The 72,089-nt window shown below is 48.7% G+C and overlaps 1 protein-coding gene across 1 annotated transcript; it reads right to left on the minus strand.

Moving 5' to 3' along the window:
* Window positions 1-19,163: 19,163 nt before the first annotated feature.
* On the minus strand, window positions 19,164-43,059 carry LOC128275125 (peroxidase-like). The gene is made up of 5 exons (XM_053013525.1): window positions 42,651-43,059; window positions 19,940-21,402; window positions 19,672-19,866; window positions 19,415-19,604; window positions 19,164-19,330 (listed from the first exon to the last, which is right to left on the minus strand). Exons 1-5 carry the CDS (start codon window positions 43,057-43,059, stop codon window positions 19,164-19,166), a joined length of 2,424 nt encoding a protein of 807 aa, XP_052869485.1.
* Window positions 43,060-72,089: the final 29,030 nt, after the last annotated feature.

Raw genomic sequence — 72,089 nt, forward strand, 5'->3', positions numbered from 1 at the left:
AAGCAGCGCGGAAACACGATCCGAATACAAATCGACGACAAAGCTGTACACTTTACAGCCCACGCCGGTTCAACCGTTCCGATCGGTCCATTTTTCTTTCGCCTACGTCGGACGGGCCAGGCCAGGCCAGGCGGAAAAATTAACACCCACCGACCGGCCGACCGACCGACCGACCGGATGAGATGAGCCAATAAGCAACACAGGGTGCACACGAAAGCACACGAAAATATATTAACAAAACCCAGCGTCCCACACCGAAAAACAATAGGTTACGCGGCAACCGAAGTAAATTATTTGCTGCAGCCTGTCATCCGCGCGGAGCATAAATCTACACGTTCGCCCCCACCCCGGAACACAAAGCATCGGTGGGGAACATAAAAATAAAACACACACCGATGCGGACACCACAGCGAAGGATCTCTTTCGCACGGCACGGCACGAATCGATTTGTTACATTCGAAAGTTTCATTTCGACACCGGTAAGCGGCAGCCGGCGACCGATCACCGATTCGGGGCACGTGTTGAAGACATAAGAAATCTACTGTGTGGTTGGAATTTAAATTTCCACCACGGGGCGTCAGTAGGATAAAAACCACGGTGGACCACGTGCGGCAGAAAAGCGGACGAAAAGGCTGAAAAATAGGCAATTTATCTTGCGGGAAGAAGAGCGTAGATAAATCCACCCACCCCGGGCCGCGCGGTTGATGCAGCCTTGCCCTCCTCCCAGATCGCGAGTGGATTGTCGACTAAACAATAACTCCACAGAGCAGGGCCGGTGGAGTCAATTACGGAATTGATCTCCGTCAATTTATTTATGAGCAGTTACCTATATTCGCGCCACACCGAAATCCGGACGCGTGATGAGTGCGCCCTTCTGGTCCTTAATAACACGTTCGTGTGCTAAAGCTGCCCAAACTCAAAGCCAACATGCGGCACGGCAAGATAATTCGGACCGGGCCGGCTCTGGGTGACCGTAAAGTAATTAATCACGGGACGCCCGTCAGGCGGTTCCTAATTTCTCGTATTAACATACCATTGCACAAAAGAAAATCCATTTTTCCCATTTCTTCTTCGTGGCGGCTCTCACCGGTTTGTTCCACGCGGGCAACCCAGGTAAGTATAACATTAATTTATCACCCACCACAACCACCCTGTGCTGTGCCGGTCGTGCGTTTACGATTAACGATCGAGGTTTTCGGGGGCTTTTGGAAAGGATTTGCTCCTCCACCGTTTTCGGCACGGTTCGGTTCGCTTCATAAGGGTGTGACTTTGCGCCGCACAATGGCGCTTCTTTCGCTCTACTTTCATTGTTTGCACAGACACACTTGTACAGCTCGCCTCAGGTGACCCACGGCCTTGTTCGGGGTGCCTGGGACCGCTAATGATCTGAGGACACCGGTGTTACCTGGGACAGGTGTCGACGTGATTGTGAATGGCGACGCAGCAATGTGGTTTATATCTCTGTACCGGCACTGAAAAGGTCACCATAGGACCATAGGTTTGTTGGGCCACGCGGGGTGACACATATTTATCTTACTTAATCTTCTGCGTAAATATGGAATGATTAGCTCGACGGATGTTCATTAATAAATCAGTACGAAAGTACGCGGGCGCGCGGACCTTGCTGTCCTTCTAGAGAAGCGCACCAAACTGCTGTCACTGCTGAGAAGATGCTCCATTAATCAAGTCCTAACCTAACATTGGAATGCAGCTGCCACTGTTAGATTGAAAGCCGATAAATGTACCAACAAACAGTAACAAAAATGTTCTCTCTTGTGTTAAGCTTAATAAATTTGAACCTGCATCGCATTTCAGAGCGAGGTAGTTATGGCGTACTAAATGCCCTCTTATTCTGTCACATTATTTTCGAATAAAACGCTGGTGAACGAAGAAGGTGCTTTTTGGTCAACATCCAGACCACCGATCGTCTATAGCATTAATCATTTCATTTTCTTCCACCAATCAACTGGATATTATCGATTTCAAGTCAACTTGCGAATACCGCAGGCACATAAAGCTCACGTAATCGCTGGCGACAAACTTTAGCCGACGACAGAAACTCAAACGTAAAATAGATTGAAGTGGCAAAAAATGACAGAAAGAAGTGGCAACAGTTTGATCACAAATGGTGCCTGAACCGAATGATGATTGACAGCAATGGAAAGAGTTATAAAAAGTCCGCTAGACCTCAAACCGACATCAATTCGAACGAGCTGCGGGACCGATTTGTCTTTTGAACCCTCGCTAAAAGCCGGATCATAAAAGTTTACGACTCGTTTGACATCGGTCATCGGTTTCTTCGGGTGTCTGTGATGATTCGGTTCTGAAGTTTAATAAACATAGCTCATTTCTTTGCGTCGCGCTTTGTACGCTCACCCAAAAGTCGCGATAACCAAACCAAACGGAAGGCAGTCGTGTCAACGGTCGCTAACAATCTGAAGTACAATGTTTGTATTTTTTTTCTCTGCTGGCACATCGTCAGGACGCTCGAGCATCCTCAGACTCCAGGTTCCAGTGCCGTCCAAATTGCTTTCCGATGTCTGTCATCCTAACTCCCGATGTTCCCCCGTTCCGATTGCGAAAGGTGCTGTCTTCGTCGTCAGCAGAAGATCCGCACGAAACGTTCCGCCTAAGCGCAGCAGATTATTTCGGGCGACCCGTACCGACCGGCGATACGAACTGCAAAAACTCCGGATGACAATTATCCGCGCAGAACTCGGGTGCAATTTATGCACCAGACCGTGGCCAAATCACTCACGATTACGGGTCGCGCTACGGACCGGTTGACAGACAGATATCACAGACCAACCGACTGTCCCAGACAGGCAGCCTCGTCCAGAGTGTCACCTTTCGGAGACCGGCGCCTACTACAACGTGCTGCAGTAAGGGAAACTGAAGTTGCCGCTTACGTAGCAATTCTTTGGAAGGTGGTTTCGTTATCAACAGATAAAACCTGAACACGCTTGTTCTGTGGTGCTGTGGTCTTGAGCAGTTTCTAGAATTTTCAATAAACAAAACTATCCGGAAAATGGCCACATATTTTCTGATTAATTCCAAACCACTTACGCTATTCATACGATGCCTCCGGTCGGTTTGCTTCCTGGCAAACCTTCCGCACGCAACAAACATGCCGATGCCGACTCCACAAGTGGCTCGAAGAATGTTTATTGCTCGTAGAAAAGATACGCAAACGTCCGCATCAAACTTTCCATTTTTCTCCATTTCAATTTTAATTCACCCCCGATACCGGGATTGCCTCTCGAGACTCTCGAGGCTCCCCGAGTTTGCTGGCTTCCGGCTCCCTGGCTTGGCTTGTCTGCGTGATTCAAGAATATGTTTTCCTCCAGCACCAGCTTCCGGTTCCGGGGCTTGCTTCAGGTTCAGGCCCGGGAACCACTCGAACTATTCATTAGCAACACACTCGCCCCCCGCCGGTCGGTCGGTCGGTCTCTGTGTCGCTATTTTAATATGAAACTCTAGTGCCACGAATCCGAAGCAGCCGGTGCTGGTCCCGGCCGTTTCCGGCCAGGCTCACGCACGTCGTCAGGGCATCAGTTGCTTGTTGACAAAGTCTCGGCATTGTTGCGTTGTGCAAAGCGGCTCCCAGCTCTCGAATGTGCTTTAATTTCACATCCAGAGGCCTTAGCGGGGAACGGGGAAAACCGGAAACGGCCCTAATGGACCCCGCAAGAGGACCCCGCAAGTCAACCGACCAGAAGTCGGTAGAAAATCACACTCTGTCCTCGAAGCATCCGAACCTGCTGGAGATGCTCTCCGATGGATGGCCATCATATGCAACCACAGTGCAGCTTGTCGTCTGTCGGACGGCCGATCGTTTCTTGAGCGTGGTCGGCACTATAACCCGGTTTGTGTTGAGGTGCCCCCCTCCGGTCCCGGCCGTCGGAAGGAAGCTTGCGCTGTCGTTTGAAATTCTATTCCGATTTGCGTCGGAGGTGTTTTGTGGAAAGCTGACGGAAAGCTTCGCCTTTGGGCCAGGCATTAGGAAAGTGTCTGTGTGTGTTTGTGTGTGTATTTACAAAAAACCCTTCCCGGCCGGGTCTTCGTCTCGGACGAAATGGAAGCAAAAATATTGATATTTTCCACCGACCAGTCAGGCCAGAAGTCGGTAATATTTTGGATTTGCTGATTTACGCAAACATTGCACCGGGCTTAGGCAGGCAACCATAGGCAGTTCTTTAGTACCGGCAGCCTGAAGCGGGTTTGTTTGCGGATTTCGATTGTACATTGTAATGGAGTCGATCATGCATATTTATTGTAAACGAGAAAAATAAAATCAACCACAATAAATTGCACGAGGTAAAAGCATTCAATTTGCATTTATTGTTGCGGACCTTGAGGCGAAATGTTTGCAGGACGATTTCGATGGTTGGAAAGACATAAGGTAAACATTCGTTATCCTGGAAGATAAGAGCTGTACTCTTAACTTTATTTCCTTATTTTCTCAACTTGATCAAATAATTGTTGGATCAAACATTAGTTGATGCTAAATGATTGATGTTAAATCACGAAGACACTACTGCCATTCTCGACTATTGTTGAAATTAAATTAAAATGCTATTTCAAGCCACCAGCAACATGATTGATCAGGAGTCTCTGGGGATCGGGTCCACCAGTTTGAGGCCAGTTTGATGAGCAAACATGTTGCGAGAGCTCTTTGTGCGTATAAGGAACTGTGATCATGATCAAAGCGAAAAAAACGAAGCTCACAGTCATTGATAAAATACACATCAATCACGGAACATTATGATAATTCCGCCAATTCCACTGCTGATTGGACGTTTTCCCAGGGACGTCGTATTTCCGTAGACCTAATTGAAACAAACACTGCTCCGGCGCTCCGACGATCGACTTGCCGTCGAAATGGAGAGCAAACTTTTTCAATCATCGTCACTTCGTCCTAAACACTTCATTTCCTCTAATCTTCCATTGGAATGCCGGCTTTCGTCGTCGGTCGGGCCGGCTCGAATGGCTTAATCCGAGGAGCGGTGGAATGGCACGGAACATCGACGTCGTCCCGAAACGGCCGCCCCGTCTCGTCAAACATCGATCATCACCGGGAGCCACTTAAACCGAGACCGAGTTTCAGGCGATGGCAAACCAGCACCCGCACCCCTCGAACGCCCGAACGCCGAAGCCACCGCCTTTTAGGGCGGTCTAAATCAGTCAGCATAAAAATCAGCACACTGTAAAGCGCTCGATTATGAGTTCGCACGCTTCGTGACCCCCAGCGGACACCTTCGCTTTACGCGCCCCACGAAGGAAACTTTCCGCTGGCGAAGAAAGAAAAGTCAAATAATCTTCCCACACACACACAGCGCCGGGCGCCTTCGAGAATGTTCACTCCCCCGGCGACGTCCCAGGAGCGTCATCCGTGGAGGACACTGGAAGCTAGCGAAAACAGCGAAATTGACGCAATGATTGGTTTCTCGTCCTTCCTTAGCTTCAATTACCATTCTCCGCTGCTGCTTCGAAACTTCGAAACTCGTTCCAACGGGCTCACTCGGGCTCGGTTTCGGCCTAGTTTTCACGTTCCGCGAGCCTGATGGCCTCGACCTTTCACCGGCCAATCGATCAACGGCTCCCACGCCAGCGGCCAAATAATCCGGAGTCCGGAGCAAGGGTCCGGGAAATCTTCGAGACCGACCAGAGCATTAAGGCGAATGAAATATTCAATTATGCTTCACAGTGACGGATTTGCTTTGCGTCCGCCCGACGAGACCCGTGACAATACCTTTCGGTGTGCGCTTTTTCTATTCCCGGCGCTCCGGTTCATTTCTTTCGTTTCAACTTTGAAGAAAAAAGCTACGAATTAGCGACACAAAAATGTGGTTGGTCATCGTGGCAAAAGTAGATCTACAATTTTCTTCATCAAACATTTATTCAGTTGAAGTTTAAAAGCGCAAAGCAATTGAATGTTTTAGCGTAGGGAAAATGAATTACAATTTCTCACCGATTACAAGGCATTAAGATACGATTACGAACTCCCCCACGGGCCGTCGACTCATAATTCTATTTACGCGCAGTGTAAACAGTTTCTTTATTCAACACCAGCCCCAACAAAGGAGTCTCGTGACAATGTAAGGCCCCCGTCCCGAGGTGTTTTCGAGGTGTCAGCATCAAACGATGGCATCAAATGAACAAATATTGTATCACTAAACTCTTTACGGCGCCCCAAGGCTGGCTGGGTTGCCGAGCAGCCAGCCAGCCAGTCGCAAAGTAACCGCAAAACCAACCTGGAACGCGACTCAGCGAAGCCGTAAGATACGCAAACGTCTAGCCACACCCCCGGACAGGGCGTTTGATTCGATTTCAGTCAGTCAATTCAGCCAGCCAGCCAGCCAGCCAGCCAGCCAGGATACAAGAGCGTGCGCCACCAGGCGCCTCCATCAGGGCTCCATCCGTTTTCAATCATCCGGCGGCTCCGGAGCCGCGTGCGTGTTTTACTGCCTCAACCACAGCACCGGGTTCTACGCACGCACGCACGCATGCACGCCACGTGGAAGGGTTGTTCACGGGTCCTCGAGTGTTGCTCTCGTCATTGGGGACTTCGTTGGGGGGGAAAATGTGGCGTAAAAGGACGATGGGAAAGGCTGTTGAATGTTTGTCTGGAACCCGACCGGGGCGTTTTCTTCGCTCTGTTTTGCACGAAACCCCGTTCGCGAGCCACCAGAACGTTTACCGATGCCGCCCGTTGATCACCGAACAGAGCTGACTGATGTGGCTTCGGGTGATGGTTTCGTTTTTGCTTGACGCGTTCGCTTCCGGGAACTCCAAGGATCACGTCGGTTGGGAAAGCATTCTTCCCTTTTTTCAAACGGCTCGATGTGGCCCGTGCTGAGTAGCGAAAACCTAGGCTTCCCTTCCCTGGGTGTTAGTGTTACATAAATTGCTTTTATTGCGCCGGAACGGTCGGTGCAATTGTGCAAACATTTGCCTAGGAGATCAAAGAAATGTACCCCACGATTTATGACCCCTGGCCTGGCACTCTAAATGGCCTATTCGCGCTTATTGCCTCCATTGATCATTGAGCCATTTTTCCAGAAATAATTCCATCGTGATGAATGGAATCGACAGATATTTTCGACGGTCAGAAGGTTCCCGAACAAAGCACCCGAAACGTAAATACACGCTCACGCACATCTTCTTGTGCTCCTATTTTAATCCTACTGCCTCGCACAGCCGGAGGCCGCAGGAAGGAAACGAAGGGTCGTGACCAATTCGCTAACCACAATTAGCACAACTTAATCTTCATAATCGCTCCACGGAGTAGTTATACGAGGCGCTCAACGTCGTCGCCGTCGTCGTCGTCGTCGTAACAGTCTGGGCTCACTCTGCTAGACGTGTTTAACATCCATAAACGGGCTCGTTACAACGGCTTGGCGTGGCGCCGTCCACGTCGCCGCTTCGCAGTGTCCACGGGGAGCTTTCCGAGGCGGCCACCCTCGGCCCCGACCGGGACACGATAACGATCAGCGTGGAAGGCACCGCTTTATGTAAATCATCAAGCATGGAAATGTTCAATCTTCCATCCTTTCGGGGAAGACGTCGGGCACACGTTGCACACCGACGTCGGACAGGGACATCCAGGGAGCTACGCACGGTGGCCGCAATCGTTGGCAGTTGGCAGCAGCGTCTTCCTGAAGCGGAATTTAGTCCGTTGATTTTGGCGAACTGAAGCCAACATAAGGCCACAAGTTTTGCTCGGCGGGGATAGTTGAATATGCATTGTGTAAGTGTTCTCGGGAAAAAGATGGATTTTTTGTTTTCCTACTGGATCGTTTAACGTAATCACATCGCGAAAAGTGACTTGTTCGGAAAGTGAAAGTATTCTTCAAAATAGGGTTCCTTTATAGGTGATTTTGGAAGAAACTTGTTTTAAGTTTGTCGTTTAGTTGTTGTTACTTGTTTTGTTTAAGATTGTGTCTAAATTTTTAACATTTAATGCTCACCAAAACTGAACTGTGATTGACGAAATTTAAACTAAAAACCCACAATAATGAATCATCACAATCTTCAAACATCATCAGTTTGCTGTCATCCCTAGTTTCATACATCCATAGCTGTTCATACATGCATTCTGCCTACCATAACACCAAGGAACTACTAAACAACTGTATCAAAAATTAGGTTTAGTGTCTTCTCATGTCTTCCTTGTTTCCGGCGTACTTTACTTTTTTTCGTTTAAACTATTCTTAAGCTTTATTCTTTAATGTTATTAACTTGAACTCTGATGCTTTCGGTTGGAACGTGGTGCTCTAATGTGCAACATAAGCTATCAACTATAAGCAGGCCATGACTGGGTATTTTAAGCTGTTGATCGAAAAGTTTCCATAATTACATTAAACTGATGATAAGCTTAAGTTTTCTAAAAACACTCATTTCTCGAAGGAACATCCACTGGCACAAGAGTTTCTTTCGGTGTAATTAAAAAACTTTCAACGCAGCACCGCATCAGTGCACCGATGCATTTTTTAACAACAATCCAAATGTGCGAACCTCTCTGTCGAATGTGTAACAATGGGAAACGAGGCAGCATTTTCGAAACTTTGCTTTCTCCTCCAAACCCGCTGCTCAGGGATATTCCAACGACATCGCTCGATGCATTACTATATACTACTTGCGGAATATATTAAAAAAGATCCCCACACTTGCAGCTAGAACTTATGCGCAGCGCCCTTTCGCCAGACCGTCGTAGAACATTAAGCTATATGAATGAACATGAGGTCCCATTTATGCGCCCGAAACGTCGCCGTTTTCTTCTTTCTTTTCCGGGTTGCCATTTTGTGCAAACTTTTTGTGCGAACAAAGTACGTGTGCTTCGTTTAGCACCGAAACACACCACAGTGTGTGTGTGTGAGGGACGCTGCACCGTGCGGTTCAAAAAATGATAAATTATTTATTATTTTCCGCAAAACATTTTTGCCGGCAACCGAAAGGCGGCAAAGAACTCGTCGTCGTTCGCATCGAGTTGACACAGCCCAACAAGAAAGATGCTCTTTTCCGGGTGGAGTTGGACTTAAGTCCCGCAGAAGCTCTCATCTTGAAGCGTGAGTGTTTCTTTCCTTTCTTCGATGGAACCGATTTCGATCGGTTGTTCGCTCGGTTAAGCGCCCTCCGTCTCTCCAAAGGAAATAATTCCAATTAGTGCCAAGCCATCGCGCAGAACATATTTTCAATTTGAGGCTCCCTCCACCCTATTGTCGGTTCACCGAGTAGCGCCATCGATCGCCGAAATTGGTTATTAAAATTTCTTTAATTCGCTTCCTTTTTTGTCGCGGGAGTCGCTCCGGGTGTTCCATTAGCCCACGGGAGAGCTACGAACGCCGCGAACGAAAGCTCACGACCCGAAGCCCGTACGACCCACGCACGTAACGGGCCCCAGAACGAGTGAGTCAATTTAAATGGTAATTATGCGCCGTTTCCAGTTTGCCGACATGATCAAAAAAACACATCCTCCAGTTGTGGCACCAGGACTACAGGAATATGATGATTAAAATTGAACATTGGGAGGTAATCGATGGCTGTTTCGAGAAAGGTGATGCCAACGGAAAGCCTACGGCGAATAGGAACGTGAGCTTCGCCGTGCAGATCCTGGCGTTCGTTAAGCTACGGTTTATTATAATAACTTTTTGTCTAACAAAAGATTAGGATAAATTTCTCACTCGAGTATCGAGCTCTTGTGTCGTTAATGCCGCTCTCTTTCCGCCTTAATTGCCCCTATCCAGGCTGAAGGATTGCGGTTTTTCATCATCAAATGAAATCCCAATTTATGATCGCCGCCCAGCGGGTCCATTAAAGGTTGCTTCAGCGTGCACGCCTTCAACTGGCCTCAGTGTTTCCGTCCACACGTCCAGACTCCTTATGCCTTACTCCCCAGAGAATAAAAACGGCGAGCAGTTTCGGAGTGGATGCATTTTACGATGTGCGAAATTTCACACAAACACCCTGCCGTCGGCCCATGCCGATGGTTCAACGTTTAATGGCCGCACACCAAACTTTCTGGCCTGCGCTGCTCTTCCAGAGGGCAACATTAGCATCCAACCAGGTGCACCAGAATGAAAAAGAAAAATCACCAGAGAGTGAGAAAGCAAGAGAGGGGGCTTCGGTCAGAAATGCAACCTCGTAAAATCCGTGCCAACAGATCGCCGGTGCTGGAGCGGATGTCGATGACCAGATAATGTCTCGAATCTGGCGGGCATGAGGGGTTTGATGCATCTGGCAACGAGACCCACAGGAAACGGCCTGACCGTCTTTTGCAGGTTGAAAAGCACTCGTTTATGTCGAAATTTTATGCCACACTTACCTGCACGATGGATCTTTAATGGCTGCTTTTGGAGGAGGCCATTGAGAATGAAATATTTCACAAAAACCTTTTCGTCGAATCCAAATTATATCAGAATAATGAGATGGCCCTTTAATCGAACCAAAAAGGCTTAGATGTTGAACTATGCGTATCTTTTCCCTTTTCATGCTTTTATATTTGTCGTTTTTTTTTTTAAACATCCCAAGTGTTGTTTATAATACTTTGCCGCTCAAATGTCAACCCATAGGCCAACTACCTGATCTAATCCTACCTAATTGAATCGCAAATTCTAAGAATCTGATTTAAATTTCTGATAACACAAACGACCACCGACGGTACGACTGGTTTTCTCGCATTTCTTGCGATCCGTGCAGAAGGCAGTCTTTCGGCTTTGTCACTGCTGCATCGTGCTGAAGCTGCAAACAGCTGCTACCCTTCCCAACCGGAAAACGGGGTATCTGTGGACGAACGGTACGCAGTACGCGCGGCGGCAGCTTCCAAAACTCGACCACAAAATGCCAAAAGCAACATGATCCCCGAACCCGTACCGTGTGTAGGCGAAGTTCCTCCTGGCAGTCGGCAAAACTCCACACAGAGAACCCGGCGTGTGGTGGCCCCGAAACGTACCCAACGATGTTGCTTTTCGAAACGGAAGTGGAGACGGACTGAGACCGAGCCGAGGAAACATAAAAAGTTCTAGCTGGCACCGGGAGCGCAGTACGTAAAATAAATTTTATTCCAGATGCATTTTATTGAGTGTTTTATGGATGCGAACTTTTCCCGGACCGGCGAGGGTGAGGGCGAACTTGTGGCGGCTTGGATTAGCGGCAGCTCGGGCGCTTTCTTCCCACTTCCGAAGGATAACAAAATACATAATGTCCCGTGCCGGGTCCCGTCGAAGCGTCGAACACAAGGATGCTCGAACGGACGGCTTGGCCGCACGGGATGCCCACGATAAACGGACGGACGGACGGACAGACGGAAACCTGCTCACGCCTCACGAGGCCATTTTGGGCTTGTTTGGTGCTCCACCGCACCACCTCGCCCGCTCTTGTGCAACCTTCTGCCGAACGGAAGGAAGGGAACTGCAGCCAGCCAGCACTTCCGGACCGGACAAGACGGAACAGTCTCGCGGGAAATCTAACGAAGCGGCGGTCGCAAATGGACGGACAAGAGCTGATGGAGCGCATAATTTTGATGTTCTCTCAGCTCCGGCTTGGTGGCCACTGTGCGCGAGGGTGAGAGAGAACGGGGTATGCTACTCCAGTTACGACGGGCTTCCGAATACTGGCTAATGAGATAGTAGAACATTGGGTGATTAGCATTCGTGAGTAACAAAAGTTACTCAGTGGGCTCCTCTTGGCCCGTGAGGCTTCTCGGAAGATGGGCAATCCTTCGTCTGAATGCAAATTGCAATATGCACTTGGCGAGGCGAGGCGTACAGAAAGGGATGATTTTACACTCCGCTCCGGTGTACCGTTCCGAGCATCGAGTTGTGTGACCTGGAAGAACGAACCGAACCGTCAGCATGGAACGGTCTGCCAGGCGCAATGTAAGGTTTCCTTCCGGAGCACATCAAAGGGTGGAAAAATCAGCCTCGCACAATCAGACGAGAAGAAGAAAGGCTTCTCTTAATTAATTAGTTTAGCTTTGGACCCACCCGAGGCTAGGTAATTAGTTACAACAAACTATCGCACCGAGGGTCCTCTGGGTCGCGATCAAATGGTGGTGCCAATGAGGTAACACATCGTTCAAAAAGTCCCGGGACTACCATAGAAATGGCGCTAATAATGCCATTCATATACCAGGGTTCGGAAGTACCAACCTTAAGATGAGGTGTGTCAAAATTTGATGTAATTCGAAGCATAACCAAGAAAGCTATAGTGGTTAAAGTGACGCTACTTTTGCCATCCTGGAAAAATGAACCTAAGCGAGTTTCGTGTGTTGATAAAACATTGTTTTCTAATGGGAAAAAAACACTGTTGAAGCTCAGAAATGGCTTGAAAAACGTAAACCGGACTCTACTCCGTCGAAACCAACCATTTTTCGGAGGTTTGCTGACTTCTATGCGGTCGTTCTGATATAAATGATGCGGAACGTTCGGATCGGCCAAATAAGGCAGTAACCCCTGAAAATACCAAACAAGTATTGAAAATCGTGATGGGTGACCGCAAAATGAAAGTGCACGAGATAGCTAAGATGATGAACAATCAACTGGTAGTGCATTTACTATTTTGCACCAAAAATTGGATATGAAAAAGGTTTTTTTCAAATGGGTGCCGCGTTTGCGCACATTGGAACAAAAGCCACCATGGCACAATTCAATCAAAACGATGATCAAATTCAACGAATTAGGCTTCCAACTGTTCCTCATCCTCCGTACTCGCCGGATCTGGACCCCAGCGACTACTGGCTCTTTACGGATCTCAAAAAGATCCTCCAGGGAAAAAGATATGGCTCGAATGAGGAGCTGATCGCTGCTACTGAGGGTCATTTTGAGTCAAAAGACAAACCGTTCTACAAACATGGAATTGAAAAGTTAGAGAAGTGTGGAATGATTGTATTACACTTTAGGGAGATTATGTTGATGAATAATAATGAATTTTGCCGATAAAATGTTGTTTTCATAGTTAGTCTCGGGACTTATTGAACGATGTGTTAAGTAAAAGGTAGTGTTTCTTTTTTGTAGAAAATTCCGTTCAGTATGCTTGATTGTAACGAGACGGGCTTGAGAAAAGCCATAAAAAAGAGGGAATTTAGAAAAAATGTTTTCAAAACGATCAGTTCCAGTCGCTCGACGGCCTACACAAACCTTGATCTTGGATAAGGCAAGATGCCAACGATCGTGCGCAGAATACAGCCAGGCAAGGCTTTGCCGTGCGCTGTCCGAGTTATCACAATGCACCAATACAGTTGGAGAGACCCAGGGAACGTGAGAATCCAAAATAATGGTAGACAGAAGGACAGAAACACTAAAATAATGGTTGGTCCCGCGTTTCCCTGAATCAGTATCGTGATGTTTTAGCTTTCATGTCCTCTTAGTAACTGTTTCTTCTATGTTCCATGTTTAGTTGTGTAGTGTTAGTTCTATGTTCTAAGTTAATAATAAATAAATAAATAAATTTGTAATCAGAAACCATAAAGCTTAATATGTACTTCTACAAACGAACTCGGACGCTCGGTAATTATTTTAGAATTCGCAGAACAAACTGTGAACACTCACTGAAACGTGCCATTTTGAAGCATGTTCCATCTATATTTAATTTCCCTAATGTGACTTACCTAGAAATGCCATTAAAATCATTCCCATCACAAGTGACTCCTCCGAATAGGGAGGGCAACAAACAAAAATTGGGTTGTCGGAAACTTTTTGCCACCCTTTTCCACCGCTCTCGCCATTTTGCCGCTCTGTTTTGCTCGAAGGACGAGTACCGTCTCGACCAACCGACCGTCGGCACACGTTGTTTGTTGAGTGACGCTATAAAAGAAAATGAGATACATGAGGAATCGCACCGAAGCATCAGCGGAACGTGGCCACCGATTTGTTGAACAGGGCCACATGTTTACGGAGCTCTCTCTTTTCTGTATACCCTTGGCGCATGATTGTTTCATATTATTCATCACAAAAACAATACCAAAACACCGGTTCCGTTGCCGGTTGAAAACAATCTCAAAGTTGCCGATTTTCTCACCATTTCGCTTCTCAATCATGCTCACTTTAAAGCTCGCGGAGTGTGCTGAACCCGCAAAAAAACATCACGATTCCCAGGGGGGGCAGATTGGCGAAGGATTTGAATCAACCGTTACAAAACGATCGGTCCCCAAAAACACGTTTTATGTGCGTACAATCTGAGATCCCGGGAGCCATAAAAACCCCGGTCGCATAATTAAACTCCCGAACAACCGACGTCTTCGCACGCGACCACTCCGGACGCTGGACCGACGCAAGGAGCCGAAAAAACTAATCTCACTGCACAAACACACGGGCCGACACGGGCACCCAGGGCGTCACTGCCACAGTTGACGACATAAAGCACTCGCCGTGCGCTGCTGCATTATGCTGCGACCGAGAACCTCCCAAAAAAGGCCGGAAACAAACCCGCGGCGTGGTGCGGGATGGTGCGGTGTGCATTTTGCACCACATCGTTACAAGCGCCAGGCGGGGCACCCGTGGTGGCCGGGCGGGGTACGCACCAAAAAACATGCGTCACCGGGCGGCTCCTTCACACGGAGCACCGGAGGACGAGGCAACCGGAAGAAATAAATCAAACACCAGCACGCCACCCGGGTCGTCGTGGTTTCTTGCCACTCCGGGATGCCCGGGCCGGGAAATTTATATTGCGATTTTCCATTTTCTACGTCCGCACGGCGTCGCCGTTTTCGTCGCGACGTATTCGAATTGTAAATAGGAATTTTACGATTTGCATCCGGGCGCCCGCGCGCGTGTACGCTGGGTTTGCAGGCAAGAGCTTTTCCCGGTTGCCTTAACCTTCGGAAGACGCTTTTCACCGCGGGCAGGCAGGGGGCCGGTGGTGGCAGGAAAAACGGAAACGACAGCGGAGAAGCAAAACAGTGAAATCAAATCCGACAAACAGCTGTGCACGTGTACGCTGCACGCGGTTTGGTGGGAACGCGATTTTCTTCTGCCCGGTCAAAAGACGAACCGATTTTGCGGAGAGTTTTTTTTGGTTTGTTTGGGGCTCGATCGAGCGTCGATTTCGATGCCGAAGCTATTGAAGATATATATATATATTTATAAAAATAAATCTCTCTCTCTTTCTCTGTCTTTAGTGCGGCACAAAAATGATGGAATAAAACGCTGGTCTCAGCGTTTAGCGGCCATAGATTTATGCTTACGGTTTCGATTCGTTTCGCCCTTTTTTATCGCTGCTGTTGGTTGGAAAATTGGCGCTATGTTCAACATCAGCGAGAAGTACAGTGTTCGTAGCCGGCACATGGGGGCTCCGACTTCCCAGTTTTCGACCATCGGCGACCAAAATGTGATGATTACAGATTTTTCCAAAAAGCCATTGCCTGAGAAGGAGAGCACCGAATTTCGCTTTGTGGTGCACCACCGTTTAGGATACGTACACACCACCGTTGACGGTTGATTGATTGGATACATTTGAAAACGTTGGCAAAAAAATGGAGCAAAACCCAAAGGAAACGAATTCTAGAACAACGCGCATCGGGTGCCCTCCATATGGGGCGCCATTACGTGTAATTATTGGCCATGACGACGACGAAAAAGCTCTTATTCTTTTGTTGCTAGTTGTTTATGGTGCAATTTTCAATTTATTTTAACGTATTCAATTGATATTGGACGCCTTTTATAAATTGCTACACAAAATCGTCGACTTAAATGAGTAAAACGATGATTTGATTGAAAATGTTTTAAAATGTCTGTTTGCAACGTTTTCGTCTGAAGACTTCCTTAAAAGCATAACGTTAAGTTCATTTGATATGTTAACAAACTAAACACATGATGACTGCAGGCTGTAACATCGCCAGCAGGGGCCTGAAACGATGAATCGCGTCGGTTAAGATTCCAGCTCCTGCCGAGGAATCCTATCGATCCTATCGAGAATCCCGTTGAGGTACCACAAACCAACCTGGTGCCCCACGCACTAAACTCCCGTTCGCAGCGAATGAGATAAATTATAATCGTACCGTTTAGCCAACGTCTCTTCTTAGGGCATACAGTTTTGCACTTTCCGATGGACTGGCCGAACACACGAACGAATGGCGCCGAGCGCCACCGCTCAAGAAGACAAATTGGCTTTCCAGTAAATCATGATTAAAATTATCGTTCAATTTGCTGCAATTACAGTCGCAACGGTCGAATACAATCGACAACCGACCGTTGTCAGCAAAATCTTGCCTGCCCGGCGCATTCCCGGGGCTCAGTGCAGCAGTGCTCGATTCTGGACGATTGGATTGCGAATGAAAAACGGGGGAAGCTACGAGAAACCGAACGAAAAAGCGAGCATAAACGTTCGCCGAAGCTGCTCGCTTCATGTGGAGCGTCTGTAGCGTTTCGCAGTCGATCGCACTGCTGACCATCAGAGTAGTAGAGTCCAAATCCACCAGCAAGGGGATAATCTCGGGCGGGCGTCTTCCCGATCGTTTGCCGGAACTGTCTCGCGTACCCGGAGTATTCAGCACCGTGCTTTGTGCTCCACTTTTCAGTGTCCAACTTTTCCCTAAACGCATCCCCGTTCCGGCGTCCTTTCGGTTCGATCACCGACCATTATCTTGCAGCTCAAACCCGACGGTTTCGCATGCCCTCCACCTCCACGGAATCGCAATCGATTGCAAACTGTTTGGGATGTTTTTAGTTCCGCGGCTGCCATTTTTTCTTTCTAGATTCGCGCGCAAAGGTTTCGGTACAGCAAACAGCAGTGCACGCTCGGTGCCGCTGTAACGGCAGTCGCCACACACAGCTGTAATGATGATAAATTTGATTCTGATCCCAAAGTCATTAATAACCGTAATCGTTCCATTTTTTTGCACTTCCAATTGGAACGATTTTCCAGTCCCGACCAGCCGGGGATGGATTGGCGTGCAAAAAGTGGAATTGAAAGCGTGGTTTCTTCTGCTGATGCGCAGCAACATATCGACACAAGTGCCAGCCGGCCATTGAATGTGGCGGCCATTGGTGTGTTTCTCATTCGAGCAAAGACATACACAATGGGAAATTCGAAGTGCACTGTGCTTAGTGAGAACTAATCAATAACGAATCGATAACGCGATTTCTAACATTCTGGAACGTTTCAGGACTTGTTTCTCCTTGAATTTTGCAGTCGAAGTTTCGTTGAAGTCACGCCGTAGCACCGATTGCCTACATTTAGGCGCATTTCATTCAAACGCAGCGTTGAATGTGACAGAAATTTGAAGCCAAACGATGCTTGTTTTTTAGTAGGCAAAACATTGACAAATATGTCCGTTAAGTTGACGTTACACTCCATTGCTAATTTACATTCCGTTATTGGTAAAGTTTACAAAACACTCAAACATGGTCTCAAACAGTGCTGTAATCTAACATTTAGAAAACAAAAACGGAAGGCACAGGCAACTGGCAGCATTTCGATCTCATTTGCGAGGCAGCATCCGGTGCAGTAAAAGTACACAGTTCGATTGCACCACTCGACACCTTTTATCGCTGAATGAAAGCATGTTCAAACAAGGTTCTCAATTATGCAGTATCAGTACAGCGCGCAGCCAGACAGTGTGCTCTACCGGGCGCCCTGCAACGCTTACAACTCCCACACGATGGCCCGAGAACCTCTCGAGTATGCATCCGATGGATTTGCGGGAGTGTTTACCGACATAAAAACTCGGAATGAGCTCAGTGAACCATTTGCTAGAGCACTTTTCGACACTTTTGCGGTAACGATGGGACTGCAGGCCATAGAGACCGGGGAAGCCTTAAAATACATGGATCCATCATTTTGAATTATTAGAATCCTTTCCGTGCTGGCACCGTATCCCGCCAACGAACCATCAGCTTTAGGATAAAAGTAAACAAATGTCTCCGGTAATCGAATAAATGTCTCCCGAGGGCGCACCCGCCAATCGAATAGTTTGATTTTGGGAACAAGGTTTCAAAAATTGGACGACGGCAAAACAACGGAACCGCACGTAAATCGTATAAATAAATAAACAAACGTTCGTCGGCCGCCCGTCGTTTGCCCCACAGTTCAACGTGTCAACCGAATTGATGACAATGTTCCTCCCCATACTCAGCCGGCTGACAAGCTCAGTGGAGCGCTCAACGTCCCCCAAAAAGGCGAACCTCCTACGACGTGCTAGAACAAAGGACCACCGGGTGGCCGGGAAGGATTTTTATCGGAGCGGCGACGCCGAAGGATACGAACCGACGGCTACAGTAACACGCAGCACACGGGAAAGCACTCGAACTCGAACAGAGGATTACGAAACAATCATAAGCGGATTTGCACGAACGGAGAGCCCTACACCGGGGGCTCGGGTGGGGCCAAGTGCTTGTGTCAAAGGGCAACAAGCCTCGTACGCCAGGCTCTGTGTCGTTTGACTTTCTCCCAGCACGTGGAACGTGCTTTTGGGCGAAGAAACGGTTTTCCATTTCCTGGTCCCAATAAGTGACTCACTTTGATGCCGATCGGTGAATCATTGCTCAACTTTTGGACCACCACCCCCTTTCGAAGGACATGGTAATAAATTTTACATCAACTTTTATTCCCCTTCCCGAAATCGAAAGCACTCATAACGCGCTGCAGAGATTGGACCACATTTTGCAACATTGCAGGACGAATGTAATCTACATTCACACACAAAACTGACTGACCCCGATTCTTGGGTCACATGGGCTTTATGCGTTTTCTTTTTCGGCCAGAACCTCCTTCCTCGAACTCGAACGAGGCGCGGGAAGCGATTTTTATAAATTGTCACACTCCCGGTCGATGCTATCCATTCGTGTCACGTGCCATTGCACGTTGGCAATTGGCGCCCGCGCTTCGGCAAATAACGAAGTGAAGCTCTAATTTAGACTTTCAACGAAGTATGAAATTAGCGGTCGCCGGCCGGCAGTGGTCGTTTGCGTTAAGTCGGGTCGCGTTTTTGGGTTAATAAAACCGAAATATATTCCCATCGGCGGTGGCCATTCGGCGTAGATGAACGGCGTCGCTGGACGTGCTTCGGTTACCGAAGAATCATTTCTTCTAGAGCAGGCCCGTTCCCGCGAAGGATTCGAGTGACCGAACCGAACTTCTTAAAGCGATATCGGTGCTCAAGCTTGAAAATATGTTTGTAATTATTTTATTTTTGTGGTTGTGTGGCGCAATCTGCGGTGAGCGAGCGCTTAAATTTGACAGAAAAGGTGCGAAATGCTGGCCAGGTACTTGCGCACATCGCGTGCATCCACCTTGGGCCCATCGACGACGAACGGTTCCAGGGGCACCTCGTCCATCTCGGTGAAGAGCGCGAGGAGCGCTGTAAAGTCTAGTACTTCGATCAAATGGCGGGCACCTGCAAACACCGGGCGTATTGTAGCGCACAGAATTAGCATATTTGGATGCCCCACGAAAGCGAAACCCATCATCAATCACTTACCGTCGCCGAGGTGCGCATTCCAGGTGTAGAAGAATCGATCGGTACACTTGAGTCGCTTAAACTCCAGGCAAATCGTTTGGGCGACAAACTTGGGCACGTTGCCACCGCGATAGAACCGCTCGTCCACGATGGACAGCAGAACGTCGATGTCCGCCGGTGACTGGTAGCGAGCCTTCAGGAACGGAATCAGCTAAAGGAATCCAAGATTCGTTACAATTTGAGATTTGAACGTAAAGGTTGTTACCCGCTCCACTCGCCTTCGGGTGAAATATGTCCTTCAAGTCCTCAAAGGTATTGTAGCATTTGCTGGAACCTTCCTCTCCGACGAGCCGCTCGATGTAGTGCTTATAGGTTAGCAAGGGGCACAGACCCGAGTCACGGTTGCGTGCCAGGTCGAGGCAAGGTAAGCACGTACCGCGCCCTCCGTCCTTGCTGAAGAATAGGCAGGAACTCTGCAACGTGGAAGCCAAGTGGATGGTATCGGACACGCCAGAGTCAAAAAGGAAAAACAATCCCCTTTCTTACCGCTTTCGCGATGCGATTGATCACGATGGGAGACTCGAGAACGCCCGCCAACAATCCGGTGCACTCGAACTGGGCGTGATCGTGGAAGAACACGTTGAACGGCTTCCAGATCGATTTGCCCTGCGGTTTGTACTGCATCTCGTCCGGTATCCAAATGTGCGGGAACCGCCCGGGACCATTCCGGTACAGCATCGAGATGGTGGACTCTACCCGCGGATTGTACTTACAGTCGAGGGCACACCGGTTGAGGAATTCCTCACCGAAAAGGTACGGCAGCAGCTGATCGTAGATTAGCTTCTGATACACGCCGATGGTGAGCGCACGGCAACGTTCCTCCACCGGGCCGCGCTGCGAGTGCCCGCACGAGCGCACCTGATCGACGCAGTAGTTATGCAGATGACCAAACAGACCACCGAGGGCCAGGAACTGTGCCGTGATTGGTTCCACGTGTTCCAACGGCCGAGTGATACCACAGTGGCGCAGCTCTAGTTTGCCGTCTCGATCGAAAGCCGGCTCTTTACCGTACATCCCGGACAGGTCCAGATAGCTGCTCTCCAGGTTACGTTCGCCCGCGTGCTTCAACTCGCACCGATCGTTGGCCTTCTCCTGCGGGCTGAAGTTCAGGCACCGCACACCGACTCGACCGTAGCAGTGATCGCCGGGTGGCACTCGCAGCGGGTTTACGAGGGGTGACACGAAGGCACTCCGGTCACTGCCATCGGCACGGCAGCCCCGAAAGCCCTCCGTAGCATGCTGGGTACGTCGCGTCGCCCGACCGATCATGTCCAGCGTGACGAACTCCGCGAAAAACACCAAAAACATACTGGTCGGGTTTTTGTCCTCTTCACCGATCCTGACCAGCTGATCGGCCAGATCGGCGACAAGCTTTCGATTCTGGGGTAACGGTTCACCGGAGCCGCTTCGAGCTGGCATCGAGACCGCATCCGCGTAGCAAGGCGCAATCGGGTGCTTCATAGCACTGCCTCTCTTGCCCCAGCTCGGGTGCTGCAGGTTGTTGCAGCTTCCATCGTAACTCCGGTACGGATAGTCTGGATTGCACTTGATTTTCATGTCACCGCTGCAACGTGACAGCGTGGCGTTGGCCGGGCACCGCCTTTCCAGCAGGTTCTTCACCTTGCAGGGGCCAAACTTTCGGACCAGGTCTTTCAGAAACTTGTCCATCATCAGACTTTGCTTGACCCCCGTGTGTTCGTCCGGTGCAATGGAGAGCGTGTGAAAGAACCCATAGTCGAACTCATCCCTGCCGATCAGATAGTAGGCCGATTTGGCTTTCTCCTCGTTGTCCAGCAACTCGGCGACCGCCTTGATGAAGGCTTCCTCCTCAATGCCATCGAACGCAGCCGGATCGGGGCATCTGTCATTATGCAGGCACTGCGGTTGGCGGCCACACTGCCGTTCGTAGCCAACGTACGATTCGGGATAGTCCGGTAAGTCGTATGCGTCTGAAAGGGGGAAAAAAGTGGAAGTGTTAACTAAGCAACCCATGATTCCCATGGATCGTTTTTACGAATTTCTCGCTCAGTCCAACTAACTAAACGTGCGCTTCGCATAATAAACCGAACTCTCAATGTTTATCATTTCTCAAGTTCATGTTCTGCGCCCGCCATTTCCGTTGCCAATCATTGTTTACGACGTGACCAACGCGACTAACAACGGATCGGCACTTCTTGCGACGCGCTGAACGATACCTTCGTCCCGAGTAAGTACAGAATGGCGCACACTAAACTTAACCCTAAACGTCGCACAAGGTAGCGCTCACCAAAATCGGCGCACACAAACGGAACAGCTAGCAGCAGCAACAGCAAACAACAGCTCGCGACTGTCACCATTGTTGCGCACCACTAGTGTGTGTTTTTGCACCACAATTTTCAAGAAACAACAGCAACACGGCCCCTTCTGGCTCGGTTCTTCACTACGTCGTACACCGTAGCGCCGTAGGCCACACACTGCGCTTGGGGCTACCTCTTCCCCGGCGTTTATAAGCTTTCTGGAGAACTGTTTCAAGCTTTCAGAAGAATTGTTTTGATAAACATGTGGTTTCTTTCCGGTGTTGGCCTTTCTTTGTTTTGACGAACTGGCCGTATGTTGGTGACGATTGGCGACGTAATGAGTCACTACAACACCGAGCAGATTTGGTTTCGTCGTAAGCATGTTTTAAGTTACCAATCAGATCAATCTTTGTGAGCTGCACCGTAAATAAAAAATATTTTATGATTTATCGCCATGGGAGGATCATTAAAATATTTAATTTGTAATCGTGTAGCCGCCACGAGATTACGCGTACGGATGACGAGGAACTCATTTACTACAAATCGTGTTTACTACAATGATGAACAATATACAAAGGAAAACTTTAAAGTAACATGTTCGTTCGCCGTGGCCTTGTTATTTGTTTTTCCAACAATGCTTTGTTACCATCAAGCGTTGTTGTGTCTGTGGGTCTGTGGGACGCTTCGGCCGGTGGCCTCCGGCACAAGCATAAACACAAGCTGTCCCGTCATATTCCTAACGTGTTTCCATCGCGCCGTACGCCACACAGTTGATGATAGAGCAATAAAGAGTAATCATTTCCTTCGCCATCGACCTCGTGAGCGACATCTGTTAAAAAAAAAAAAGGATATCAAGAGAACTTTCAGCATTCAGCAACCATTACCGACCGCCCGATTTGTGCCACTGTTTTACTGAGCAGAAAAATACGCGTCATTTTACGAAATACATTTAGTTAAATAAAAATTAACATCATGTTCTAAACTACACATAGGCAAACACCAGTCACTAAAATTACGGTAATGTGTCTTGTATACATTTTTGTGCTGGATCTTACAATAGTATGCAAGATGACTCTCCAGCATGGATTTATGTTTTTGTTCATCATTGTGTTCGAAGCACCATCCAAACGTTATGTCCCGTGTTCAGACTCCAACTATTCCCACTGGAGCATGTAAAAGCTGGGCTGATCCCTTCCCATGTCCACCCATGCTGGGTCTGGTTGGCTCGAACGATCGCTTCCATTATGTACTAACAAGCCACACAACTTATCGTAGGGATCCCTCGAGAATTGTTGCTAGTCGCACCCGAACGAAATCACCACCCCAAAGAGAAATAGAGAGCGACTTTAAGCCCTTTAAGTGTCAATGTTACCCGCCAACCATCGCAAATCGAGACGTGACAGTTCCTTCGCAACGATTCCCTGCTGCTATAGCTGAAGTAAATGCAAATGTGTGAGATGTCCTGCGAGATATGTTCACAATGGCGCTACACGAATTCCAAACCACACAGACACACACCTTCCCGGGCCGGGCCATAAATATGCGAGGATGCTGAAAGTTAGTGAAATGGAAAGAAACATAAATCGGACAGTCGCCACCCGGGGCGGAAACGGTTGTGTAAGCCGCAAATCATAAAACCATCATGAAGCCCTCGCCTTCTGGACAACATCTTCCCTGGTCCAACGTTATGTAGTAATTACGCAACTCTGGGTGTGATTATTCTCGTTGTCCGGTGCAACCTAACACCCTTCGAAACGGAACTACAATCCGTCTCCGGGAATGGTCTCTGTTTCGCCGCCGCATCCGCATCAGTGTCTTCCGGGACGCCGAAGCGAAAGCGGATCGTTTCCTGTTCGCCAGCTCCTCTGGGACATTTCAACACACGGCAAAGGCCCGTTGGTGTTACAATGCCACCGAGAGCCGCCGTGCGATGCGTCGATGAGTTTGGAGCCCGGAGTAGCGCGCCTTGGCTACGGACCATTATGATTATGCGAAATTGTGTCCTATTTCTGACCGGTGTGCCGTCCGCCGTAACATAAATCTAACTGTGTTGGCAAACATTCGAGGCCTCGTACTTTGTGTCGAGGCGCACTCCATAATTTCCAACATCAACATCATCATCGGCTCGTCACCGGTCGCGCCCAAGTGCGCGTGTGTGTTGGCTGCCATCCCCCGGGATAAGATCTCCGGCAACTCTCCGGCGCCGATGTGCGCCGGGCAGTGCGCCAGGACAGCACAGACAAAGGACAGTTTGATGAATATGTAGTACGGTTTTAACATTCATTAACATATTTGTGTAAAACTCGATCTCGGTGGACCGGATTCATCGCTGGTTCATCGCTGGCGGATGGGAATACTCCCCGACCCGGCACGGGCTCGAGCCGAAATGTTCGTAAATTTATTTCAAGTTCGAGCCTTTCGGTCGTTTCGAGGTTCGGTGGCAAACCGCAAATTTATACGATTTTCGGGGTCACTTCGCAAATACTGCCTCGGAATGCGGTTTGGGAAGCGCATCGAAAGCGCAGTTTTGGAAGTGCAGTTGCCGTCCGTGGTTTGCAGATTATCAACTTGACAAACAAACTGGCAAACAGCAAATGTGACCTTTGTAGAAAGCTTCAATTGAATTTGCCACTGTCTTATTATTTTTTGGATTTGAAAAATCAATGGTTCGTCTTGAAGTTTTGAATACTTTTGAGAACCATTATACGCACAACTCCTCCATAATCTTCTCTTCTTCTTCGAGAACAACCGCTGAGCGGCCTCATCCTACATCAGAGACAATGTTAATCTCTGATGCTTTCTGCAACGGTTTAACTCAATAAAATTGTGTCGCCATTTTAGTGTCGCCACATGGTTAAGGTCTTTTCTTTGCCCTACCGTAACTTACAAGCGCCAAAATTGACTTTACCTACCAAACAAGACCGTTAAAGCCAGAAAGGCTTATTTATGGGTTGTGCGTGCTTCTCAAAACTTATTAGCCACACTCTATATTTCATGAAATATTTCAATAACCTCACAAACTACACACAGATCACAGCAAATCATTTGGGAATGAGCATTTCCACCAGAATAGGTGTCGACGGGCTCCGAACCCAATCGCCTACTCCGATTCGGCCCCCTTCTTAACCTCCACACGGTACACTTGATTAAATGTAATACTTTCTCATTCCGCTTGCTTGACGCTCGGAACCAAGGGAATGGCATTCCTGCGTTGCCATTAAAGTGCCACCTTAAGCGGCCGTCGGCCAGCTCCTCCGGTCCGTCGTTTCTGGCCCCTCCAAATGGCCGGGCACTTTGACGTAAATTAATCCACATAATAACAAATCGCAGCTCCGTGGCTACTTCCGCTGCCCGGGGCAGCTTCCCGGGGACCCCGAGCCGGGGCGCGTGATAATCTGAGGGCAAAAGTCTCACAAAATTTTATGAAAATTATCAACAAACATTGGCCGAGCTTCGTCGTCGGTGTAGCTGCTGCTAATCTCGAATAAAATATTAATGAGATAGTTTTCGGGCGCGCGTCCAAATCGCCCGAATGGCTACCACTTACACCTCGCGGCCGACCCACTGGAACCTGGCGCTTCGTCTGGTTTCATTTGCCAATTCGGTAATCAGCATAAACATTGTCTCTCGTTCGGCCGCCGTCGCTATCATTTCGGTGAATGTTATCGGCCTACGGCCTCCATTATGCTCGGTTTTATGCTTGCCGCCGCTGTTTTATTCTTCTCCAATCTTCGGACTTGAGGGCTTCAGGGCGAGACAAGGCCACCAACCACCAGCAGCAGCAGCAGCCACCATGGGGAAGGATTTCGATCCGCTGGTTTGCTGGTGAGCAGAAAACGAAACGGTAAACTATAAAGTAAATTAGTTTCGCCCGTCGCTCAGCCGCTTTGTTGTTTGAAATAGCACCGCCATTCGGAGTAATTGCGTCTTCCATTTGCGATAAATTCTTGGTCAACATTATGCTAAATTCGGATCCCTCTCGAACCGCTTACTTTCAGTTACACACGTACAATGCCGCACCGCACCGGGCCGGCGGTGCTATAATAGCCGGAGGTCGGAAGCCATCGACAGCCGAACCGGAAAGGCCACCGAACACCGAGAAGTTGATAAAAATTAAAACTTTCGCAATCAACGCATCCTTTCAGCCGACTCCGTCACTCCGTCGTGGCTGCCACTGCCCAGCAAATCATTTCAAATCCACTTCCGGCGTGGTGGCACCAGAAAAAACCGGAAGACTCCGGACGACGCCACTACTTTTGCCGCCGTTTTTTCCGTAATCAAATGACAATTGTAAAATGGTAAATTGTGCGCTCTCTCTCTCTCTCTCCCTCTCTGAGGCCTGCCGGAAAAAGGATTAAGGCCTGCCTGCGCCACCGATGAGTGGCGAAATAAATCGTACCACCGACGGAAGGACAAAGTTTCGGAAATTGAATCGCCATGCCATGGGGAGCGCAAACTCTAATCTTAAACGACCATTTGCGAGCCCACAGGCCGCCCCATCAGGCTGAATGTGTTGTCCCAGCGGTCCCGCAATGATTATGAACTTTGAATCCAATTTGCCTGCCTGCCGGCGACTATCTGGCGAAGAATGTTTCAATAAACTTTTTCCCAGTAAAGGACCGCTGTTCGTGGCTCGTGGCAACCCGTTGGTCGGCGGACTGGACTCGACGTTAATCAAACGGCACTTAATGTAACACATCAGACCTCAAACACCGGACCACGATTCGTCGAAGGGTCGTTCCAATCTGTTTCACTCGTCCGAAGCTGTGCCAGCGAAGAAAAACGCAGCGAGGCCAACCGGCCCCAACTAATCTCTTTTCCCGGAAGGTCACGCTGAAGGATTTGCGGCACGGTACGATAAAGGACTTTGCTGCTTTCGCTTGCCGGTATGCCTGTCGGCGTCCACCGACCGGATTGCCGATTCCGGTTCCGTCAGTTCAACCGGTGCGAGGTACCATTTGGGCACTTGTCTACCGCTATCCACTAATCCCATCCCATCGTCATCAACGTTCGGTCGGTCCGGTCTAAGAGAGGTTCTTCGCCACCATCTTGCGCCACCCGAAACAATTGCGACAACAATTGGGCAGCAATATGCTCGCCCGACCGGAATCGACCCAAAGGATAAGCTCGATGAGAACATAAATGATTATGGGGCACACGGCAATCGATGAGTGCTAACAAGGTGACACAAGACAGCGGCCGAATTGTTTACCGATGATGCTATCCGAACTGATCCGGCATTCCCGGCCTACCGGAAAGGATCGCTGGGGTGGGCCGATTCAGGAATGTGATCGACAATTTAATTTTTCTTTCAATCAACACAACATCAAACATGTTTTGAATCCGGGTTTCAAGCGGACACGCTGGGAGGCAACGGTCACCACGGACTCTGCCCTTTACGGGACGGAAATGAGAATTTTGTGCACCGATCCGATCCGCGGCGAGGTTTTGTGTATTTTTGATATTTCACGTTTCACCATTATTGTTGTGCGTGAAGCGGAACGCAATTCCAGGACCGACCGGTAATAGTGACATACACTTCATCAGTGGCCGAAAGCGGATCGAGTGGGATCGATTTTCATGTTTTGATGTACCGTTCCTTGTTGGGATATGAGGTGCACGGAAGCGATTCAAACGTCCATCGCCTTAAAGACGCCCAGCAAAGGATCCGCGTCCGTGTCCGATGCTTGTGACTTATTCACCGACCTAGCCGCCGACTGCGACCGTATGCGACCCTTCTCTCTAATTATTTTCTATGTGCAGCACTTCAAACAAATTACACCGGGCATACGTCGACCTCAATCTTTCCGAGGCCCGCCTGTTCCGAGACGTCACTTCGCCATAGAGGTCTGCCAGCCAGGGATTGCTTCTCGGTGGATTCTGGGCACAGCGAGGCGTCATAAATCATGTCACGATATCGTTCCGTTCCACGGGCTTCGGCCCGTCGTTCGTTGACAGCAGAACGGGCCCAATCTTTCAACCCGTCGCCGACGTTAACGGCCGCCGTGGCGTAACGGTGGGCCCCGGAATGGGTGAAGTGGGAACCATACTTTACGTTTATGAGGTGATGATGACGAGAACGCAATGGTTCGATGGGACAGGACTGGCCACGGTGGGAGGTGCGGCTGGCGAGGGGTGAGCAGAAAAATACGCCACCACTTTACAAAACGTACATGTAACACTTTCACGGCCCGTCCTGTTGAATGAGCGCTGAATGGCCTCGGCACTCGGGGTTCGTCGGGAGTCAAACGAAAATCAAACAAACGGAAAAGTACTTTACGCACACACCACGTTTAATGTGCTGATAACCCTCGACACCTCTCGTTTGGCTCTTTCAATTTTGCGTTTTCGTTTAAGCATTAAAAAGGCGTGGGTCAAGCAACGAAAGCAACTCACTCGAAAGTAAGTTGTGGACGAACCAAAATTCCATTTTATAAACTTATAAAAAGGAATTGACGCAAAACTAAGCAACACAATTTGACCCAAAAACTTTCCAAATATCCCACAGAGCTGAACATTTGAAGGCAGAATTGAAGTCATTGAATAGATTCAAGTTTGGCATCACGACACTGATTACGGGACATATTAAAGTCAAGAAGTGACGAAAAATTCTTATACTGACAAATTGTATTTCAATAAGTGATGTGAAACTCTGGCAAATGCTGCCTTGAAGTCAGTACAAATCGTATCCACCTGTAGACCTTTGTCTTACCAGTTAAGATCAGAAGGCATGTCGCTGAGGATCTGAGCAGAACAAAGCCGTGCTCTTTCACATTCCCTACTGCATTTCTTATGGATGGGAAGCATCTAACATTCCTTCTACAAATATGGAAATGTCCCAGAGGACAAAGACCCACAGAACGTAATCCTCGGTGGTCCCACAGCTAACGCTGATCCACACTCCTTAAGAATGACAGTGCAATGTTATCCGGGTCCGGGATAAAGGACAGTTTTAAATCATTAATGGTATGAAGTACGACAGACAAATGGAAATAGTTTGCAATGGAACGCCAAGGATGATAAGGCTTCGAACAGCTGATCAACGGAAACATCAATGACATGTGCCGTTACGTAACGTTACGTTACGAACGATACGCGAGGCGAACTTTAAAGTGCGAATGTTCGTTGCCGACTCCGTGGGCTGAGGGTGTTATAAATATTACAAAAATGCCCAAAGTAAGGTGCTCAAAACTTATCTGACGATTCCATGACGCCCAAGAGCCACAAATTAATTACATAAACTAAGAAACCAAACCTACGGCGAAGAAAAACGGAAACACGCCTTTCGAAACCAATCCACTTAAACACTCGAACTTCGGGCGCGACTTCGGGTCGAACTTTTGAGCAAAGCTCACGCGCTGCACCGGCCTGGGCCTGGGATGGGTGACAGAAAGTTTAATTGAATGCACCATTCAATTATGCCGCCCGCTATTGCTACGTGATTTATGTCCGCTCCAGAACCGTTCCCGCCAATCGAGCACTCGCCGGAAGCCGGAAGATTTTTCTCTTTCAAACTCCACGACCACGGCCGACGCCGTCGTTGGGAAAGACCCGGTTATTGATTCACCTTTCGCCGGGTGGTGGTTAATTTTCATTTTGTTTCGTTTTATTTCCACACTGAAAAGTGGGGGTCCACGGCGCAAAAGTTGAGCGATGAGATTTATTGAGAGTTGCAAATTGTGCAAATTCACTGTGGCCGAACCCAAAGTTGCGCGAAAGTAATTACAACCCGTGTTTGCGTACGCGGTGTGGGTTTTGCTAATCTTTTTATTTTCCTTTTTCCGCGCTTGCGGTTATCAAACAAACGATTAACATACATTAAACGAAACGAGCGAAGCATAAAGCGAACCACCCTGACCTTATCGGGGGTGGCTTTCGGAATAAATCATCCGTAGCAGTCGATCGGTCAGGGTGGGCTTAGAAATTATGCTTGTGGCCCCAGCACGCTCCAGTAGTGGTCTAGCTTCCGTCTCTCTCTCTCTCTCTCTCGCTCGGCTGCGGCCATGATCGATAGTAGATTGATTGATTTTCCTCCTCCCACCGGTCGAAGGGTTTCCCACTTTACTCTCATGGCTTTTTTTCTTTCTATTTATTCCACTTCCGGGGCTCTACCCCGAAGGAGCCCACCAACGGGCGCAGTGGCCGGATCCCGGGGTCCCTGACGGACACGCACAAAGTGGATCGTCCATCGCCGGAGCGGGAAAGCAACAGTCACCGGGCGGTGGAATAAATTTTCAAATCGTTCCCCGTTTAATGGCCGGTCATCATTTTACGGTTTCGGTTGCGGAATCGAATAACCATAAACACGGCCGGCCGGTGCAGCAGAGCCGCCCGCGGCGGCGGAAGTCCGGAGTGGGCTTTTGATGGTTTTCCACCACCCCGGCCGGTCCCGGCCGGACTTGGGCTCCGGCACGGGGTCGGCGTTAAACGATTAGATTATCGTAGCTTTTAACCGAAAGCTGCGGACGGGGGACGGGTCTAAATTGAGGTAAATAGTCACCTCATCGATTGGTTTGCGCGAGACCTAAACATTAATAAAAGGACCTCGGTGTGCGGCAAATAAAAACCAGACCACCGGTGAAAGTGTTGACCATCGCTTTGGAGCCTCACGGGGCTCGCTGGTTGGTTCAACAGGTTTCGAGTAGCACGATTCCATATCAAGAAGCATTTAGGCATCATTGAGCTAATAAAATAACTGTTTCAAAAAAGCATACTGACTACTTAGAGGTCGACAGGTCGACAGTTTGCTAATAACCGCCACATTGGAGAGTTCCTTAATTCAATTACCAAACTTATGGGTGTAGAGTAATAATGCTGCTCTAGCTCGTTACAAACGTAACCTAAATAACATAAAAAAAAACAAAAACATAAAATGGAGTTACTTCGTTTTACAAAATCAGGAATTGAAAATACGGTTCGATCCTCCAGCGTCCGGACTTATCGACCCATGTAGTACGATTATTTAACATAGCAGAATGGGTTACAGTAAAAAAGTTTACGAAAAATCAAGGCCGAATTCAACAGCCGCCCCACCCACAATCAACAAGCTCAACGAGTCCGCCTTCAGGACACACAATCGGGGGCAAACCTTCGGCAGAAGACACACAAAACAAACGACCTTTTCACGGGCGACATATTTATGGTCCTCGCAAGTAAAGCGATTGAAATTATGAGTTTACTTCAATTTCTTTCGGTGGCGGTGGCAGTGAGGCCTTTCGCGTCCCCGTCCTGCTTTCCGTCTTCCGTCACGGGACACTCCGTTCAGTCCGTGTTCCGCGACGACGAAATGTATTCGCCATTATCATGCAATTCATTACGCGAAGACGAAACCGACCGACCGACCGTCCGTAGTCCTTACTCCAAATGATCGCCCGCGGACGGCAGTTGTTGTTTTCGAAGAGCAGCGCGCCATTTCTCAAAGTGGGTGACACTGTCTTGTGGCGTTCGAGCATTTGCTATGCATGAAACAATAACCGTAAACATGGCACGGCCCGAGCCCGGCTACATATTGTTTTTCGCTCGCAAAGTTCGGCAACCACTCAACGCAGCGCTTCGAGCGACATGGATCCGGCCACGCTTCGGGTTCGCCGTATGGGCCTTCATAAATTTGAACTTTCGATTAAATACGGCCGAAAAGTGCCGCCAGCATGTGGGAAAAACGACGGAACTCCTTGGGGGCCGTAGGCTATTTTGCCGCAGACTTTTAACATGCTCAATGAGGCGCAAGGATCGCAGGGAGCCAAACCCACGCGGCGTTTGGCGCATTAGGAAGGCAACAAAGGAAATGGTGACGCACTGTAGCACCTACAGTTGTAACTCCGATGAAAATGAAACCATTCGAAGGTGATTTGGAGAGTTTTTGGCCTCAAAACAGTTCTCTAAAACGTATTCAATGGCGGCATTGATCCAATCTTCAATACAATCCAATCCAATACAACTAATCTTGGTTAATGGCACTTAAAATCAGATGTCAGTAAGGACGAACATATTCGGGAGAATATAATCCGAGGCTCACTGACGAACATTTTTTGCAGGATACCCGCGTTTAATTATGAAACTTACAGTTATCTTACTTGAATTTTAAATAACAGTTCGGTTGACGTTCACGAAATTCGACATTTAAAACTCCAATAAAATTAACAATAATGTTGAAATGTGTTGTTGTTTGCTTATTATATCAATTCAATGGCTCGAATCAACCCTTACGCCGTAATAAATGTTAACTTTTGAGTTTAATTCCGACAGTTCGAAGTACAACATTTCAGACAAGCTGTTTGCAGGAAATGATTAGCTTCGAAACAAGAGGAATCCTCGGAATGCGGAAATATTTGGCCCCCCCCCCCCCCGTACACGGTCAGCTCATCACTAACCAACTGTAAACGGCCAGCAATTGCGCCCGGTAGTATCAACCAATTTGCCAACAATTTTCTGTGGCCAAAGGATCAAACCGTCGGACGAAAGAACCAGAGCGCCGGAAGAAGGGCGCACGGGCAGCGTCGACAGGGCCAGTGCCGTTCAAGTTCATCCCGCATTCGACAACCGGCGAGCAGCATCGAAACCGAATCGAAACGATTTCCAATGAAACTCTTAATTGCTTTTTGATGTACACTCTCCCAGCACGGCACCGACGACGCCAACTCCGGTCCGCAACCGATGCTCCGATGCCCGAACTCTGGAGTGGCTTCCGATCCCGGGGTCCATGTCCACGCGCAGGATCACCAACCCCGGTGGTTGCGTTTTTCCACATGCTCCCCGGGAACGCTTCCAAGGAGTGTGCCTTCGGAAGCCTCCTGACCAACAGACAAATTGCCGTAAAACGTAAACCGTCCGATAAGCGTGGCATCAACGCGGGCGAGAAAAGAGCAAACGAAGGACAAAATGTTTTCAAAAACCCCAACAACAAAAAAAAACGGCCACAACAGCATAAAATAAAACACAAGTAAGAGTTTCCAACTCCCGTCGGGGATAAAATTCGGAAAAATTGAATGCCAGATTTCGGGCGGAATCGGGCCCGAAAGTTGCGGGCGCCCCGGATGAGGCCCACCCCACGCGGTGGAGTGTGCCCTCCATCGTCGTCCTTTCAAGTGTGGCACAGGCCTGCACGCTTTCACATCCAAACGCCCTCGACGAAGCGAAGGCTGGCTCGACGACGTGTAGAAGGCACGCGGTACGGTACGGCCCGGGACCGGGCCGGAAACCGTCGAACCGGTAAATGAGTTCGCGGAATGCAAATCGAAAAGTTGCCCCCGCAAAAACCGAACCGCAAATGAAATCGGGATAAAAACAACGGAACTTTCTCGAATTGATTTTCGGCTCGTTCCGGAAGTGGATGTGTCAGAAAAAGACACGTCACCGAATGGTTTCCCCAACCCGCCGCCCACCACCCAGGCCTCTCACGGAGGTCGGAGTGGGGCGATTGCGACGTCGAGAGTGAAATTTTCATGTTCCTGCCTAAAAGCGTTTCATCTTTTGCGTGTTCCGTGTTCCGTGGTAAGTAAAAGTGACGAATAGACTTAAGGGCCACAGTCGTTACCGTCGCAGTGCAAGATGAATGTGAATGTATTATTTTAATGTATCAAACAAAAACGATCAAATATCGAGCGATGTAGAAAATAGACCTGCAACAGATCGGACTAATCGAACACCTGATCGATCGATCGTACAGCTTGTTGTGATGTAAAATCTTAACTTTGATTTACAAACTTGATGAAAATGTGTCCTCAATAAACTAAATAATGTTCTAACCCGGTTATGTGAACATATTCAATCCAATTCAAGTTTATTGTATGTTAAAACTTAGTTTTCTATGAAGAGAGAATGAATTTGAAGAACACAAATACTTTACCACATGAAACAATACACTAAATTCAATTTTGCGTCAGTTCATTGAAACTATGGACATAAAATGTGTAGACAATATGATTTAAATTTAAAATATTAAATGTAAAGCAATTAACTGACTGATTTTTGGATTGCATTTTAACCATTCGGAGCAATATGTTCATTTTCAGATATGCAACAATCGGAATCATCTATGTATTCAAAATTCACTTTCCTATCTTTCCCAAAACAAACCTTTTTTTCCTTTTTATTCCCATTTTTCAATTCCGACAAAAGATGGCAGACGTTCGATAGTCAAATCCCATTTCTGGTTCAGCATTCAAAATAGAAAGATAGCCAAGTTACTTCATTGTCGTCCCTAGCGCCTGTCGGATCGAACGTCGATAAGTTTGTGCAGGTTTTAATCAGGACCCTCCGTGTAACAAAAGGTCCGCTTTGTTGGGCCCCCCAAACGCAAAGTGCATCGGAGGCGAAAGGGCACCCGTTCAAGGATTAGCTCCGCCATCGGGTACAGCACAAACACAATGCGCTGTCCTTCGACCTCTTGCCCAAGGATTCGGAGGCACAGCTGCCCAAGCTAATCCTGCTGCGGATTACCTGAGCGAGCGAGTTCCGAAACACTCTGCCGCCCCTGCAGCAGCAACAACACAAAACCCGAACTTTCATTCGGTATCGGAATCGGGAAACAACTTCAAAAAACTATCCAAGGATTCCAATCGGATCCCTGAAAAGGGCCGAGAACCCCTCCTCGCCGCCGCGATTGCTTACAACATTGTCTTAAATAAAACGCTCAAATAATGTCTTACTTATTTGCAACTTTCCGCTTACTTACATCGGCGAGCGAGAACGAGAACGAGGAGACCGAAAACATCCCCCGATACATTGTTGGAGTCCCTTCGACCGGCAACAACAACCCGGGCACGATAATCCAGTGCAGAAAAGTATCCCAACAACGGACGGCGGCTCCAAAAGTGTTGATTAAGTTAGCGGACGACGGATGTGCGGCTGCTATCGGTGCCCGGAAAGTTGCAAAACATTTTTCCCACCTCGAGGGCGCTCCACTCTGGTTGTTGATGATGAACCCGGAGCCGTTGTTTCGGGCAGAGGAGATGCTTGCCATTTCTTTCTTCATTTTTGCTTGCCCATGCCTCATACCTTCCAGCAACAGAAATGCTCGCGGCGGAAAGCCGAGCACCATTCGCGCTGCATTAGTGCGAAGGTGACAGCTGCGAATGGAAAACTTCTCGCGTCCCCCCGGTGAAACTGATCCGCGGAAAATCCCGCCGGGGAAAACCGAGCCACCCGGAAAGGAGCGGCAAGGTGGCACCAGAGTGTGGCCACACGGATCGGAAGCCGCGGAGAGCGTCAAAGATATATTCCTGTTGCAACTGTTTTGAAAAAAAAAAAATTCACAAATCCACCTCCGTTCGCAGAAGCTTTGCGATAGTTTTATGAAACACAAAACCCAACCACTCCATTCCATTTGTCAGCTCTTATGATGGTTGCTCGTGCAAAGTTGTCTGCGCAAGTTCTCGGGTGCCCTCTCGAGAGCGTCGTAATTGAGTTTTTGCTGTACCACTCTCCATTCTTCATCATTATTGCTGATGCAGACCAAGATGCAAACCGAGCACAAGGTGTACTAAAGTTGGCCACCAGTCAAACCCAATCAGCAGGAGTTTTGTACAGCAAACGGTAAATAATTTGGAGCTGCCACAGGTTCTTTGGACGAATGGGGTAAATTGAATTAAATTTGGGCAGGGTTTGAATTAAAAAGCAACATCTAGCCAATTGTAATAATCATTTAAAGCTAAGAACTCTGTCTGAAACTTAAAATTCATTCTACAAACTCTTTTTGAAGTTCATCAATTGAAATGTCCATTATTGTGGGTCTTATTTTTCCACTCAGATTTCCGGAAGACAGGACCGTTGTCAAAAATATCGATAAAATGACAGAATTAATCAAAGGTGATCGGTATGTTAGCAGTTGTAGGATCGCCAAAACAGCTAAAAATCAACAATAAAACAGTTTGGAACCAATTACGCAAAGGATTAGGAAAGGAACGGGAGCCAAACGATGGTTCTACTGTGTATCAGGTGAGACTTGAAAGGAATCATTTATTATGAGTTGCTTCCGTATGGCCAAGCACCAAATTTGGATTTCTACTGTCAACAACTGGACCGTTTGAAACTAGATTAACTAATTTATCTTTAAAATGGCAACAAATTATGCAACAAAACGGTGCCCGGACTTGCCGAAATTTCTTAAATAAATGTTTTCTTTTTCCTCATTTCAATATTTACTACAAATCACTTCACAAATGTGGGCAATGAGAAGCAGATTGACGAAGTGAGCTAATCCTATTCTCACCTCACTCTCACAAGCTCAACGACAGACTAAAAATTAACACATTTTGGTATTTCTTGGCCAAAGTCGTTCATTGACAAGAACCGTTTCAAATGACCGCGAACTAAAGTTTTGATCAAGGCCTTCTCCGATAAACCGTATCCAGAGTATGGATCTGAAACATATTTTAAAGAACTATAAAAGAAACAGTTTGTAGCGATTATTTAAAGCTTTTTAAAAAACCAAAGTAGTAAAGGCCCAGGATAACAGAGAGATAATAAATGCAGTTCCATAAAAAGGAACAATAATCTGTAACTAAAAGCTCTACTTACCGTACGTACAACTGTAAGGCTTGCATTAACTAACTTCATGAAGTCGAGAGCACAAACAACGGGCGAGAATTCAAATAAAACAGCCCTCTCCCGACAAACGGTAAAGTCGTCGAGTTCGGTCGTTCCTAACACTACGGAAAATGATCTATTGCAGTGAAAACTACCATAAATCTTTTCCAATGCCCAACCGACGGCAAGCTTATCTAACATCTTTTCACCACCGCGCCCCAACTGGCCCGGCCATCGTGTTGCTGTTACTTTATTTAGCCAAATCACATCACCTCCGGGACCCACGCCCTGGACCCACAAACGCCGGTTGAACTAACGCACAGCCAGGGGAGGTCCTGAAAAAGGGCCATTTCACACCTGCCAACACGGAAACGACACGAAAAACGACAAATTAATACACCACTCGACCACTCGGCCGGTCATAATCGCCTGCGGAACGCTGGGGTTTTCGGTTTTTGGCGTACCTCGGGCGAGGGAATGGCGTTGATGAATGGTTAAAGTTCGAAATTTATGAACTATTCACACACAATCGGATAAATTATACAGTTTATGTCAACGAAGCTTCCTAACCAAACAAAAAAAACCAACAACAAAGGATTCAACAACCGAGCGGCTTACCACCGGAGTCTAAACCCATCGCACGACAAATCGAACCCTTTGCTTCATTAGAGACTTACGTGGCCACTTTCGCCATGTAATCTAATGGTTTATCGATAAGCTTCTTCAGTCGCAGGGGGCCGTGTTTGAAGTGCCGCCGGTCCGGATCACCGGATTAAATCAAGCCCATATGGTGCGCACGTGGAAGGAGGGCGCGGTGACCCAAAGCGACCGTAAACAAGCCGAACGAGGATCATCCCGGGCAAAACAATCCACCGGTCGCCGGTTGGATGGGTTTGAAAAAGAAAGGCTTACAGGATAACCGGTCCGCTGGTAAGCGCGTGACAAGGACTACTCGCAACAGGAGCGTGTAACATCTGTCAGCCATTATGCTTCCGGAGGCGCTGCGTTAGCCGTTGGCGTCGCCTGCGGAGTGGTTATTTGATTCCAGCCCGTGGCAAGGATCTTCGCCTCAGATCCGTGGATGCTCTACCGCCAGGTCGTTACAGTTCAACGCCTCGGCAGCCCCTTCCTGTCTTGTGCTGCCGCTGGGCGAGATTTTTACTGCACCAAGCGGCCATGTTTACACCCAGGTAGACCCCACCGGGACCGGAACCGTCACCGACAAATGGGCCGGCCAACGAGCCACCGGCGACACCCGGAAACGATGGTTAAGTTCGCCCGCCCGTAGTGCCTGACGTGCCCGTGTCACGTTCGCAATGTTATTGCTTTATGATTTTTTGGTTCCCCCAGGCCAGCCAATTTCAGTGGGCGGAAGCACGGTGTCGGCGGTGTCCCTCTGCTGCTGGCAGATGGTGGCAGGAATGACGCGTGGTCGTGCAGGAACTCCCGAACACCGATGGTGACTTTTTCGCTCCCGGGTACCCCCAATTCCGGGACGGTGAAGGTGCTGCCGCCGGCAGACTGGAGTTTGGTGTATCTTTTTCAATTCCATTAGCTAGCTTTCATCTTTCTAACGGAGTTATAAATCACTTGGGAAACTACGGTAAAGCAATTGTCAGACTTCCCGACGACCGAGCGACCGACCGACTGAAGAAAGACACACCGAGACTCCCACAAGAGGCCGGCGGGATGAGTTGATCCTCCGGAGCTCGCAACCGATTCCCAAATTACAAAGTTCACCCGGTTCCCGGGACTGTTAGACCGATCGAAGCCCCCGCCGCGGGCCAGATCCTGTGGCTTAACCGTCAACAACAGTTTTTCGCAGGCAGACGTTGGTTCTCTTTGTGGAACTCAGTAATCGAAGGCCTTGTGAGAATTGTGTTATGTAAAATTCTATTAAACGTCACGCTAGGGCAATTAACTAAGCATAAATGGAGCTTATAAACTCGGAGATTTGGCGGAAGATGTCCTTAAAGAGACCATTCAAAATAAAATAAATCGCTTTTAAAACACGACAAAGCATTGGGTCTTGGGACCCGAATTCCAAAATGGGCCACATCGAAGACAATAAAAGTGTTGTAATTTATTGTGCAACAAACCGACGACAACCGACGGCGGCATCTTGTAGCTACCGCCACCGGCATACGGCGCACCATTTCCACTACAATCCCGGATCGGGAGAACCCTGGCTCCGAAAGCCCGGCGCGCCCGACTGTATATTCAATTAATTTCCACCATTAAATTCCTCGCTCGCGGCATTAAAGTCCTGACTGCCGGCGGCCCGGATTGCCGGCGCCCTTTAAAAGGTGCGATATTGTTTCGAGAGGGAAATAATTCAACTAAGCAACGTACCGCAAACAAATAAATTTACAAACACCGAGCCCCGAGAGAAGCCACACCGCGGAGCCCACGGCCCACGGCGGTTTCACGGGCCCCCCAAACCGACAACAACCGTCCTGCGAGAGTCCTGCGGTGTCCGGGGTGGGATTTTTCATTCGCCCACCGACAGAGACAGAGAGAGAGAGAGCGAGAGAGCGCGTCGGTGGGCGAATCCTGCCAACGCCAAATTAAAGCATTTTACATGTTTACGTTACGGTGTTAATGGAAATCCCATAAAATGTTACTTTCACTCGCCATTAAATTACTTTACGCCACCGTGGTCGTGCCGGTTTTCGGTGCCGGCCGGCCATTGCGATGCGGCCGGTGCCCTGATTCCGTGCGTTTGGAAGGAAATTTTCCACCGGCAGGGCGGAATGATACGTACACGGGCAACGTTCCGTAAACTGCCTCGTCCTGCTCTCGGCTCGACCATTTTTATCCTGCAGCAAGTCCACGATCCGTCAACCGCACGCATTTCCGGGAGCAAAAGCGCACCTAAAATGGCCTCCGGGAATAGCTCCGGCTGCTGAAGACATTGGCCCAACGGGGGCCCAACGGGACGGGAAGGGGAGTTGCGAAAGGATTCGCCTGATCCTTGAAATCCGCGACGCGTTTATCCGTTTGCCTGGCTGGAGAGCGAGAACAAGCTTCTTGGCGCCTGGGCCGCTGGAGTGCGGCTACGGGAAAAGTTTTGTGGCAAACATTTTAACGACGACAACGAAGCGAGCGGGAGCCACCCAGTCCCAGGACGCGCCGTTCAGGACATCCGGGAGGACACTCTGGAAACATCACATTGCCACGCTGGCACCTATAATTCAGGTGTCTTTATGAGTTTATTAAAGTGAACTTTTTATGATCAATTTTCTATTAAATTCAATTCCAACGACACGCAGCACAACGCAGGTTGTCGTCGTCTCGGCCATCAGCGTCGTCGGTTGCCGGCGACGGAAAACGTTTCAGGAAAATGTGTTTCGGGGAAAAGTGGATTGCAACTGAAAGGACCTGCACCCCTCATAACCCTGTTTGTATCGGGTTCTGATGGGCTGCTATCTCAACACGACCGGCACTAAACGTTCCACAGGTTGAATGTGCTTTTAATGGTTAATAAAATGACACCCAAATGAAAATGGGGCGGCCTCCAACCCATTGGGCCACTTCAAAACAGACGCACGCAGACAGACGCGGTTCACATTTCATGGCCAGGGTTCTCGGCACGGCACAACGCAGTTTCGTGGCTGCTTTCCGATGTTGTTGTTTTATGTAAAGTTCCGAATCGCTCGGCAACTCGGATTGAGTGCCCTCGCCCTTTGACTCCTTGTGAAGGGTGCAAACGAGTGGAAAATGTTTCCTATTTTCCGGCCCGTGTCTGGGTGGGCTGAGTCGTAATTGAATAAATATTCGCCGAGAATATGCAGAATATGAAATATTCGAGAATATGCAGAAATCTGTGTCCGTGTGTGTGTGTGTGTGTGTGTGTGTGTGTGCCCCTACTTCTAAGGCCGTCAGGCCCCGGGGACACAATGTTGACCTTCCTCTGTGTCTGCGAGTGAGTGTGTGTGTGTTGGGAGTTTGGAAAAATCGGAATAGCACCAGCACCGGTACGGAACGCTGCCGAAATGGCGTGCGGTTCGAAGGTATTAATTATTCATAAACAATTTCTTTGATCGTCTACGAGAAAATTGGCCGCTCACCCCGAGGGCCAGCATTTGGAGCAATGCGAGAGACGGAAAACCGAAACGTTTCGCACCAAAATCGATTAAAATAAATCAAATTTTCTTCAATAGTGGCGCACGGCCGAACCATGTACTCAGCAGCTTGCGGAACGTGCGGCGGTGAGTACCGAAAAATTGAGGGCATTAAATTTCTTTCAAAGTTCGTTTGCTAAGTTAAACGCAATTTATGCCGCTACGAGAAATATGACCCGGTGTCGAAAGAAAGCTACCCGTGGCCAGGATATTCTTCCATCCCGTGCCGTATTGCGCTCACAAATTAGTATAAATCCAAAAAGTAAGAGAAAAGTTTTCGCTTTGTATTGTTTCTCTGAATGTGTAGTTTTCAAGTGAAATTTAACCTTCAATTTGTTGTTAGCCCCTTTCAACTTCCATTGCTAATGTCTGTGGCATAAAGATGTTGCTCATGAACCATATGAATCAAACTTCAACATCAATAATCAAAGCAAGCCATCGCCAATTCAGAAAGTCGTCGATACCTTTTTGTACAAAGCCTGACGGCAGCCAAGGGTTTTTTTTTTTTTTTTTTTTTTTTATTTTGCAAGTAGGGAAATGCATTTACGCACGGTGTGTGGGGCTCCCCTCGCTGTCGAGGTCCTACCCACTAAAACTCTACTTGGTTCTCCATCCTATCCCTTCCGGAACTACCGTCACCGGCTTTACTTCGGAAGGGGGGACTAGGGCTGGTCCTAATTTGTCATTAACAAAGAAAGCAGCACTCGTGTGCTGTCTGCCCTCACTCCCGGTCGACAGGTGCGGTTGGTGCCGCTAACGTCTGCGCCGCCGGTTGATGTTGCTCTCGTCGCCATTCACCGAGCAGAGTCGCTGTGATGGCTGCAACACACGCGCTCATTCCCTCGAACGCTTTCTCGTTCCCACACATACGTTGGACGATGGTCTCCACAGTGAGTCCATCTCCGACCCTATCCCGCATTTGTCTTCGAGCGTCGTCGAACCGGGGGCACGCAAACAGGACGTGCTCCGGCGACTCCACGATGCCCTCGCAGTTCGGACAGCACGGCGACGGAGCTCTCCCTATCCGGTGGAGATACTCCCGGAAGTACCCATGCCCAGTCAGAAATTGGGTTAGGGAGGGATTGGTGGTCCCATGCTTCCGGTGCAGCCAGCATTCGAGGTCTGGGATTAGGCGGTACGTCCATCGTCCGTGCACGTCGTTATCCCATTCCCGTTGCCAGCGCTCCATCGACCGCCGTCTTGCCTCGGCGCGAATGCCCGGGGCTCGACTCTCGTAGCACTCCCTGTCTTCCTCAATGAGGATCCCCACGGGGATCATTCCCGCAACCACGCTTACGGCCGCCAGGGATACAGTGCGGAAGGCGCCTGAGACCCGTATCGCAGCCAACCGGTGGACTCGATTGAGGGTCCCCAGGTTCCGCTTCGACGACAGTGCTTTCACCCAGGCAGGGCCCGCGTAACGCAGTACCGAGGTGGTGACACTCGCAAGCAACCGTTTTTTGGTGCTGCTGAGGCCCCCAGTTCTGCGCATCATGCCAGAAAGAGCGTCAAGCGCCCTCAATGCCTTGCTGGAGGCCTGCTCAGCGTGAGTCTTGAAGCTAAGCCTGTCATCAATCATCACACCGAGGTATCGTATCGCTCTCCGGGACCGAACCACTAGGTCGCCGATCGAGATCGACGCCTCTTGGACGGACTTCAGATTGCTGACCACTACCACCTCGGTTTTGTGCCGAGCGACGGACAGGCTTAGTCCATTCATCCACGCTTCCACCATTTCAATTGACCGCTCCGCGTACATTTCAACCTCTGTCAGACTCGGGCCACAAACTGTTAGGACGATATCGTCGGCGAAGCCGACAACCGAGGTCCCCGCTGGCAGCTTCAGTCGCAGAACCCCATCGTACATCATGTTCCAGAGCGTAGGCCCTAGAACAGACCCCTGGGGAACGCCTGCCGTGAGTTGCACTTCCTGTGGGCCTGAGTCGGTATCATAGAGCAAGACCCGGCCATCGAAATAGCTCCCCAGTATACGACACAAGTATTCGGGAACCCTCATACTGTGCAGTGACTGCGCAATAGCCAGCCAGCTAGCGCTGTTGAAGGCATTCCTGACGTCAATCGTGACAATCGCACATACCCGGTTTCCCCCGCTCTTTTGGCCTTTGACCATGCTAGCAGTCTCGATCACCAGCCGTATCGCGTCAACGGTAGACTTCCCCTTCCGGAAACCGAACTGCCTACCGGAGAGGCCATGTGCGCCCTCCGTGTACTCGGTCAACCTGTTGAGGATCAACCTTTCCAGGAGTTTACCCATGGTATCCAGCAAGCAGATCGGCCTGTAGGACGAGGCGTCTCCTGGGCTTTTGCCAGGCTTCGGCACGAGCACAAGCTTCTGTCGCTTCCAGCGGTCCGGAAACACACAATCGTCCAGGCACTTTTGCAGTGCTCTCCGGAACATGCCAGGACACGAACGCAGAGCCGCCCTCAAAGCGATGTTCGGGACGCCATCTGGCCCCGGGGCTTTGCCCGGGGACAGGCGTCGAGCCGCAAGTTGCAGCTCCTCGTCCGTGACCATCGCTCGCTCCCCATCCCCAGCCGCACCGCACGGCGCGCTCGGCCAGATCGTCCGCTCGTGTTGCGGGAACAGCTCGGCCACTATCACCCGCAGCCGATCCGGGCACCTCTCACGAGGGACACTCGGGCCTCGCAGCTTCGCCATCGCAAGCCTATAGGCACCGCCCCACGGATTCGACTCGGCCTCTTTGAGGAGGCGGTTATAGCCCTCCTTCTTACTTAAGGCGATCTTCTGCTTCAACGCCTTTTTAGCAGCTTTCAAGGCGTTGTGCTTCTCCTCTCTAACGCTCTCGGTTCTTGCGCGTTGGCATTCCCGCCTAGCGCGTAGACATTTTCTGCGGAGGTCAGCTATCTCCTCTGTCCACCAGTATACCGGCCTCCGATTACCTGCTGCGGGCCGTTTTCTCGGCATTGCCGCATCACAAGCCCTCACCATCGCTGTCGTTAGCTCGTCTGCATTTAGTGCTTCGTCGCGGTCCGCTTTTCTCAGAGTTTCCGCGAACGGCTCCTCACTGAAGCACGCTGTCCTCCACTGCCTATTCCACCCTCTTGGAGGTGCAGCTTGTCGAGCTGTTTGCGACTGCCCCCTCTCGATGCTGTAGAGCAGAGCGAAGTGATCACTGTAGGTGAAATCTTCACTGACTCGCCACTTCATTCCAACACTCAGCGAGGGACTGCAGAACGTCACGTCTATGATCGACTCTCGTCCGTTCTTGCTGAAAGTCCTGGTACTGCCTTGGTTTGCGAGTACCAGGTCCAGCCGAGCGATTGCCTCCAACAGACGGATCCCTCGTGGGTTTGTCAGCCTGCTGCCCCAGGTGACGGACCAGGCGTTGAAATCCCCAGCAACGAGGAGCGGTCTTCGACGATCTAGCGCATCAACCATCTCGTCCAGCATGCGCTCGAATTGGGCAGGGGACCAACTCGGTGGAGCATAGCAGCTGCACACGTATACTCCCCCGATTTTCGCCACGACGAAGCCGTCGTGAGCCGCGTCGACCACTTCCTGGATCGGATATTTCCCCCCCACCATTATCGCTGCCAGGTTCCCCTTGTCACCCAGCCAGTTGCCGTCCTCCGCAGGAACCCGATACGGTTCGGCCAACAGCGCGACATCTCTCTTCTTCTCGTCCATCAACTGCAGCAGGAGCTGCTGTGCTGTGCTGCAGTGGTTCAGGTTTAGCTGTACTACACTGAACATTTTGCATTCTTTAGCGCTGCACAGCGCGAGCTTCCCGAGTGGTGGTCCGCTTCCCCGACCCCCTTGCAGAGTAGGCAGTTCGGCCTGTTCTCGCACTCTGCAACCTTATGGCCTTCTTCTCCGCACCGTCTGCACAAAGCTGTCCGGTCCGGGCCCTGACACTGCGCCCAACGATGGCCAAACTCCCAGCACTTATAGCACTGTGTGGGGTGGTCTGTGGTTCGCAGGGTGCAGTCATTCCATCCTACCCTCATTCTTCCGGCCTTTACCAACTTTGAGGCGTCCGAGCACGGCAGCGTTATCTCGGCCAACACCCTGTAGTGGTGGAACCGGCGCAGCTTTACCACTGGTTCCTACGCGGTGCGTGTGTGTGCTTCGGGGGATGAGACGAACCAAAAACGCAAACAGAATATTCTGAAACATAAAAACCGTTTTGATGACATGAGTCACTCGCTACATAAGTCCCGACTCAGTGTGATGAGAAAAAATTATGGCTGCACATTCTGGGACACAAATATGCGTTTTTTGTTTTGTAATGCAACAGCGTATCAATCACTTTGTTTGGTTTCCAGAACCTAGCATTATTCGCATTATGATTCCAGGAACTTGGTAGTCAATGTTCCGGAGCCATCATTTAATTAAAGGCGCACACACGACAGACAGGTCCACAAAATTTTGAGTTTGTTGGTTAGTGATTTGGGTATCGTTAAAATTGATTAATTTGAATTTGTTTTGGGCAACCTAGAGCTTTAACTCGATTTCGTAGCTCCAGAATAAAACGTTTATTTTGAGCTACACACGGTTGTGATCTGCTCACCAATTGCTGTAGACTCGTAGCCGAGTTGTTACAACTTCGTATTTTATTGAGGAACCCAATATTCGGCGAAGTTTGGAACAATTTTTAAATTAATTAATAATTTTCTCACTCTGCTCAAGCTGATTGATCAGTTTACGTTGCCTTCAGAAACGTCACTCGAAGCAGCGTCCAAAGTAGCGTCTCAATGTATCATCTTCAGCTTTCATCTTACGCTTCGGATGAACTGGAGTGCCAATTCTTGATCATTTTCGATTCGAAAACGGATACCACTTCAAACCAAAAATCTCAATCACGGCCCGAAATCTGTTCCTTTCACCGTCAGGCCGAGTGGCGACTACAAAATCAGCCCAGTGCAGTACTAAAAACAAAGCATTAACCTAATGATTCAGGCACGTAAAATACTCAACAAAAAAAAAAAAAAAAAAAAAAGTACTGCAACGTTCATCAGCGTAGGCCGCGCGACCCGCATGTCGGAACCACAGAATACTCATTTTCGCAGCCGCCCGCCCCTGTGCGCAGTGATTATGGTCAATCTCCGTCTTAAGCAAATTAGCACCACCACCATTGGCCACCGCATTGTGGGCCATTTCCGTTTTTACAAACCCAAAAAAGGCGTTTTTACATTCCCTTCGGGCCGAGCGTACGAGATTCCCGGTAGCTGCTGGAAAATGCTGGTTATTAGGCCATTTCAAAGCGCACGAGGCACAAGTTTTCCGTACGTACGGCCACAGGATCGCTCGAAAACCCCGGTCCGAAGCCCTGCAAACGTGCTGCGGGTGCGGGTCACCTTTCCGGGGTTGCGTTTGCATTTCGACAGTGGCGCACCCGAAAGTGTGTCCTGCGGTGCGGCGGATCGTGGCGGGAAAAACTTTTTCAATCCACCATCTAAACCATTCCGAGCATCAGCCATGCTAATAGCTCACCAGCGTCAGGCTTTTTGTGTTCCCTTCCCCCGGGTACGAATTGGGTTTGTGACCAAAAACGGGGCGCTGCTGACAACCCGAAAGCCTACACGCTCGGCCCGGTCTCTCGAGAAAAAAAAGGACAGGCAAATCGCAACGAACAGAGAGATATCTCTCAGCCACGCGGTGACGGTGGCCCGTCTTACGCGATGCCACACAAGACACCAATGACATTCTCATTATCTCCTCGTCTCATCTCGGCCTACTGGGCCGCCCATCCAGAGATGCACATTGAAATGGAACGGAAGGAACGGCGCTGCTGCTCGTGGCACCGAGAAAACGAGTTGATCCGTTTAATGAGCAAATAGGCAATTTACATACTTGACTGGGGACGCCTCTGCGTTCCAGTTCCAGTCGGTGGTGTACGTGATCGCACGATTGTCACGAGCTTTCTCACGGCCTTCGCCTGCGACCGTCCGGAAAGACAGCTGTCTGCAGACTTTGCCGCAAATTTGGCATCAATTCGTTCGAACAGCACACCCTCCCGCGGGGGTTTCGGGTGAAACATGTTCGCAGAGCAACTTCTTTTCAAAGTTTAACTTTGGTCTAGTCCTTTTTCGGAGGTACCAGAAGGGCTTAAAGTAAATTTGAAACTGTCGTAGAATCTACCGCGCCTACTTCGATGGTTCTGTATTCCTCTAAGCCAACGTTTTGGTATGCTTTTTGAGAGAATTTTCAAGTTTGAGTCAAAGCATGCGGCATACTTGTACGTATTTTTACACTCAGCGTATATCATATCTCAGTGGCTACGATATCTGGCTTTCACCCAGAAGGCCCGGGTTCGATTCTTGGTATAGGAAATTCTGTTTCCTCTTTATAAAACCACCTAAGAAGTACATTTATTGGGAGATTTTTTAGTAACGATGCTTAAGGGGTTTTCGTGCCAAAAAAGGCCAAAACTTTTTGCAAAAAATCAACGAATGATAGCTTTCGAAAGCTAGAATGATGCACAGTTGCATCGTAAACTTTATTTTCCCAGAACTTCTTTTTTGTGGCTGTACCAAACGCATGCATTGATCTGATTTGTCTCTGCTGCTGCTAAAAGAACGCTATTGATTTGTTCGGAAGCAAACCCATAAAGCCCGGCGTTGTTGCGTGGATTTTGAAAGTGCTTTCGCCAGCGTGGCGTCACACACAATCGTGGTCCATCATTTCGATAAAGTCCATTTTATGCCCCCAGCACACGCACACACACACACACACATGTCGATTGGCCAATTTTTCCGATGTTCAAAGGACGAAAAAAAAGAACGGGAAAAACGCACCATTAATGGACGACCCGGTGCCACACGAGACATAAACAAACCGGTTAACATGTGGCCGCGCCACGGGTGCGCCCCGAGCTGCTGGAGCAAGGCAAACGTGAGCAAACAGAGAGGCTAAAACAATAACATCGATGGCACATATGTTCGCAAATAAATTGCCGTAATTTATTATCGCCGTGTACGTTTGGTGGTGGCGGATTTTTTACCGGATGCTGGTCCCCTTATACCTTTTTTATGCTTGGCGCAGCCTACGCCATTGAAAGGAAGTTCGATTTATGCTTGCCATTCACAGGGAACGGGGAAGAATGTCGGCGGCGCGGTGGGTGACCGAAATTCGCTGCAAACTTTGCGGCAATCGCACCATTCAAACCGAATGTTGTACTGGTGATTCTGCTCGCAAGCTTACTCCCGGCCATAAGGGATGTGAATAATCTTGCAAGTCGAAAACCTTATTAAAAAAATGGAAGATGGAGCCGGTAGCCGAACTTCTTAAAAGACAAAAAAATCCCCAACAATAGCTAAATGCAACATGGAACCATCTACGACGTCAACATTGAAAAACAAACATCGAAAATCGTTTCGATACCAATCCCTTACCAAGCTGACCATTCCATTTTAAGAAAAGGCAGAGAGAGAGAGAGCGTAGAAAAGGATCTCTATGATCGCCAAAGTTTTGGTCGGAAAGTTTTGTGGACGTTCTTTCCACTGCTCAGATTGAACCGAATCCGTAGGTTACCATATTTTGTCGGTCCCAAAAATTAATCCATCCTTCTGCTGGCCACACTCAAAAACATCGTAGAATGCTAGCCCCGGTCCGAAAGCTAAAAGCTCCCATCGGACCCAGCTGCCGTCGTCTGACGATTTGAGATGCAACCGGCAAAAAAAAATCCGAACCGAAAAATTATCTACATCCCTACTTGTGGCTGCCAGCTGCCGATTGACCCTCTCACTGGAGAATTATGTATCCGATGGTTGTTTTAGAAAAACACACACACCGCCCGTCCCGAAAAGGGTGCCCAACAGCAGCTGCCGACTTGGAAAGTGGAGTTCATCTGATCGGAGAAAACTTTTTAAAGCTATCAAGGCCCTGGCTCTGGCGCTCATGATGATGATGATGATGATGGTGGCCGGCTATCGAAAATCTTTTAGCACAAATTCCTATGCTCTCGCAACTTTCGCCCTAAAACACCCTTCAGCCTAACTATTGCGAACCCTTTTGATGGTGCTTCCGATGATAAAATAATCATCCCGAACGCTAGAAATGGGGAGCGCATTTTAGCGGTGTTTCTGACCGCGCCTTTAACAACGATCGCGCCTTGGTGGAACGCCAAAAACAGTCATAAATATGTTTGGGGTCAACATTGTGCCACGTGGCCAGATGCTGATTACGCAAAGGGGGGCCACCTTTTTAAACAGTACCGTGTGTTAAAGGCAATTTAGTGCACTTATGATCAGCCACCGTTCGCACAGAAAAGGATAAACTTCAGGCGTTAATCACAATGTGGCAAGAAACCCGAAAGAAGGCCAAAAAGCTCATTCCCAGCTGTTGTGGCGATGTGTGGTATGTTTGCTACAGCCCGGGCAAGTGAATCATCGCGCTGTGCTCGGTGCATCATAAAAGTGGAATTAGGCTCATACGTGCCCATAAACTTCCCGACCAAGGCCCTGCCATTTTTACTGCCAAAACTTTTTTAAACACCAACGTAAAATGGCTCTCTCGCTACGAGGGCTCGATGGCTGCCGGTCCGCAACATGTTGCGGCCCCAAACCGTGCGCCCTGGATAGTGTTAAGCAACAGCAACACTACCGGCATGCTTCATACCACGAAAACCTGCAGCATGACGCCGTCGCCAACTTCGATTTATCACACAACCGAACACAAAGTTGACAAATGATTTACATTCATCCACGCGTAGGTCACAGTCGTGTGGCGGCAAATTGGCAAAGAGAATTCAACCTTTGCCAAGTCCTTAAAATGTTTCAATCGTAATTCAACGAAATACAAACTGGCCCCCCAACAAAGAACCACCGGTGTCAGCCGGCTGATTGTACAAAACCCATTTTTAAACCCGACCACGGTAATGATTTATGTTCCGCCGAAGCCCCCGGCGGGCGGGTCTTAAGCCCCCGGTGATCCTTAGATGCAGCCAGCCGGCACGTATGCCATTGATTAACGATTCGAACATTCGGCATTCGCCGAGCGCACGGCGGGGTGGTGGAGTGCAACAAAATGGGGGCAAAACACCGCGGGCCGGGAAGGACTCGAAAGGAGGACTCCGGGCACCAAAAAAGGTTAATTGCTCGTAAAACAGCCAGCCAGCCTGCCAGCCTGCCAGTAATTAGCGGGTTCGTCGGGTGGAAGGAAGGCTTTTATTGAACCTAATTGCAAAGCACACGTGCCGCCGGAGTAGCGCCGGAGTTGGGCCGGAGTGGGCCATCAGAAACTGCTCGGGTGGCTGCATCTGGCAGTAAAATAATGGCGCCATTTTGGTTACACATTCTGCCATTGAGAAGCAATTCCAATTTCATTGCGTGGCGCGTGTCCGCTCGGGCCGGTAATGATCAAACAATTGGACCACAAGGACACGCACGCCAGCTGTTGGTCCGGTGGTAGTGCGGTGACAAGTGAATGTTCAGGTCAACGTATTAATCGTTTCGCGGAAGTACATTCACTTTGGCCGCGCTCCGTGTGTGTGTGCGGTTCGTCTTCCTGGCCATTTAACTTTTAAGGACTGAATTTGAATCGTCAAACCTTCTGCTCAGCCATAATGGCTCTTCTCAATTCAACACACAAAAAAACAGTAAGGAATGTGTATTCATTCAGTCCTCTGCAATGGCTTCATGCTAAATAATCTCCCCTTTTTTATTATTATTTTGGGTCGAATACGTCCCTCAGCCTGGCCGGCAATCTGTTGCTGGCAATCGGGCATTTTAATATACATCCGGTGCACAACCGACCGACGCTATTTATCGAGGCCTCCGGCGGGTCGATTGGGACGGTTCGACGGTTCGAAAACAATCCGTCCTAATCCGTCCCTGCCCGGCGGTGTCACGCCCGTGATCCACCAGTGGTAGTTTCTGCCCCAACTACAGTCCCCAAAACCGACGAACATTCCGGATCCGGTTTTTTCTTTTTCCTTTCTCCCCATCTCTCTCTCTCTCTCTCTCCCGCAACATGGTTCACCATTTCGCTTGTGCCCATTTTCCATCCGACAGCTTGTTGCGGTGCTGAGAAGCTGTACACATGAAGTCCCCGAGGCCAAATCACATCCCAGAGAGCATGATCGAAGGAAAATTAAGGAATACTGAACCGACCGGAACCCATCCGCCGGATTCGGAATGTTTCGTGATAGAGAACCGTACGAAACTGGAAATGAAACAATAAAAATGGGCCCAACGAACGGCATAACGGCAGGGGCAAGAGGAATCGCAACAGAAATGATTGAACGTCGTGGGCAATCGTTGGGTGCTCGGGATGCTTTCGCAGCCCTACGGGGATTTTTACGTTCACGGTTCGAGAAATGATCGACTAACCTAGAAAGTGTGCCAATGGCGAAATATTTCCCATGCGACACAAGATGCCGATCCAGTTCGGTTGTTCATTAGCGCTTCAAATAGCGCGCTCCAGCCAGCCAGCGCCGTGGCCCGGTTTTGTCTCGCGAAGAATGGACCGCTGCGATACGGGGAAACGCCGGGAAAAACATGACATTTCCCAGCATGCAGGCGCGCACAAGAGCATCTTTTTTGTGCCCCAGATTGGCGGACGGAAAAAAGGACCATCGCCACAGCACAGCGAACAGCGAACTGCCAGTTAATGGCGGAAACCGTCCGAGGCAAGGGGAACCCGGCCGGAACCGGTGGCGGAGTTTCTAAACCATAAATCAAGTGGTCTTTTGCCGTTGCTGCTGCTGCTGCTGCTGCTGCCGTGAAATGAAATCCCGACGACGATTCCGCGTTGAGTGACATTGCGAGCGACACTTTCAGCTAATGAAAAGGAAATAGAGCGCCATTTGCACGCCGTCGACGGCGACGACGGCGACGGTGGCAGTGTCGGTTTTTCTTTCGGATTTTTATTCTTTAAATTAAACAATCACAACTTCGCTGCAGTCGACGACGGCTTTCATGCTAAATGAAATGTCGTGGCCATTGTGAGACGATGAGTTCCGCTTGATTTTATTGCAGCGAAATCCGCTTTCGCCGCCACGCTCCGGTTTCATCTCCGGTTCCCGGTCCTAATATCCTCTACCGATCGGGGGCCATTTCCGTGTTCGCTAAACCAATTGCGTGATAACGTCGTGTTCTTTTTTCGTACATATTAAAATGCTCGTATAAGGGAATGACTATAGAACATCATCTAATAATCGATTAAAGTGCGGCCATGGATCCTCATTTTTAGTAATATTTTTCAACCCAAGGAGCTCCTTGGTCTATACAAGTTGACCCTTAATTCTAACAATATGCATGCATTTAAATTAAATAGAGCTTTGCTTACAGGGCCTATCGTAAAACATGTGAAAATTTGATAAGAATCCAACAAGTTTAAATCCTTTCATCTTACAGCTTTATTGCTGACGCTAGAAATATCCAAAATGAGATCATAACTACATAGAGCAACTACAGAGATAAAAAAAGTGTATTACTAACCGTAGGTCATACAACTAACGCAATCTTAACTTTTCTGGTAATTGTTTTAAAAATATTCCAAAATTCGATCAAATCGTTACGGAAATTCATAAGCTCTTACTATTACCATAAACTGCGTACTCACTTACCCACATTTCATTTCAAATGATACACTTCGGCTCGTTTAATGGACATCGTTCCACACAAAACTCCCAAACCGGGTGCTTCGGAACACTTTGCTGAAATAAATCAACCACTCGTCCCACCAGCAGCAGTGTCAACCTTCATTGGCGCGTCCGATAGCGGCGAATAGAATGCTTTCCAGTGTACGACCCTTAAGCCTACGCAATAAAAACCGCTTTAGAGAAAACCCATAAAAATCAGAACCGACGCAATCAACGTGTTCGGTCGCGTAGCGGGTGCGGTCCCCAAAAAAAAACGCCACCCGCAAGTGTCCCGCGGATCGTCCCAAAAAGAATTATGATTTAATTTTTCCCACTCGAGTGCCACAAGGCTAAGGGTGTCCAGCCAAATGAGTGACCGCGTCGCCGCGCTGACACCCGTGGAAGCGCGCAAAAACCCGGGGGCCATTTTTCGTCGTATGACAAGCGATCAAACCGGGGATCGAATCCTCCCCCCCCCCCCCCCCCCCATTAATCAGGGTTGCTTCCCGAACACGGCGGCGGCGCACACGACGGGACTTCAGTTTGCCACTCTCCACCGGCGCGGCGGCGGCAATCCACTGGCGGCACAAAAGCTCCGTCCCCGTTTGATTTATGGACAGCTTAATTCATTGCAGCGTGAAACTGACATCGATTAGCGTGTTTCGCGTTCGGCGCGAATGCGACGGCGGTCCGATCCGGCGCGGCGCGAGCACTTCGAAACGTTGCACTTTGCACCTTAAATTCCAGAAGCTAGCACTAGCTCGCGTCCTGGCAAAATATCACCCGGGGACCCGGGGTTTGACGTTTGGCGACGAGGAAAGGCTAAGTTCACGCGGGGGCCCGGCAGTGAGCAAAATGCTTGCTAAATACCGGACCGGGGTGGTCGGGAGAAAATCGGATTCTAGAACGATGAGGGCGACGAGTACGTGCTGTGCCGGGGAGATGTTTTTGTGTGCATTGGGGAGATGCACAGAAGGACCTCATCTATCTTGCGGAACGCGGCGGGTGAACAACAGAAATGAGCGTGTCGCAAACGTCAGCCCAACTACGGCTCAACAAATCATACACACGATGCCCGTAGCAGGCCGTGAATGCGAGTGCAAAGTACACAAATCATCGAACGAAGGCCCTTCGTTGATTGGCCCGAGTGACATTAACCCTGCCAGTGATGCTGAAAAGTTTCCACCTATGATGCCGGTTTGCCAAGGCTGCAATATTAATCCGAGGATGTCCCATAAAACCTGAAACCTAGAAAGATGGTGAGAAACAGCATAAACCGCGCGTTGAGGATGTGGCTCACCATGTGCTTCGTGAACGGCGCTCAAAAGTCACCAACAAAAGCGATCCTTGAAATATTCAACCTTCAGCTGTTGTCCGTATCAGTTTCCTCGCTTCGGCTAGATAAAGAACTAGCGACACACCGAGCCAGCGCTCGATTGCCGTTGCTCATATCACTGTTTCATTTGCATAGGCCCCCAACCCCGCCCCGCCAGACCCAACCGATGCACATTGTTCGGACCTTCAGGATTCGAAAGACATCTCACTGCGCCCGCGAGGTTCGGGCAGCGACGCTTCGCGTGCCAAAATCATAGAACCGAGCACCGAGGCCATTTTGTTCACCATTTCAACACGCACAAAACAAAAGCCCCGACCGACAGAGGACGGGGTGACGGGGCGACCGGCGACGGAAAGCCATACGGACGAACAGAAAGCCTGCCGCCGCACCGCCGGCCAGGAACACATTCCACATTGTGGCCAAACAATACGCCACCGGGCTACCCGACGAGATGGCGCATGGTGCTGTCCCGGTGAATCTAATGCTCCTGGCTTCAGGGTCAGTGAATGTTTGTGCTGCGAAAGAAAAATTTCGTCCTCCGCCAGCCGCCAGAGGTGCTGTGTGCGCCTTGCTTTTCGACTAAACAATGGGCCCGGCAACGAACCCAACGGGGTAAGATGGCGCCGGAATGAGCGCAATTTCTCACTTTCTTCCAAACGTAGCCTTGTTCTCGGTCTCCGTCGTCCATTTTGGTGACGCTCACTTTGTTTCGCATGTGTTCGCTTGTTTTTGTTTTGCAACCATTTTGCTGTCAAGATCGGCTGACTTCCAGGCTGCTGCGAGCGGGTGGTGAGATCGTTGCCGAGTGGTGGTGAGTTTCGTGTTGAGTAGAGGCACTTTGTTTGATGCGATCACTAATGGATTAACTTAGTTATACTTAAAACCATTTTCACACCATTCAGAGCCGCCGAAGCGACGATGGTTTGAATGTTTTGAATTCGAAGGACCCATCGTTGCGACGCTCGAAGCTGAAACAAGATAATAATGCAGATTCCTTGGCGCTGTCATCAACTGGTCAATTAGGACAACCCGTTTGAGAAGCGAAAAGCTCTTAACACGACCAGGCTAACAAGGCCGTTTAACCCATGGATTTGTATTAACGGAACTGATCAGGAAAATCATCGGTCGAGAGACGCTGGCTGTGGCTCAAAACACTTCGGATGATATCCATTAATTTTCTTTCAAAATTAACCTTTTCGGCAAGTAACTAGCAATCTTTGCAATCATGTTTTAGTAAGGTAAAGGTAAAGTCGTTATAATTACCATTGTGTATGCAGTCAGTAATAGAACGTTGCTAGACTTATTATAGCATACCACCTAATATCTGCACATGAAGGCTTAAGATAGGGTAGCATCTACTAGGTTTAAGCGCCGACTTGAAACGGAAATTGCACAAAGTTGATCAAATTTTACTGACAAAATTGCCATTACAGTCTGTGAAGTGTTCTGCCGAGCTGGTGGCCATGGCTATGAAGAAACAATTACCAAACTTCATCTGCCGCTACGCTGCGCTACATCGACTCGTGTTGCTGTTACACACTCCTGTGAACAACGCAAGTTTTTCCGCTTCCCAAACTCTGCCTAACGCTGCCTGAAGGTGTACATTAAACCACACGCACCCAAGAACCAATCGACCAGCGCCCTACACTGCAAACCCCGCCAAAACCTGTTTGCTCGAATCGGAAAGGAGGTTTTGTTACCTCCGGGCGTTCCGGGGATAATTAGGTACACACGGGCCCCGGTAAAAGGGCGCCAGTCTTCGCCGTCGTCGTCGTCGTCGCAAGGATTCTGTAACAAGCCTGCTTTGGAGAAAGATTTAATAAGTTCCGTGAGTTCTACCCGTACCCGAAGCCGCCCGGAGGGCCTGAGGCCCCGTTTTGGGATCAAATTAATAACACAACCTTCACGGGCGCTACGCGGCGCCGGTTTGCCTTCGCCGGCTGAAGCGATAATTAACTCGCCCCGACGGAAGGGCACACGCACTGCGTCTGGGTCTTGCAACGAATCCTGGAAACTAGTGGCACGAACTAGGGCCACTCTGCACGCATGATTCATCGCGGACACCGGAGCGGACCCGTTGGCAGTCGCAGATTTTCTGGCCATGTCAGAGCGCGCCGTCCGAAAGGGTTGCACAGGTCTCGCTTGAATCCAAGGGTTCAAGCGAGTCGTCTCGCCACAAACCGCAACCGGAATGGTTGTTGGTGTTGGTGGGGCGCGATTAACCGTCCCGGTACACACGGGGTGTAACGGAAAGAGTCCGCAATAAAAACAGCCACCCAACATAAGTTTCCAACGGGGTGGCGTCGGCGAACAAAGACCAAGGCTCCCCGGTTAGCCGTGTGTTTCTTCCGTGCCACAGTGGCTGACCGCACAAAGAAACGCTTACCGCTTGCGCCGGTTTCGGGCAGGACGAAAGCAACACCTTTCAACAGCCCATCATCTTCAGCGCCTTCGTCAAATGGCCGTAGGGTGACGTGGCTTTTGCTCGCCGGTCGCCTAACGTGGCTAACGAGCCAGAGTGTGTGTGTGTGTGTGTGTGTGGATGTGGACGGAAGGACCTTCCTCCGGAAGCCCCTAACCAACGTGGCGCAATCAGATCAAAAGAACCGTTGCAATTTCCCGCAAGCCAGGTGTCTGGGGTAACGACGCAACGGCGGAAGTGGAAACCGTCAGATCATCCACCAGATAACGACCACCGATTGGCGTCTCGTGAGCCGAACCGTTTCGAGTTGGAACATCTTGATCCCAGAAAGAAGCTGTTGTAAGTTGCTGTACACGTGAAAAATTGGTTTAATTTGGTAAAATTCTGCCCGCGTTGCTTGATTGCTCTTCCCTTCAATTAGATAAAATTTCAATATGCAATCGAAATGATTCCTAATCCCTAGAAACTTCGTTAAAATTGTTTAATTAAGATATTATCATTTGCTAATATTTAATTACAAACACAACTACAAGGTGCAATTCAAAAATTCCAGGACTTTTATTAAAAAACGAAAACCATTGATTTTTTTTGAAAAATTTTATTGGTCGGCTTCAAAATAATCCCCTTCGGATTGAATACAGCGATTTGCACGTTCAAGAAGATTATCGAATGATTTTTTTAGGCCATCTTTTGGTACAGCGTTGAGAATGGTGGTCGCCGCCTTTTGAATGGCATCAACGTCAATATAGCGTTTTCCTTTCATGGCCAAATGAAGTTTTCCGAACAAATAAAAGTCGCACGGTGCCATGTCAGGCGAATAAGGTGAATGATTGATGCTTAAAATGCGATTTTTGGTCAAAAAATCTGTCGTGAGTGTCGAACGGTGAGCTGGTGCATTATCATGCAATAATCGCCAGCTTCCTTCTTCGCGATATTCTGGCCGAATTCGTCGAATGCGTGATACCAAACGCTTCAAAACACTTACATAAAACACAGCGTTAACTGTTTGGCCTGTTGGAACGAATTCTTTATGAATAATACCCTTGGAATCGTAAAAACAAATCAACATTGACTTGATTTTTGACTTTTCTTGGCGCGATTTTTTCGGATTTGGCTCGTCTGGATGCTTCCATTCGCTGCTTTGTCGCTTGGTTTCGGGATCATATTGAAAACACCATGTCTCATCACCAGTCACGATCGAATACAAAAAGTGTCGGTCCTTTTTGGCCTCTTTAATGATGTCTTTTGAATGTTGAATTCTGAGGTCTTTTTCGTGTTGTTTCAATGTGTGCGGAACAAATCGAGCACAAACCTTTCGGTAGCCCAAATTTTCTGTCAAAATACGAAAAATCGATGCTGCAGATATTCCCAATTCTGATTCCATGTATTTAAGCGATGATTTCGGCTCTTTTTTGATGAATTCACGCACAATTTCCGTGTTTTCTTCGTTCACAATATCTCTTGGCCGCCCCGACCGTTCGTCGTCTTCCAAGTCCTCCCGTCCCTCTTGAAAACGTTTAAACCACTCGTGAATACGGCTACGAGATAGACAATCATCACCATAAACATGTTTCATCATTTGATGAGTTTCGGTAAAAGTTTTACCAAGTTTAACACAAAACTTAATATTGGCTCTTTGTTCAATGCTCATTTTTCGACCGACACAATAAATGTACTGTCACATTTGGCGCGATATCTCAGCTTGTATACATCCAAATGTCATAAAAATTTGACAGAACATTACTAATGGATAGACAAACAACCGATACAAATTTCAAAGAGATGGCGCTACTAGAAGATGGGAAATTATAAAAGTCCTGGAATTTTTGAATTGCACCTTGTAAGCCTACGAAGGATGCGATCTCCCATTGATAACTCTTGACACAATCTTCGTCGTGTCTTTCACAGAAGACACCCTTAGAGAAGCTTTCAATAACTTCATTATGCTCAAGTGCGCCAATCCAAATCTATTGATTGAGATAATTTTACGCAACAAAGTTTTCCTGTTTACCTTGCGTGTCTTAATCACGGATTCAACGAGCGCGGCTTCTTCACCACTCTCTGGGCAACGCGACCCGTTGCTAAACACTCGAGCACACTTCCGGCGCTGGTGGCATGTTCACGCGGCCGCGCCAAAGAACACCACATCTTGAACTTCTTCGCAAACCGCCCAAAGGCTCGGTGTGGCTTTGAGTGGGCTCAGCCCAGTAATCTCCGGCGTCGAGCACCAGACCAGACACAACTCCAGGGCCACTCCAAACACTACGCGGCACCCTCACGGTTATGTACTTTTCCGGCTAGCAACTTCTGGGAGTCTTGTAAACCCTTCCTTTGCGCCAGAACCCCGTTGCGCCTGAACCGATCCGAAAGGAACAAGATTGCCATCGGCCCAATACCTGGTGCCGGGCCCCGGTTTTCGTTTACACTTCCGCCTCGCTCCCAGCCCCATCGGGAGCCGAGGATTCACCACGAAACTCGGAAATGCTCTTTGACCAGAAAACGCAAACCGTTTCATTTGGCGTTTGATTTGATCTCAACTGAAGCGAATAAGTAGCAGCACCAGCAGCAGCAGCAGTGGGCGGCGAGGACAAAGTACGGCAGCCACGGCAACCTGCGTATCCCCCGGCGTATCCCGGAGGAAGCTTCTTCCGGTTTTGCAACATCGGTTTGAACGCCTTCTCACCTGCTGCCAGCAATCGGCAGCCGTCGTCGTGGAAGATAAAAGAGATCCGTTCCGTTCTCGAGATCTCCGGATGGAAAGTGTAGATTTCCGGAACTGAAACGGCTCGTAAAAGCGACGGCCGGCATCTGCCGCCAATGATGCATCCGGTTCCGGTTCAGCGAGCGGTCCCCCCTCCGACTCGTAGCCGGTAGAGAAAATAAGCATCAAATGATTGTATCGTTCGTTGTAGTCCGTCTTTCACTTACGAAACCCTTTCGCTGCCAGCACGATGGCCACCACCGTGGAAGCGTGTTTCGTTCTAATGAATCGCTCCAGTTCTCCAGCTCCAGAAAGGTCGCATCGCACCAGATCAGTGTCCCACCTTTACGCCTCCACTTCGCTCGCTTTCTCGGCTGACTGAACCTCGATTCGACTCCGGGGCGCCCTAAATTGAATCAAAGATCGATCAAACCCTACCGGCAGGATCAAGGAAGCCCTGTGCCCTGCGAGAGAGACAGAGAGACCGGCGGAAGTAAAACAAACCCGGCTCTTCTTTTGCCCGCTTCTTTTTGCCACGAGGACGACACACAAAGCAGCCTTATCGAGATGAGCTTACTGATGGCGAGGGCCCTGGAGCGCAGAGACCGAAGTGGTGGAAGGGAGTGTTGTTTAAATTTGGGGAACAGATTCTCCTTTCACACCACCGCGGTCCGCGGATGGTGAGCTGGTGTAAGACTCGGGCAGACGGCGGACGTGACATTGAAAGCCAATTAGCTAGGCGATTGACGAATTAATTACATCTGACAAAAAGAAGCTCCCACGCCGCGAGAGGCCAGAGCTGAAAGGCAAAGGGCTGAAGCTGAACAGGAAGGGCCCGTCGCAGAAACCGTAACCGTGGACGTGGGTCTGATTTTCCAACGACAAGTGTTTGTCACGGATCCAACGTTCCGATAGCGGCGGATTGGCGGACCGAGCCCCGAGAAGAAGATTACGGGCCGGCAAGCGAGAAGACGGAAGGATGAAGCTTTATGAAACGACCTGATACATCCCTTATCTTTGTAACCTGCCAAGATGTCACTTGCCCGCGATCGCACGGCTTAAACTCTTGTGGCCCCTTTCTAGAATATTGACATCTGATCCTTGAATGGCAATGCTTTAACCAAACACACGCAAGAATAGAGAAAATGAAACACTCTGCTTCACAGATTTAAATCACAGAGTATTAACAGTCTTGTGCCTGATTTAAGTAAAGTAAAATGCAACTTATCAGTTTTAGCACAGCTGAAAACAACAGAAACGATAAAATGATGCAAACAGTTTAGAATTTATTTAAAGAACGATTGTCTTAATAAAAAAAATCTTAGTTAACGAAAAGTAGAAATATAATAACTTCGATTCGCCAAGCTACGTTAGTAAAGCTAATTGATGACACTATTTAGATCAAAATCTAAAAGTCAACAATTTTTAACTAACTAGGAATTATGCACAAAATGTTTTAAAACGCTTATCAAGTTTGGAAAAAGCAAATTTATTAATGTGATAAGCGCTCTAGTGCACCAAAAGGATGAACGTTCCTCTTCAAACAGTGATCTCATGTGATTCCTTTCCTTTCCATCATGTTACTATCCGATTCGCTTGTATCCGATATCACCATCCTGCGGCTGTTTGCACCTCGAATTTCCGTACTCCACAAACACCACACAATCGTTTTGCCCTTTTTCTGCCGTTTTGCTTGCTCATCATTTTTGCTGCCCTCCCGCATCGGGCCACAATCAGCACGAAGTGCACAAATTAATTATGCAACGTTACACAATTCACACACTTCTAATCTGATGCTCACCATCGTCTTGGCCGTCCGCTGGCACATCGGTAGTTTCTTACATTGTTTGTATTAATCAAGACCGGTTCACGCCTGCTGATTGCCCCAAACGCGTTGCGATGCTCCCGGATGTCCCTCGTTTGCCCACTGTTGCCCAATCGTTTCCCCCCTATGGGCCGCATGTGTAAAGGCTGCCTTTCAATTAGCCTGCTAACTGGTGCTGGGCGAATGATTCAATTAGGATAGCCCGCAGCATTTTCACCGGGCGCCCGAGTGTCTGATACTTTCGGCGGCTCAGAGTGATGATGGATGCCGTCCTGGAAAGGAGAGAAAAAACGGCTGGTCTGAATTGAACTATCAAAAAAGTATCATTATTGTAAAAAGTATCGCAAAAAGAAGGGCCTGACCAACTGGTTTAGGTACGAACAGTTGCCCATTTGATCTCGAGGCATTGAATTATTCTCAAAGAAATCACGCTGTTGATGATGCTCCGGCACATTCATCGTCGGGAATTCAAAGTGTGCCACCAAAATGTCAATCAGCGCTAATGCAAATATATCGCAATCGGAATCGATAATCCGTGCAGTGACAGCAATTCTGGCAAGGGGTTCCTTCCTATAACTTTTTTTCCGGTTGTTCGAGGGTGGCCTGCCACGGATACGGAAATTGATTACATTTGCATATTAGCAGACGATGGAAGACCAGACCCGACCAGACTCCGCCCGGACCGGCTGACGGACACGCAACGCGCACACACACACGCAAAAAAGGGCGCAGTACGACCCTTATGAAGTATGAATCACTCGCAATAACGGGCCCACGTGGCGTAATCCATCGTCGCTCGCCGACAACGCCACACGCCGGTACGCATCAATATTAATGCCACGCGTGCGTACGCAGTCTTCGCGCTTGAGTTTCGATTTCATTTCCGGCGCGAGATGAGGGCCCAACGATTGAGCGAGTTTTGACGAAGTGATTTTGTTTTCTGCCTTCAAACACATTCTCTCCTTAATGCTCCCCCGGGGATGCTGCCGGGACCGGGATTCGCCAATCGTAAATACCTGCCCGGACGATGGTGATGGGGCGATGATTGGCAGACGAGCTAATCGAATCGACGAGATCGACAAAAATCGATCCTCTCTCGTCATCCTGACAACACACGGGACGGCACCGACAGTAGTTTAATAACCGCTAATCAATCATCGACCATTGCCGGACTCGCGTGGGGTAGGACAATAAAAGAGACGGCATAGAAATCAGAATGTGCTTTTGTGTTGAATGACTGGGACCTTGGAACAATAGCAGAGCCTACAGGGGAATTGAATGTATCAGAAGTTATAAGACCACGCTCGTTTGCATAACTTACCATTGCACATTGCATTAAATGTGGTTTCATTCAATAATTTAATGTGAAACCAATAAACAGCACAAGAGACCATGCGTCTCCATTGCCGTATTTTCATCACATTGATCATAAGTTCTTTAAGGGGGTACACCTAACTAAGGTGGACGGATCGGACAATAACATACGTTACATAGATTTACCTATAAACATTTGACAAAAAACCGGACATGTTAACTAAATGCTGAACCGTGATCCTCTGAGTCGTACCAATGGAGACGCCTGGTGGAGGTTCCTGGTGCTGTCAACGGTAAAAACAAATCAAACTTCGCTGAAACCTGTAACGATTAGACATCTGATTTCAATCTGCGCGCCCTCCCTGTACATTGAAACGAAACAAATTAATCTCTGAGCCGCACGCCATTATTAGCATTTCAGATTTGACGAAATTCCTTGGATAAGTTCACTCCCAGAAACTCACGTTCATGTTCGCTTTCCTTAGGCAGCCCACAAAAGCGACGAATGACTCAGCCAGAATACATCCAGAGGGTGGATCGGAATTGTTTCTTGGGCCACCACAACGGGCCCTGGCCCGGCACGTAATCTTTTGCGGACAAAAGACGAAAAGATGTCATACCTATGATTTGCAAATTGCATTCCTGATCACTACCGCCACCACCACCACCGTCCAGTCATTGGCCGAACCTAAGCCCAACGCACTCCAACACGTACCCGACACCAGCCCGATGGTGGGACATCGGGCCGGTGGTCGGTTCCGGAATTCCTTCCCAAATTTCTATGCAAATTAATACAAATACTTCGCTCTTAGCCGTCGTAACGGGACAGGCCTGGTCGACCTCTAAATCAACTTTCATCGTTCGCCGTAAAGGACATACGGCCGGCCACAGCCAAGAGAGACGATCTGTGCCCACCGGAGCCGGAGGAAAAGCGTTCATAAAAATCAGCCAGCCGGCTAATTTGAAACGGGGATCTTCATCTACCTTTACGAGCCAATTGAGTTATCGAGCGGAGCGGCCGGCCAGAAACAGCCGGGAGGACATGGAACACAATCAGCATAAGTAGACAATCTTGTTCCACCGCGCGGCACCGCCACCGCCGTCCGGACAGAGCAGAGGCTGGCCACCAAAGAATGATCAGAATGCCGGCGGCGGCGGGTGCAGCGGCATCGAATAAATGTCCGTTACAGTCGGGGCCCGCGGTCCCGAACCGAAAGCAAGCGAAGATTTATTACCCGTGGATTAGCGTCCGATTCCGGCCGGACTGAATTGGCAGGATGAAGTTTCGGCCGAAGACGCTCGTATAATAATACCAGGCACCATCATCAGCGCGTGCGGCTAAACTTTCACTGCCGCCCTCAAGCGATGGTCAAGGCGGAGCACGCCTCTTGTGGCAAGCCACAGACTGGACAGGAATGAATAAAAAAAAGACAGCATGAACCATTAAATCGGGCCAAAGCTCGTAATGTATTCAATCACTAATTTTCCATTCCGCTGGGCCTCGGGAAGACAGAAAAAGAATCCAGCAAATATCGCCAACAACCCGGCTTACGAGGCGGTTCGAGTATCAAACCCCAGCCTAGTGCGTAGGTTGGCCATGCTGCCAGGGAGAGAAATAAATTTCTAAAACAAATGAGAACGAGCCCTGAAAATCGAAACTCTGTTGAATTATCACAGTAACGTCACTTTTTGGCCCAAGAGAAGCCAAGTTCGGTTGGTTTCTTATTCAATCAGCCCCCCGCCGGCGATAGAATCCATCGATCGACCCGGGCCCGGGTGTGTTCGAACGCACTACCAACCAGGCTCTGCTTCGAAGTAAAACTGTCCAATAATAGGGCTGATTCTGGGAAGGCGAATTTATGTCTACCGCCTGTTCCGTTCCCAACGCAAGTGCCGGGCGTTCGCTTTTCCTTCGCTATACAAATAAAGTTTCCGAGTTTCGGTTTCAGTCGGTTGCGTTCGATTGCTCCGAAGGTTGCTCGCATCCCACCAAGAGCGCTCTTCCTCGCAGGCATCACATCAATGGGCCTCGGTCCTCGGAGCTGGTCAAAGTTTGCTGGCTTGCGTAAGCTTACGCAGGTGTGCATTATTTGTGTGCGCTCGGAGCATGTTGCCGGTCGATCGGTCAAGCGTTACTAACGGGCCTTTTCTCCATTCTTTTCGGCAACCCGCCACAACTTACACGGCCACCGCCGGCAACGCTGACCGGCCTCCCGGGGCGCAAAGTTCGCTCGGTAATCCTTGCGTTGGTAACTTTATCTTCCTTCGCGCCAAAACCGGTTCCCATTTTTGTACCAGGTCGTAAAAATTTATAAAATTAGAAACAACTCTTCAAACAATCAATATTCACGGCCTTTTTGGGGGGGCCTAAAAAGCACATGAAACGGAATACACAAACACTGTGGCCTTAGCTTTGGTAGCTTTAAAAGCCGCACTTCAAGCTTTCGCCGCTAACAGCATCAATCAACACTTTCGTTGCAACATTTTGCGGAGCATCGTCGTCACCGATTTGCGCAGCTCCATCGGCCAATCGTAACGGGTCCAAAAAACTGTGACAATGCCCGCCCCGCACTCGCTCCGTTCCGTGCCGCAACGACGGTCAATGTTGGATCATTTATTCAAAAGTGAGCAGCAACATCTTCGCCATCGCTCGCCGCTGCTCGGTGTATGCTCGTATGCTTTTGATTTATTATTCATGCCATCTAATGGTACCCATTCAACGCCGATTGAATCGTGTCTCATAGGCACTCGACAGCCCATCATCAGGCCAGCCCACGTACGTGCAGCGCAATTCGATGTCGAGCATCGGACCAGCGAACGAGAAAAAAGTACACATCCCAACACAACCCAACCCGGTGGGAACACTTTTTGGGGGTGGTCGATGTTTTAGAAGCGCTTACGCGACTGACTGTGCGCCGTTCGTTCGCGACGAACGTAATGTAATAAAGCGATCCTTATTTATTCATTTGCTAACTTTTAAGCTCCACGAGTTGTGTTGCTAAGCTAAAACCTGTGAATTTTGTTGGATTTTTTTCAGAAAGGTGCCTAGGGTTTACTCTCCGATTGGAAAAATCCTTTTGATGATTTCGTTTTTATTTTGGTGAGCTGATTGAAATATTGTAAGATTCAATTCTTTAGAATTCTTCATTACTTTATTTCATGAATTACTCTGGGTTGCATCACTGAGCTTGAAGAAATGTTAATTGATTCCAGCAAATATGTTATCCTTACGAAGACTTGTTAGTTTATTCTTAAGACGTCCCATCCCAACCCCGTTCAAATCAAACATTCTTGGTAAATATAAAAAAATTGCAATAATATTTTTCCTTCGTCGTCACCATCTTCATCAGCATCGATCATCATCAAGGGGAGCAAAATTATTTACCCTAAGGAAGATATATTCCATCGTTAACATTTCGATTCCCAGCCAAACATTAACACCTCCTAACGAACAGTCGTCTCCGTCTGGAGGGAACAAACCACCCACCGCCACTGCTCCGCATGATTATTTTTCTTCCTCTCCTTTAAACCACATTAACATGGGCTCGGGTTTAAAGTCCTGCCGGGCAGTGTGACCTAGGTCAGGGCTGTACGCGAAGCCACATCTAACGTACGGCAAGTGGTTGACGCAGCCCCGAAACACTCATACAGAACTTTCATCTCGCCAACGAAACACTCAAAAACCTGTTTCCCTATTCCATTAGCCTACTTATCTCGTGCCGTTCGCCTTTCGTTTTTGTCTCTCGAGTATCCTGCAGCAAAAAGGTAGAAAGAAGCGCGGCATCCTTTGCCCTTTTACTCCTCGTCGTCGTCGTCGCCGTCGTCGTCGTGGCTTGTTTGCAAATTTCCCCGGCCGCCCGTTAGCCCCGATCTAGGTGGCGTTGAGGGACGATTCATCATGATTTTCCCTCTTTTTTTTTCTCCACTCACCAAGAGGGAGAGTGAAACAAATAAATTACTTTAATAAATGACATACTCTAGTGTCGCCCTGGCTGGGCTGGGTCTTAAAGCATGGCGAAATGGCGCACACGATGTGTGGCGATGGGGAAAGCCTCAAGGCGTTGCTCCATTCGACACGGTGTGACCTCATTGCCTGCTCTGCTCTATACGCAACAGTTCGTTAATGTCTACACTTCACCACCACCCTGAGGTGGCGGTGAATAGCAAACAAAGAATGTAATTTCTAATTCACTTAAAAATAAAGGCAAACATAATTAAAACAAGAGCGCGCCACTGACCCCACAAGGGGCTGCAGAAAAAGAAGATTTCAGTTTTTGGATTTTTTTTTTCGGGGAAATCACCTGCGGAGAGAACATGCAGCGCGTTCTGCACTCTTCCCGAGCCGATTTCGGGAGCATCGGTCCACGAACCGAACCTCGAAGCCAGAGTATTCGTTTCGTTTCTTATGCCCGATCTTCGGGCTTTTGGACTCTCGCGTAAAAATGGTTTCGCACCCGAAGCCACAGTTCGGTCACAGCGTTACACTTTCCCCTGCGTTTGCGAAATTTGCCCGAGTTTGCGCAAAATGGGCCGCCCTCGTTTTGGTGTTGCTCTTGCTTCGGATGCAGTGAGCAGCACCATCGCAGTGCATTCTCCGTAATTAGGCGAAGCAACGCAACAGCGAAGGATGCTCCACAGGACGAGCGCGTTGTGTGCTGAGAAGAGGGCAAACTTCAATGGAGAACACGGTTCCAAAGCGAGAGGCTTCCAAAAGCCGTAGATCCCAAAACAACAAACCATGCAACCTGCGTCATCAGCATTTGATAAGCGAATGTAGCATTCTTAAAATAATTTATCTTATGTATTAAATCCAGGTTTGTAACCAAAATGTTCCGATTTTTTTTGTATTTAGTATGCTAATTTAATATTTTTAAATTGACTGTATTCAACGGTCAACGGTCGACGGTCAACACAAAAACTAATTGACACTAAGCTTAATCCTAAGCAGATGAGAAACTTAATACTAGACACAATAAGGGGTCCGAGTGAACAGTCGAAGCTGGTTGGCACTGGTTAATTGATATATTGAAGTTCAGCACTGACGAAGCGCCTATATGTTTTAGCAATACCCCACAGTGGGTTAAAAGTAGAGATTGACGAGAACAACCATCCAACTCATATATATGACGCCTTCGTATAACCCGGTCAGGTAAAAGGCAGCATTATTATTTAAGAACTGATGGTTAATTACATTTTTCTTATCGATGATTGCTACTTTGCTTAAACGCCCTAAACCTGTCACAAAATTGAAAAAAAATGATGAAAATTTCAACGTGCATCAACAATCGCATCCCACACGAAGCAACTGGTGATTCGCGAAAGTAACAAGTATCAACGCAAGATAAAAAACGCAACCAAGACACGTGCCCCCATTTACGTAAACGTGGATTATCCACCATAAGTAGCATTACGCTAACCATCGGTGGCGCCAAGCTGAGGCTCTCCCGCCCAAGTAGGAGTCAAAAAGGTTTCCGAGGGGTACCAACCGATTTTTTCCGCACCAAGATAAGCCGCTTCCGGCAACTGGATCGCTCGAGTGGCTCGAGTGACGCTGAATTGCAAATGAATTACGTGACGCGAAATCGCAGGGAGGTGTGTGAGAAATAAAGTGATCCCTTTTCGGCGCATTCCGTGGAAGCTTTCGGCCACAAGTGTCGTCAAATATCAGACCCAGTCTGTGGAGCGCACACAACGATGAACCATAAGCCAGTACGTAAGCCAAACAGACGGCATTTGCGGGGAAAAGGGCTTCCCTTAAAGCTTCCAAATTCATAAATTAATATCGCTGAAAATAGAAACACCTACAAGGTCGGCCTGGTAGAATCACCAGCAACGTGAAGAATGTTGGCGGCCCAAAACAAAATGTTACACATATGGAAATTGTTTTCCAAAGCTAATACGAAACGTGTATCACATTCAAACGTCGAGCACGGCCGGTTCATATATGTTCTGCGCAACCCGAAATTCCCAAGAAACTTCCCAGGGTCGGCCGCTCGCGCCCCGGATGACAATCTCAGCGGAACAAATGGTTAAAAAAAACCGGAAAGTTTTCAAATTTCCAAACGAGACCAAAAGAAACGCACACGCGACGCGCCTTTCGTGAGTGCTTTCATCGGAGGCATGTCGGAATATTTGTAAACTTTTGCTCAAAAATCTGGCCTCTAACAGGAATGGGCCAGAGCCACGGGCCCGAGTTTGTCGAGATCGAAGTGCGCGCGCGGCATGTTCCCGGCACGTGGTGGCACATTGGAAAACATTGTAAAGTTTTGACTGCGACGATGCCGTACCGGCGGCCCGAAATGGAACAGCATTGTTTGTGAACTGGTTGTCCTCCCCCCCGCAAAAAAGAGGCGCGAAACCCGGCACGATTGATCACAAACCTTTTGGGCAACATTCTTCAACCCGGACTTCCGGGGTTTTCGGGGGAAATAAAAAAGGGTTCACAATACGTTGCCGGCGGGCTACCGGAAGCAGCCCGCCGTTGGGCTGGAAACGCCGGAAAAATAAATCCGCAAAAATCGTCCCCCCTTTGGGGAGGGGGGAAACCGGAAGAGCCACCTACGTCTAGGTGTCTCTCTAGACGCCGCAGACGCGGACGGAACTGCGGGTTCCGGGAAAACTTCGAAATGAAAGCAAAAGCCCACCAAAGCCCACCGTGTACCGGCAGCTGTGTTGGGTGGCCATTTCGCATTCGTCACAGTTTGGCCGACGGTAGAGGGAACCTTCACCGAACGGGATTTTCCTTTTTCCGAAAGGAAGAATTTTTTTATTACCATCGAAAGAAGTCCCGGGGCAAACCGGCAGCTGGCAAAGGATTAAAAGTTTGGCGACCGATTTTACATCTTGCTGTTGCCTTGAAGGTAGCGGAAAACTTTGCTTTTCCTTTTCCTTTTGATATTTTTCCACCCGCTGGGGTCGTCCGACAATCGGCAAAACCAATTTTCGTGCCAGTCCGCGGGCCCAGGACCGGTCTGGCAGTCTGGCACTCGGGTACGGTTTCAAAATTAAATTCATTTCATCAATCGACCGATCAAAATTGCTTCATCGACGAAAGGACTCGGCCGAGCCCGGCTAGCCCGACCGGGATCGAGAAGATAGAAAAGTTTTCGTTTGGAACTTTTTAAGCCGTACGCCACTCGAAATAAAATTCCTGACTTCCAGCGGCCACCACCCCGTCCCACGGGCGATACGTTAGAGTCTTTGGAAAAGTTTCGAAGGGTTTGTCAAAACGTGTCAACGTGCCGAGGCGCGCATCAGGTGCGCCATCCCATCCTGCGCCGGCGACGGAATAAATCGGCAAAGTTGGTCAAGGCGACCGTTTTCGTAACGTTTATCACCGTTTACTGGCGATTAATACTGCATTCTGCTGTGCTGCGAATGGCTGATGGAAATGACTCCATATTACATTAGTTTGTTTAAGACGATGAGTGTCGCGAATAAACTGTTTTTATTTTGGGCTCTACCCATAAACTTGTACAAGTTTAGAGCCCAAAATAAAAACAGTTTATTCGCGACAATGAGACTGAGACAGACATTCGCGGAACCGACACACTGCCCACAACTCGCACCATGTCTCACTAGGGACACGTCTCAAAGACATTTCACTATCAAAATCACTTTCGTTTCCACTTTTCTACTACCCCACTCTCTGGAGAGTCCTTTTTTCCCGTGCCGTTCGAAAACAATAGTAGCAGGATCGCAACAATATCGGCACACCCGGCGCATCCCATTCCTACGGATCGTTCCTCCGTTTATTATCAACCTCCATCTTTTAGTTTTTCAAAACTCGAATCCTGTTCGATCAACATCAGCGCCAACCAGCGCAAGACGAAACATGATAAAACACACAACGAGAACGAAATCGATGATAGAAAAAAACGAAATGCGACCCAAACCCTTTGGTGGCCCCGGGACCGGACGACAAATGTCCTTCGACTTTTTGACATCATCGGCGAGCGGTGAATATAGCCCGTGCCACGTCGGGACACGTCCCGTCGAGAAGCGTCCTTTCGGTCCGGGACTTGTGGAGTGTAGAGTGTATGGTGAAACTTTCAATTTATGATCCCACATCGATTCCCGTCCAACAGATGGTCGGGTGATTGTTCAAATCGAACTAAATTGTGCGGAAAATAATGTAGTTCACCGGCGACGGTTCGGTGTGAGAGTGTTTGGTTTGCGGGCAGCGACGGTCATCCGCGTGCCTCACTCGGAGAACCTAGCCACGGACCACGGTGTAGAAGCAAGAGTAGAGTACGTCCAAACATCTGTGAATAGCGAATGGGCCCCAGCAAGACACTTTCTTCGGCAATGGGAAAACTTCTTTATCGTAGCTCCATTTGCGTCTGAACGACTGAATCGCTCACTCGGGCTAAGAAACCCGGGCGATTGAGAGGTGGCGTTCTGTGTTCTGTTGGTTTTAAATGGCCCACTGAAACTGCATCGCTGCGAAAGCTTTGCCATGCGTGAGAAATTAAAATTAAATAAAATTCAGACCATTTCCGCCCAAAACGGGGACCTGGCCTAGCTGGTTGGCTGTTTGGCGCGTTGAAGGAAGAAAACAAAAATCGTACCAAACTAAAGGATGGGGCACATAAAAATGTGCTCGTTTGCCAGGACTTTCCACAGAGCGATGCAAATTTTAATCACTTTCTAGAGCGAAAGATCCTCTTCCGTGGCGTGGGGCGTGTTGGTGGCGTGTTATAGTAATTTTTGCACTCTCCGCTTGTCGCTCCACTATTTTCTTTGGCCTCAGGCGTTCTCCCACACCCACCGGCACCGGCAAAAGGATACGGCGGGCTTCGATAAGCTTAACGGTTTATTTCCTGCGCGCCCTCAATTTCCGGCTCTGCGTTTTCCATCTGTTTCTTGTGTTTTAATTTCATTATACGTTTTCTTTGCACTCTCTTTGAATAATGTATTATTGCGAAGAAGAAAAAAAGGGCCACAAAAAAGGGGTTGGCGGGCATGCACCGAAGAATAAGATGTTTGTTGTTCGCTGGTCAGAAATTGGGCCGCCTGACGGACGGCTGCAAAACTTTATGCAAAAATACTCCATTACAATTCAGTGCACTTTCAGTGCAAAAAGTGAATCGCTTCTACGTGAGAACGCGCGGGCAAACGACAAAAAACTAATATTTTCATTACTTCTTCTGCGCGCAATCCAACCACAATTCTCGAGCGTTGTTTAATGGCGAGCAAAAACAGCAACCAAAGCTGCGACGCAATATTAGTGGAGCGTTACGAAAATAGCAGAGAATTTTGGCAAAAATAAAAACAATCAGTAGCGAAATTCAGAAGTGTATATTCGAGCAACGAGCAAAAACTATAACCAAGCATCGTACAAAAAATAGAACGTGCCAAGAGTACTTATCAGTCCCAGTGGTCGAGGAAATGGCTTTTAAAGCGAAGCCATTATTCTCACGTTAAACTTTTGCTTTAAAAACATTCAAAACAACATCCACACAGGCACACATGTATATCCACCGTCAGCACACGCACACATGTATGGAGATTGGATCCATTGGACCGAAATTGATGCTCGGCGCATTCAATTTTTTTGATCTGAAACTATGGTCGTATACAAGCAAATTGGTACTTTTTTGCTGTCTACACGTAACGATATATCGTTACGATTGGTCTCATACAAGGCATCGTTCAGATATATAGTTATGTGCCATACACCCCAATGCTACCGATACCACGACGAGCCGTGACGTAACATCACATCCAACGATCATGAGTCAGCCAAGGCCACATCCGGATCATCGGTGACGCCGATACAGGAAGCAAGCCAGACGACCAATGATGTCAACATGGCCCATGCCGAGACGACCGACGTCGATGAGTCACCATGGACCATGAAAGCCGTCGCGACGATCGAACGATGATGTCAACATCGACGAGTAAGATCGTGGATCGCGTCTCCAGCGGGACCAGCCAGTTCTTCTCCAGCCTTCGACCAGAGCAGATCATTCAACAGTCTCGTTAGTTTCGCTCTCAAAAGAAGAATAAATTTGTTAAGTGTGTTTTTTAAAAAGCAAAGTTGGTATTCAAATACTTAACTATATCGTTACGTGTAAACGGGCCTTAAGGGTTAAATATTCACAACGCCAACCGAGCACTATGGCAGAAACAATTTTCTTCCGTTAAGCTCATAGTCTTAGTAGGCACATCGTGGAGTTCAAAGGTTACTGCGACGGTCTTTAGCCAACGCTGACCTCCCAGTTGACCAACTCACCCTGAAGAAGCTAAGCAACGGCAAAAAGTTAAACCAAACAAAGCGTGTATATGTGTGTAGAGGGCCTGCCGCGTTTCGTAGTGTTGCATTGCGCCACGCCGAGGCTAAGTAAAAGTTTTTAAATTAAGGTTACGACGCTGTAAAAATGGGCCGCCCTTTGATGAACGGCTCAACCGAGAACGGCCCTCGTAGAGCCTTGAAATTGGAAACACCGAGGTGATGCAAAATAAAAGAGATTGCCGAACGGTACCGCCACCAGGTAGCGGTGCCAGAGGATGGTGGCTGAAGCAACTGATAAGAAGTTTGCT

Source organism: Anopheles cruzii, chromosome 3, assembly GCF_943734635.1.
Source record: "Anopheles cruzii chromosome 3, idAnoCruzAS_RS32_06, whole genome shotgun sequence".
Taxonomy (NCBI): domain Eukaryota; kingdom Metazoa; phylum Arthropoda; class Insecta; order Diptera; family Culicidae; genus Anopheles; species Anopheles cruzii.

Coding starts and splice junctions, on each gene's coding strand:
- LOC128275125 (XM_053013525.1), bottom strand. CDS start 43,059: ATGGCGAAGCTGCGAGGCCCGAGTGTCCCTCGTGAGAGGTGCCCGGAT. Junction 21,403..42,650: donor CTGCTTGCTGGATACCATGG/GTAAACTCCTGG, acceptor TCCCCCTTTCAG/ACGCATACGACTTACCGGAC. Junction 19,331..19,414: donor GAATGCGCACCTCGGCGACG/GTAAGTGATTGA, acceptor CGGTGTTTGCAG/GTGCCCGCCATTTGATCGAA.